The sequence below is a fragment of the Copadichromis virginalis genome, linkage group LG22 (assembly GCF_057382275.1).
Source record: "Copadichromis virginalis isolate Kocher_CV1m ecotype Utaka linkage group LG22, C_Virginalis_male_GT1.1, whole genome shotgun sequence".
Lineage (NCBI taxonomy): Eukaryota > Metazoa > Chordata > Actinopteri > Cichliformes > Cichlidae > Copadichromis > Copadichromis virginalis.
The window spans coordinates 26,233,891-26,294,838 of NC_140638.1; the positions used below are offsets into that span (position 1 = coordinate 26,233,891).

At 42.1% G+C, this 60,948-nt stretch overlaps 1 protein-coding gene, 3 long non-coding RNA genes and 3 other non-coding genes across 7 annotated transcripts; 2 read left to right on the plus strand and 5 right to left on the minus strand.

Annotated features, from left to right (window-relative positions):
* The first annotated feature begins 13,781 nt into the window (after positions 1-13,781).
* On the plus strand, positions 13,782-15,123 carry LOC146683511 (uncharacterized). Its single transcript, XR_014917658.1, has 3 exons — positions 13,782-13,927; positions 14,184-14,245; positions 14,458-15,123. It is a non-coding gene; the product is annotated as an uncharacterized LOC146683511 (long non-coding RNA).
* Positions 15,124-21,352: 6,229 nt separating this feature from the next.
* Positions 21,353-21,424, minus strand: trnah-gug (transfer RNA histidin (anticodon GUG)). The gene has a single exon. It is a non-coding gene; the product is annotated as a tRNA-His (tRNA).
* Positions 21,425-33,215: 11,791 nt separating this feature from the next.
* On the minus strand, positions 33,216-34,447 carry LOC146683513 (uncharacterized). The gene is made up of 2 exons (XR_014917717.1): positions 34,139-34,447; positions 33,216-33,614 (listed from the first exon to the last, which is right to left on the minus strand). It is a non-coding gene; the product is annotated as an uncharacterized LOC146683513 (long non-coding RNA).
* A 989-nt stretch (positions 34,448-35,436) lies between these two features.
* On the minus strand, positions 35,437-35,508 carry trnah-gug (transfer RNA histidin (anticodon GUG)). Its single transcript has one exon. It is a non-coding gene; the product is annotated as a tRNA-His (tRNA).
* A 406-nt stretch (positions 35,509-35,914) lies between these two features.
* trnah-gug (transfer RNA histidin (anticodon GUG)) lies at positions 35,915-35,986 on the plus strand. The gene has a single exon. It is a non-coding gene; the product is annotated as a tRNA-His (tRNA).
* Positions 35,987-40,778: 4,792 nt separating this feature from the next.
* Positions 40,779-45,064, minus strand: LOC146683516 (ubiquitin carboxyl-terminal hydrolase 37-like; the record flags this gene model as incomplete). The annotated part of the gene is made up of 11 exons (XM_085445556.1): positions 45,029-45,064; positions 43,412-43,467; positions 43,111-43,167; positions 42,879-43,010; positions 42,664-42,787; positions 42,427-42,578; positions 42,222-42,321; positions 42,005-42,081; positions 41,719-41,827; positions 41,051-41,108; positions 40,779-40,882 (listed from the first exon to the last, which is right to left on the minus strand). Coding segments are annotated over exons 1-11 (1,005 nt in total), but the record flags the coding sequence as incomplete, so codon positions are not given.
* Positions 45,065-45,605: 541 nt separating this feature from the next.
* Positions 45,606-59,672, minus strand: LOC146683517 (uncharacterized). Its single transcript, XR_014917713.1, has 5 exons — positions 59,409-59,672; positions 58,777-58,926; positions 46,744-46,812; positions 46,472-46,644; positions 45,606-46,377 (listed from the first exon to the last, which is right to left on the minus strand). It is a non-coding gene; the product is annotated as an uncharacterized LOC146683517 (long non-coding RNA).
* Positions 59,673-60,948: the final 1,276 nt, after the last annotated feature.

Genomic DNA, 60,948 nt, shown 5'->3' on the forward strand with positions numbered 1-60,948 from the left:
TTTTAATCAGAGACTCTGTTAGTGTATCTTGGCATGATTCACAGGACAAAGTAATGATTCTTTATCTTATTCTAGGACTTGGTGCAGCCCCTCAGTTCATACTCTGTCTAAATAACAAGTTTTAGCTCTGCCTCTTCAATCTAATCCAGTTATAAACCACATTTAAAAACTATAAAGTTCGCAAAAGTGCTGTACATAAATATAGGGAGGTCACACAATGAGAATATAATAAAAATACAAAATGTAAAAAAGTTGACACACCTACATAACAAACACCAACACATGACTGTAAATACAAGCAGAAACAATCAAATTAAGTATTCATCTTTCACACTGTGCTAAAAGAGTAAAACTAGAGACAATTTTTTTTCCTGGTTGGTGAGCTTCAGATAGCCAGCAGAGGGGCAGCCAATTGGTGCTAAAACCAATTATGGAGACGACGTTGACCATAAAAGGAAATCTGTTACACATTGATTTCAGTGTGCAATTAAAGTAGAAAAGTGTTTGGATCAAATCTATTACTTATTGATTTCTTTATCTTATTTGAAACTGTGCTTAATCAGCGGTGGAAAGTAACAAAGTACAAATAGTTTTCTTGCTGTACTTGACTAAAATTCTTTCAGGTGTCTGTAATTTACTTGAGTATTATTTTTTCTGATAACTTTTTACCTTTTCTCTCTTCAGTTTAACACAAATATTTTAACTTTCTGCTTCTGACATTTTCTAAACAGGCTTTTATTTACTGTGTCAGGAGTAGTGTCGTGGATGAGAGAAGGAGGACCCAAACACTGGACTCACAGGCAGGTAGGTGAAGGTGGATGTTTATTGCCGATGGAGTGAACAAACAGTACAGAGGTAGGAAATGGCTGGCTGGCTGACTGACTGACTGAACGAACGAACGAACGACTGACCGGTTGACGAACTGAACATACAGACGACATTAACATCAATGACACGACAGTGAACGAGTAGAAACAGAGGGCTTAAATACACAGACTGATGAGGATGATAATGAGAGACCGGTGAGTACACAGCTGAACATAATCTGGCTAATGACACAAGACGAGCAACAAAGGAAAAGCAGGAAGTGAGCACATGGAAGTGGCAAAATAAACTGAACATGAACAAAACCGAAAACACTGGATCACCGACCCAGGAACCCTGACAGTACCCCCCCCCTCCCCCCTCCACAGGCTGGCACCCGACGGCTAAAAGAGAAAAAAAAACAACCCCAGAACAAAGTGGACTTGAACGGCCTCTAACAGCATTCAAGGTTCAAAAGAGGATAAAAGGGAATAACACTGGAAAATAATTTTAAAGTTACTATGAGCTCAAGAAATCACAGCAAGCACACAAGCTGTTTATTGTGAACTGTGTCTGTGAAGTTAGGATTTTTTTAATATTGTGAAACATCATCATAATAATGGATTGCATTTATATAGCGCTTTTCAAGACCCTCAAAGCGCTTTACAGTTCCACTATTCATTCACTCTCACATTCACACACTGGTGGAGGTAAGCTACAGTTGTAGCCACAGCTTTCAAACTTTTTGATTAAACTGTATTCTGCACACCTGGTAGCCACCTGGAAGCCACCTAAAGCTGGATTGTTAGACCATGTGGCACTAACAAGAATAAAGTACAGAGCCATGAAAGAGGCAGAAATGTTGTTACTGCACGGCGTCAACGCGTTAGCGTCGTCCAGTCCCGAGCCTTATCTCCTACAGTCTTAGAAACACAAAACTCAGCTTGTTATTTGGTGGTTTTGAAACTAAACTTAAACAGTCCTTTTTAGCTGGTACTGAAACTCAGCTCTCACAAAAAGAAATGGCAGTATGGTGTACATTTTAGGACATCCGTCAGGTCTCAGACAAAAAGCTGTCAAGTGTCAGGTCTCAGACAAAAACTCGTCAGGTGTCAGGTCTGAGGTGTCAGGTCTCAGATGTCAGGGCCTCAATTGTCAGGACTCAGGTCTCAGGTGTCAGAACACAAGCTATCAGACAGAGAGAAGCCTCCTTCAGGTGGCGCTGTTGTCAGGTCCCAGCCAATGACTGTAACAAACATGGACGACGTGACAGCGTCAGTAGTTCATACGATGCTGTTTTATGTTCAAGGGGTCTCCTTTCTCATACGTTTGATTCTAATTACATTACATAATGCTGTGAAATTGGGGTGTGATGTAATTGTAACAGCTTTGACTGGAAGCTGCAGTCACGCACAAACTTACGTATCTCTGTTCGGGAATGGGAGATAGAGCGGGGGTGCAGACAGGAGCTCCAGCGTTTACGTTACAAAACCATGACGACTGTTTTAATCTGACAGCCTGAGGTGTTCTTCAGTATACTGGACTACCCGACAGAAGGACCCGGCACCCCGCTGCACTTTTTCGGTAAGTTAAACGTGTTTGTAAGCTTATCCGTAACCACCGTTCTTAGCTAGGTCCTGAGACCTAGCTATAGTGATGTTCGATTCGTGAACGAATCATTCAATACTCGATAATTACTTTACTGACTCGTGAATCATGATTCACAAGCGCAACTGACTCAATGACTCATCTCTGTTGCTGTTAGCAAACTAATTCCATTAGTAGAAATATATCTAGCTTATAATTAAAATTGTGGGGAGAAAAAACAACAGCCAGTTTCTTAACAAAAACATCTCTGCTCTGAACTGGAAGAAAAAACCCTGAGTAGAAGCTCACATCAAGACAATAGCTCCTCTGTTCACAGTAGCATCTCTCAGCAAACATGCTAACAGCACATTTGAGTTACCCCTCCCTTGCTGTGCTGAATCGTAGCATAAGCGAATCACTCAGGACTCACTCACCCCCTCCCTCCTGGCTCACAGCTCAAACGAGTTGAACGAATCACTGACTCACTCACCCCCTCCCTTCCTGTGCTGAATCGTAGCATAGACGAATCACTCACTCACCCCTCCCTCCTGGCTTACAGATTCTTCTTCTTCTTGGTTGGCAACCAGTGTTGCCAACTTAGCGACTTTGTCGCTATATTTAGCGAGTTTTCAGAGTGAAAGCGTGTATTGCTTTTACTCTCAACAAGCAGCAGGTGCTGTAACGCAGTCAGTTCTTCTTTTACTCTTTTACTCTGTGATGGCCAAACCTGTGGCTACACTCTAAAGTCGGTAACTTTTGTATTTTCATTCTTCATTTGAACATAGTAATATATTTTAGTTGCCAATAACTTTATTGATTGGTTTGGATACATTTGTTCTATTTGTAAGCGCGCACATTTAGTTTACTTATGTATTCATACTACTTCATTTCTTTGCTTTCTGACTAACTTTTGTCTTTTTATTTCTTACCTGCCATCATCCCTGGGAGTTGCTGGACAAAAGATGGTAGCCAGGGTTTGAAACCATTAAATATGAAGGAAGATAATTGGACCACACCACCACTTCCTGCTGAAGGGGGTAATGTGTGTTTTGTTTACTTTAAAAACAAAGTATTTGTATTTAATTAAATATTTGAGTTTAGGGTTTAATGGGGTTTTTGATTTTCTTCTTTGGTGTTTAGTTTATTAATACTGCATCGTTTGTGATTTATGATTGTGTTTGTTTGTTACCCCTCATGTGTCACAATGGTCTGATCAGCCATTATATATACCCTTGTATGTCATTTCATGTTAGGTCAATTATGTATGTTTGTAGCAGTCATTTGGTTTGTTAAGTTTGCAGTCGTTGCCTGAGTTCAGTTTTGTTTCTTTGACCTCTTTTATGAGCTCAACATTTATTACTCTTGTGAATATAATTTTTGGGGGTTAAATAAATGGAAACTATATTTTTCTAATAATTCCTGGGACGACTCCTGTTTTTCAACTCGGTCCATCACATACTCTTATGCTGTTTTGTGGATCACAAGGTTTAAAACTACTTATAAACACACACACACAAAGTAACTCCACCAGAGTGCCTATTTCGGGTCACTTTTGCCGGTCCAAGCCCAGGTAAAGGAGCAGGGTTGGAATTGTGACATTAAAAAAAAACAATAATTGCTAAAAGAAATTTAATTTGTAGTTCTAAATAAACTCTAAATGCATTTAGGACATTTTTTACTCACTTTATGTCTCTTCCACGATGTTATTTCTCTCTCCAACAACATAGGTTACAATTAGATTAGCATGACCAATTATGCAAATTAGGCGATGACGTCATTTAGCAACTTCTAGCGACTTTTAGGACAACCAATAGCGATTTTCCTTACTGAGGAGTTGGCAACACTGTTGGCAACCAATGTTAAGGCGCATTACCGCCCCCTGGCTCACAGCTCAGTGCACATTTAGATGAGAAAATATATATTTGACACATTTAAGGAAAATATTAATAAAATAAAATAAAAAATAAATAAATGTTCCCTTTAGAATTTTTTTTGCTCTATAAAATAGTTGTTTTCTTTTACAATCATTCATCTTAGCAGTAGGATTTACATTAAAAGAGAAACAAACAAGTTTGAGTGAAAATATACATTTTTGCACTCTCTGGTTAACTGACTCAGTGACTCAAATGACTCAAGAAACCTGATTCACTTTGGTGAGTGACTCATTAAAACTCGATTCAGTAAAAAGAATCGAATTTACCATCACTACCTAGCTAAGATGAGCACTCTGCTGTCAGGGAAACTTGTTTTGTAAAGTCCGTTTAGCTCTTTTAGACTCAGGGGGTGAACAGAATTTGATTGACAGCGGTCTGGTACGTCTTCTCGGTATTAAAATGCGACTTCTAGAGGTCCCTGTTTCGGTTTTTGCCCTCAATGGTCAGGCTTTGCCCTCAGTCACCCATGAAACGGAACCTGTCTCATCAATTCTCTCGGGCAATCATAGCAAATTTCTCAGTTTTTTTGTTTTCGCGTCCCCTGATTCCCCTGTAGTCTTGGGCTATCCTTGGTTCGAGCGCCACAATCCCCATATCAACTGGGCCACCCGTCGTATAGAGAGTTGGAGTAGCCACTGTTTGTCACACTGTCTGCGGTCTGCTTTACCTCCCTCTGCGGCCGGTGCTCCCGAATCGACACAAAAAGATTTGGACCTGTCGTCTGTGCTGGAGGTCTATCATGATCTGAGGTCAGTTTTCAAACGTCGCGCTCTGTCTCTGCCTCCCCACCGGCCATATGACTGTTCTATTGAATTGTTGCCTGGAGCTTTGCTGCCTACTAATCGGCTGTACAACCTCTTCAGGCCGGAGAGGGCTGCCATGGAAGCCTATATTACGGAGTCTCTGGAGGCAGGCTTGATTCGGCCGTTCTCTTCACCCGTGGCTGCAGGGTTCTTTTTTGTAGGGAAAAAGGATGGATCTCTCAGACCTTATGTTGACTATTGTGGACTTATTTCCATCACTGTGAGGAATAAATATCCCCTTCCACTGCTTTCTTCCACCTTTGTTCCGTTACAGGAAGCGGTTGTCTTCACTAATTTGGACCTACGTAATGCGTATCACTTGGTATGCATACGTCAGTGGGATGAGTGGAAGACGTTCAACACTCCGCTGGGACATTATGAGTATATGGTAATGCCATTTGGACTGACTCTGATCAATGATGTGTTGCGGGACTTTTTGAACCATTTTGTCTTTGTCTATCTGGATGACATTCTCATTTTTTCCCGATCACTGGATGACCACGTACAGCAGGTGCGCTGTGTATTACAGTGGCTTCTGGAAAATAAACTGTTAGTGAAAGCTGAGAAATGTGTCTTCAAATGCGGGGTCAGTGTCCTTTTTGGGTTACGTACTGGAAAAGGGACAGCTCAGAGCCGACCCCTGTAAGCTTGAAGCCATTGTGAGTTGGCCGACCCCTTCCACACAATAGCAATTGCAGAGGTTTCTGGGATTCGCTAATTTTTATCGGCGGTTCATTAAGAATTTCAGTCGAGTTGTGCTTCCGCTTACTAGTTTGACATCTCCTGCTCGTGTTTTTCAGTGGACGGCGGAAGCCGAACGGGCTTTTTCACGGCTTAAGGAGCTGTTTTGCTCCGCTCCCGTCCTCGCCCACCCCGACGTGTTCAGACAGTTTGATGTTAAGGTTGATGCTTCCGATACCGGCGTAGGAGCCGTGCTGTCTCAGATTTCGCCGGACGATGGGCATCTCCACCTGGGCGCTTTTTTTTTGTTTTTTGTTTTTTTGCCTGTTCCGCTTGGATCTTTAGCCATCAGAATTGTTGTCTGAAGGCCAAGAAAGATGCCAATCGGCTTTACTTTACCAATTGGATCATCATGGCCTTGCCATATTGGTCCATTTGATTGACCTCATAATTATGTATGTCCGCGCGCATCCTGCATTGGCTGCACACTGTGCGCTTTGCCTGTCATCCCGGCATTTATCGTATGGTGTCTTTGTCGAAACGGTCCTTTTCGTGGCCTTCGTTGGAGAGGGATGCGCGCGAGTATGTTGTGGCTTGCGAAGTTTGTGCGCGTTCTAAAAGCCGTCACCAGGCGCCTTCTGGGCTTTTGCATCCCCTGCCCGTCCCCAGTCACCCGTGGTCGCACATCGCTGTGGACTTCGTCACAGGGCTGCCGCGTTCCTCTGGTCACTCGGTCGTCCTTACCATCGTGGATAGATTCTCCAAGGCTGCCCATTTTGTTCCCTTGCCTAAACTCCCTTCCGCCCTTGAGACTGCTCGCTTACTCGGTGTTCATGTTTTTCGGTTGCATGGGATTCCCCAGGACATTGTGTCTGACAGGGGACCTCAGTTTGTGTCACGTGTGTGGAAGGGGTTTTGTGCTGCCTTGGGGGTGGGGGCGAGCCTCTCCTCGGGCTATCACCCACAGTCTAATCGACAAACTTAAAGGACGAACCAACAACTGGAATCCGCGCTCCGTTGTGTGGTTTTGGCTAATCCTGCTTCCTGGAGCTCTCATCTCTCCTGGATAGAATATGCGCATAACTCTCTCACCTGTTCTGTCCCCAGTTTCTCTCCGTTTGAGGTTTGTTTGGGTTATCAGCACCCACTGTTTCCTTCTAAGGAGGCGGAGGTTGTGGTCCCAGTGGTGCAGGACCACCTGCGCCGCAGCAGGAGGATTTGGCGTCAGACCAAGGCGGTGTTGCTTTAGACTGTGACACGAGCTCACTGTACGGTGGATCGGAGGAGATCCCCTGCTCCTCTATAATCCATGGGACAGAAGGTGTGGCTGTCGTCTGCAACTGTTCCTTTGAAATGTATGTCTAGAAAGCTGGTGCCCCGTTTTCTGGGTCCTTTCACTATTCAATGCTTCATTAATCCTGTATGTGTCAGACTGCAACTGCCCGCTTCCATGAGGATTCATCCTACTTTCCATGTTTCCCAGCTCAAACCTGTTTCTCGCAGCCCGTTGTGCCCCCCGTCCGATCCCCCCCCCCTCCCCCGCCCGCCGGAGTAGTGGATGGCATTTCTATCTATTCAGTCCGGCAGCTACTGGACATGCACCGCTGGGGCCAGGGCTTTCAGTTTTTGGTGGACTGGGAGGGGTACGGGCCTGAGGATCAGTACTAGATTCCGAGTTCGTTTATTGAGGACCCTGATCTCATTGCTGACTTTTACAAGAGACATCCTGGTAAGCCCTTCCGGGGGCCGCCCGTTGAGGGGGGGGGGGACTATTAGGAGTTGGTAGGGTTTCTCTGGTGTGGTGTCATGGGTTTGCTTCCTTTTTCAGCACAGGTAGGTGGGACGGTGTCTCACAGGATGCTGTCACACCGGTGGTACATCAGACGTCATTTGATGGAGCGTTATTTAGGAGCAGCGCGACAGACATCTGGTGTCGGAGTATTGTTGCCTCCCTGAGTGGTAACGTGTTTGTTAATCTCTGCGGTGTGCACTACAGCCAACCCATGTTTTGGATTTTGTCTGCTTACCTGTTGTCCTGTATCCTTAGCCGGATCCATCACCCGCTTGCCTGTCAGCTGCTGGTAAAGCCGTATTTCCGGGATCACTTCAAACATCAATCGCATCTTTACCTTCGCATCCTGGAGATTCTCGCCCAAACCTGTACTGCCAGTGTGAGAAGTGAGCTCTCCAACTCTCCCCATGTTTATTGCCGCTTTTTACTGATTGTTTGGTATCTCCAAACCGTCCAAAGACATGCAGCTTGTGGGGATAGGTTAATTGGACAATCCAAATTGCCACTAGGTGTGAATGTGCGAGTGAATGTGAGTGTGAATGGTTGTCTGTCCCTATGTGTTAGCCCTGCGACAGACTGGCGACCTGTCCAGGGTGTACCCCGCCTTTCGCCCTATGACAGCTGGGATAGGCTCCAGCGCCCCCCGCGACCCTGAAAAGGATAAGCGGAAGCGAATGGATGGATGGATGGATGTTTGGTATCTTCCCCTAAAATTTCGTTTTCCTTTTTCTCGTAGATCAACCCTGTGTGTGCCGATTATACCTTTCCCTCCGAGTGCGTGTCAGCCCCCTTTCCTGGTTTCCCTCCGTTTATTTATCACTGTACATAATCTCCCACCCTGTGTAAATAATCCAGACACTGTAAATAAAGAGCACTTTCTGCATTCCCTGCGTTTGTTCTGCCATAGAGTCCATTCGTTCAGCCTAACAGACAAGCCCTGGGAATCTTTAAGAGAGAATGTGCAACTAACTTTCTTATGTATGTCTAATTGTGTGAAGTTGACACATGGCAAGGGCCATGTGGCAAACGAGGATTTTCTGGGGAGGCTTAAATTACAGGTGGAAAAAGGTAAAGTGATGGAAGAAGAAAATGAGATGCAGATGCAGACTGAGGCTATGAGAGAGGCGACAAGAGGATCAGTGAGGGGTGGAGACCACCTCCAGCTGACGACCCGCAGAGAGCTGTACCACTGGGCTTCCTAGAGAGCATCAACAGGAGATGGTGGACAACAGAATGGTTATCTGAAGGATAAGGGGAGCATGCCAAGCTCCAACCGAAAGCACAGAGGAAGTTCAGGGATGGCATCATGATTCTGTAAACAACACAGAAAACAGATGCTATGGCGGTGACAGGAACTGACTGACGGCAATTTCTCAAAGATTATCACCTAATGTTTTTTCGCTGTGCCATACAGAGGTTGACACTCTACAGAGGGTCTTCCTTTGTGTCATTGTTGTTGTCATTTGCATTATGAACACTTCTACAAGACTGCTGCTGAAATTTTGAGCCATGGACGTGGTCATGACTCAACAGGAGGGAGCAGCATAACAGCAGTAAAACAACTGGATCCAATTTCCTTTTAAAAATAACATTGCTGAAAGATCAACATGGATTCACCAGAGTCACTGCAAGAAGATCACGCACCTTGACGCTGAGCCCGAGTCCAACTACAAAGGGGGAAGAAAGCCTCTAGGACCTTCCATCTCAAACCCGGTGAAGAAACCAATGACTCCCTTACCTTTAGTCAGCAACAAGGATGACAGCGTGGCTGAAAGTATTCCTGTTCGTGACGACAGCTGAAGCACTATGGGACCGAGGAAGCCACACTCAATAACCTCATGGCTATTCTACGAACTTTTGGTGGCAGATGATGAACACCACGGCGCACCTTAACAACAAGATGGACTGCTACGTATGTGCCCACATGCCACTATCCACTCACAGCTCTGGATTATGGCCGTATAACATTCTTGCTAACCGCATCCCAAGGTGGGGTGTGTAAGCTAATTGGTGAGACATGTTGCACATTCATTCCAGACGAATACTCCACTGGCAGCGACATCTATGAGGACCTACAGAACTTAACCGTGCTGCAAAGGCATGTGGCAGACCACACACCATGAGCCTCAACACAGGATTGGCTCGCATGGCTGACTTCTCGACCTTGGTAGCACATGCTACTGTAGATTGTGACCCCAGTATTTGTTGTTTTAGTTCTTATGTTTATTGCTGTGACCTGTATTCTCCCCTGCATAAAAAGCATGATACAAAGGATGGTGACTAATACCTTTATTTACTACACATTTGCCCAGGAGGACCCAAAGAAGGACATGGAAGATTGCATTTAAATGAAGTAAGCATTGAAAATGCACCTGAAAGTGATGCTGTACTGATATTTGAAAACACAAGCTTTTAAAATGTAAAACAGGAGGGAATAATGTTAGCAACCTACAACACATACATTAAACCTATTTAAAAAGCTACACATTGCCATTTAAAAAGCTAGAATGCTTTTGTTTGCTCCCGAACCCAACAACAAGATCATGTTGATCCAACACATCTCTTCCTTAGGCTGACTGAACTGTGGGAGCACACTGCCTCCGATCCAGAGCTACAGAAACTGAGCACTGTCACAATGAAGGCCTGGCCTTGCAGACAAACTCAGCTGCTCACAGAAATTCGTGAATACTACCCATATCAAATAAACTCCCCCTTGAAGATGACATTGTCAAGAAAGGCCTGAAGACAGTGATCCCAAAGTCTTTACAAAAGGATTAAATCACTGTCCTCCACAGAGGGCACCCAGACACAGAAGCTACTAAACGCAGGGCCCATGCTATCATGTTTTGGCCCACAATAACTGAAGATATAGGGCAAGAAACAATTGCGTGTCCGGTGTGCAACAGTACCAGGCCACATAAACAAAAAGAGCCACTCAAGCTCACACACTAGGTTCTCCAGCTGAAAGGCTCATGTCAAGGCAAACATGCACTATCATGCAACATCTGCTGGTTCCCAGGCCCAAAAGCAACACAGCTGTTAAGACAAGCCTAGTTCATAAGCGCCATGCACAAAAGAAATGCTATGACAACTCCAGCACACCACTCCGTCCCCTCGTGCTAAGTGAGGTTGTGAGGATGCAAACGCATCATGGACATGACTCCTTAGGGACTAATAAGAAATCCAGATCATACATTGTCCAGTCAGGAGGCGGAGAGTATAGGCGGAACCGCAGGCATGTCCTCCCAGTCCCTGAAGCACCACCACAACACAGAGATTCCCACGATGACTCTACCGTGGTCCAACCATCAACCGCCTGTTCCCCAGAGCACAAAGAAAACGAAATCCATGGAAACTACATGTAACGTGATGTTGACAAGGTCAAATGTTAAATGTTTACTATATTCTTACCAATGACAGTTCCAGGTTTGAAGTGAATGGTTAATGTCCAGGCTATAATGTTGTGGATTAGAATCTGTTGTTTATACAGTCTTAACCTAAAGAAAGGGGACATAGAACATCTGACTGGTATTGTTTAATAATGGGGGTTGAATAGGGTCCCGAAAAGCGCTATATAAATGCAATCCATTATTATTATTATTATTACCTGTTCAGAATAGTGCACTGCGCATGCATGCAGTAAGAAGACGCTGGAGTCAAGCTGCTTGCATGTAATGCCTGCTCAGTTACCCATTAAACAAAGCTTGCAAGGAATCACAAATCCAGCGTCTTTACTAAACATCAAACATTGTCCTTTGAGATTTTAACATAAGACTGAGGATGATATAAGACTAAAGATTTAAACAGTTTTAGATCCATTACACTCACTGAGCACTCTACAGCCTGGTAACACATAAACTTTAAATAAAAACTAGTGTAATTTGTTCTTTTCATGTAATAACATCGTTCACATTATGATCAACAGCTAGATTCACAGTTAAGTAAACCTAATGAGGGAGACCATCAGGACCAAGCTGGGTTTCCTGGGTCCAGAGGTTTGGAGAAACTTCCTCCCTTTCTTTTATCACAGCTGTCCTGTGCCAGATGTTCTGTTGACCCACTGAGAGAGGCATAATTTCAGAAACATCAGAAAGACTAAAGCTCATTGCATAGATCAATGATCTTCACCATTGATCTCTACAGCTCCCTCAGAGGGAAATCTTCAGAGCTTCACTGTTGGCTCGCTCCAGAAAATGGATAAACCAAGTTTCATGAACAAGCGTGATGGACACCTTTGCTTTGTGTAATGTTAGAAGTACTCAGATAATCTTCAGAGGCTCTGGACTTTTACATAAAAATATTATATTCAGTCCTGTAGAAAGTTATATATTTAAATATACATTATCCTGTCTGGTTACTCTGGAGCTGTACTTTTTCAGTTTTATGTCAGTAAAGAAGTTCAATCCGTACTTCAACTTTTACTGAAGCTTTATTTTAACACAAGTATCTGTACTTCTACTGAAGTAAATATTGCCTGTAAATTTGCCACCTGTGGTATTAATCTGAATAATACACTTCTGATTTAAGTCAAAATCAGAGCTGACTTTGGTTGCAGCTGATTAGCTCAGTGTCAGGGTTACTGGTTTTCTTCCCAGCTTGCATTTGTCCTACCTGCAGAGGGGGAGTTCCAGGACTGAAGTTAGGTAAATGGCTGTTAGCTCTCTGCAGAGAGATGCAGACCAGCAGCAGAAACACAGAGAATTCACTAAGCTTCATCTACAATTTCATCAGGTGATTAATAAATCTTGACAACCCACAAATGCCTTGTCTTCTTCTGTGAAAACAAAAGACTGAAGCAGACAATAACTGAAGAGAGATTCAGTAATCCTCTTAGCCTGCTTTAAGAGTCACATGACTAGAGGATGACATCACACTGACGCGCCAATCACTGATGGACATTTCACTGTTACTGCATCACAGTCACTGATGGACCTCTGACCCCCTTATTAATCAGTTGCCTACAGAACATCTGTTTAAATAAAGCTTTATTTTAGAAAGAGGCTTTATATGAGGCTCCTTTTTTCCAAGAAAGATGTACAGGTCTTTTTCTACACAGAACCATACACCTGTGTGTACCTAGGTGTATGTTTTCTTTCTTATTGGTGTTTATCTTTATTTGCTCTTTGCTTCACTGCATAATGAAAAGCAGTTTAATTAACTGCATTTTCATTACTTGCTGCAGCCCACTTCTGTTGCTGAAAAAAAGTGTGTAAACTTATTTTAAACTAAAACATTTTTAGTCTTACTTAGACCTTTTCAAGAATCCAGGGTTGTAGTTTTTGTGTTGAGCAGGAGTTCCTATCGGCTGTAACAGTGAACTCGTTGTATCAGCCCCTGAAGGAGTTTCAAATTATCTGACATAATAGATTTGGCCCACTGCTGTCTCAGGGAGTGAATGGTGAATGGTCACTGAAGGCAGCAGTGACTCTGCACACTTAGATCTATTTTGGACTCGGACCACTCCTACCGTCTGCTATGAAATTTATCTCAATGACTGGACTTCACTTCAGTTCTGCTCTTAAACCAAGAATGTTACAGGACTCAGAGCAGCTTTGAAGTTAATCTCCAAGAATGAAGGGACTAACTGTCCCACAAACTCAGAATACACCTAACATTTAGAAATTTCATGTACCATAATAATAATGTTGCAGTGTTCACACCTATTTACACACAAGGCAAAGTGTCATCAAGTATTTAAAACTATGATTTATTGGTGACACAGAGCAGACTGATCAGCTGAACACATACAGTCTTACAGATTTACACTGAATTATGTATTACATAGTATCAGTCAGAATGTTTTTATCATTGCACTCTGGCTTGTTCACTAATATATTTCTTATCAGGTTTATTGATTCCTCCTTAACTAAAACTTACTCTCTGCAGTAGGGGGTGGGGTCTTAAATAACTTTCAGCATTAGAGACAGGGGCAATTTTAGCCCATTTTTAGGGGTGCTTAAGCACCCCCAAAAGGAATCAAAGCACCCCCAAAGATTTCTTACTTTTTTTGACAATATTTGCTCTTTGTGTGACACATTACTAAAAATATAAAAAGCATACAGTACTGTACTTGTTTGAGACGTAACATTTTAACAACAAAAGTATAGATAACCCCCCCCCCTCCCAAAATGGTTTGTTCCAGCTCTCCCCTACTCTGGCTCTAGCGCCGTTGCTGCCAGAGATGGTGGCTGAGACGCAGCGGAGTGGAGGTTTAAGTGCCTGGCTTAAAACAGGACATATTAGCTGCATTTAACCTTCAGTTACTCTTTATATAGTTAGGTAGGAGTCAGACCATGTTTCTTTTTAGCTGAAAAGCATTACACCAGGTAACCTGCAGTGTTGAAAACGTGTTTTCCGACAATGTTAGCTACCCTACAATCCGTCCTGCTCTGTAGTAAAATCAGCGACATTTGACCGTCCTGTTGCTCCCATTGAAATGTATACAGCCTATTTAAAATCTAAAACTTAAAATTGTCCGCAGCCTACTTTTGGTTACCACTGTCCTGTTTGAAATGGATACTAACTAGCTAACTGACTGAATGCCCATTAACCTTATAAACTCCTGGTGTGTGGTGTGTACAGAGAGACAGCCAGGTTCATAATGGATATAAGGAAGTTTTTCCAAAAAAAGGAGCCACATTCAGGTAAAAGTGTAAAATCAAATGATCCGTCATTCAAGAATAATGTTGGATCAGTGTTTCAATGTTTATATCTTTAGATGTTCATGTGGTTATTTGCCTTTTTGTTGAAAGTAGACTGAGAGAAGACTTTTTGTTAGTGATCTTATTAGAATTTTTTTCATATTAATGTAATTTTTCATCTAATTGAATACAATCTATTTGTGTATGATTGTCAGTCCAAAGAGGGAGAGAGGAAAGAGGGAACATGAGGAGAAAGTACAAGGTCAGGAAGAACCAGGTAAGAAAACAGACAGGGAACAGTGACAGGCACAACAGAAACTGTTAAACTGACAAAGAGAAAAAACCTGATTTTACTCACACAATCTGGAAGTTGTGTCCTCCCTATATTAAAGCTGCTATACAGAATCTGCAAAACAAACTGGGTTGAAACATTTTTGACCCTCTTTAACAACATTCCAACATAACATTATCATTGATTGGGGAGATTAAAATTAATGATATATTTTTATGTGGTTCAGCCACAACTCTACTAAAACCTCAGCCGCAGTACATACATTACATTTGCACTCTATCAGAAAGTGCCAAACAGCCCTGGTGGAGTGAGGAGCTTTAAAGAGAAGCAGATGCTCTGTTTATATTCTACAAATGTTTTAAGCTTGTTTCAAAGATTCTGTACAGCAGCTTTAAATGTTTTCCAAAAGCACACATACACTTAACTTATCAGTGTTTCTCAAACATTTTACAGTGTGTACCACCTGAGAAAAATGTCAAGCTCTCCTAAGTACCGCTATGAAAGCATGAAAGTCATAAATCTTACAACACAAAATTAGTATTATTAAATTAGTTTCTGCAATAAAGATTTTTTTCATACATTGTATACATTCTACCACAGGCAACGTTGCCTCCATTTTTATAGTTTTTATTAATATTTTGTAATAATTTATTTGTAATAATTTATTCTGTTTTGGGAGTGTTTTTATGTATTTGTATTATATTATACTCACACATTAAAAGTGAATATCTGTCCAAAAAATGCACTCAGTTTACTTTTTACTCACAATGAGCATCATTCATTATTCTCCCCCAGTAATTAAGGTTAGGATATGTATTTTTTTCTATCCCAATCCATTCTTCTTTTGCAGCATTTAAATAACCCTTATCAGATTTGATGGTTTTGTTACAGACTTTTCAAAAAAGTGTTTTGCTTTTCTTTCACAAATGTGGGGATTAAATTGTGTTAAAATGTACAAAACAGTGATGTCATGTTTTGTGATGAGGACCCAGGGACAGAGAGACTTGATGAATTTAAGAATCTTATGATTTAATAAAGAAATTTGCAGACTTGCACAGAGATGGTAAAATTATGATGACTGATAACGGAGACGAAGATAACAGACGATGAGGACAGGGAGGAACAGGGGTTTAAGTGCACCAAGGAGACAGTCAGAGAGAACTCGGGACAATATTTAAGGATGCAGGGACTGACAGAGACAGGTTTATCTTGCCTGGCTGGGCAGCTCTCTGGGTGCTCAGCACCCCCAAAGTTCTGATCCTAGAACCGCCCCTGATTAGAGATGAAAAAAAAAAAAAAAAAACACGACAAGAAACCCATTAATTGATCCATTAATTACTTGCACATGGTGTTACTATTGTGCTCTGGATCTTCTGGCTTCACAGAGTAACATGAGAAGAAAAGCAGTTCTCACACTCTGAAGGCCAATTCCATCTTCTCCATCACTTCCTCTTTAAAGCTACTCTACCCACCAAGCACCATCCACCATCAAATCAGGAGACTGGTGATTATTATATGAGGTAGTGAAAGTTTGTTTAATTAATGTTGAGGCTACAGATGAATCTTTTCTATTCTGTGTGGATTCGCATGTTAACCCTCAGGTCAGACTTAGAGCTGAATGTTTTTCCACATTCTGAGCAGCCAAAGGATTTCTACCATGTGTGAATCCTCAGGAGTTGTTTCAAATTTCCAAAGAGGCCAAATGTCTTGCCACACAGGGCAACTGAGTGGTTTCTCTCCTGTGTAGCTTTTTTTGTAGTGATGGGTCGGTCGCAAACGAAATGGCTCTTAGAGCTGACTCTTTGAAGTGAACGATGCAAGCCGTGGGGTTTTTTTTTCTTTCTCTTACCCTCTCTCTCACTTTTTTTCGCTTCACGCTGCACGTCACTCTTGTGTTTCTGCTGAGCAGAGACGGGAGGGGCGCAAACATAGCTGGACTGGCCATCGGGCATACCGGGCATTTGCCCGGTGGGCCGATGGTAATTTTTCGTTTTAAATGGGCCGATGTTTTGTTGTTGTTGTCTTTTTTTTCCGTAACCGTGTAAACAGTGAAAGGTGGCGGATTGGACAGATGCTGGCAAACGTGTAAAAATAACTCAATTGTTTGGTAGTGGCTATGGTGGAGCTTTCACAGATTCAGTAAAATTAGGCCAGCAGGTGGATGGGGGAAAGGGGAGGCGGAGGAGGAGGAGGAGAGACCCAAGGCGGCCGCCGGTCTGACTGTCAGGTGAAATGATCTTCAGGTAAGAAGTTATGACCTGCAGTCTATCTGGGTCAGATATAAACCAAGTTTAGGTGGAGTTTATTTTCGTTGTGCTAACTTTTTACAGTCAGTTACAATAACTCGTACTGCGTACTAGCTAGCATGATGGAGTTTCGATACAGTTGGGCGGGTGCTATGATGTTACTGGTGAACTTTATTTTATTCATAAGGTTAGTTAGTCGAGTTGCCTATACCTCTGGTATTCAGAGTTAATATTACGTGTTTTGTATTGAGCTGAAAATAAACGCGATTTGTTCTGTACTTCAGCTACAATAAAAAAAAAGACAAAAAGCTGGATTTATTCTGTCTTTATGCTGTCAGCTGCCTCTTCTCTCATTCTCCCCCCTCCCTCTCCTGCTGCTACTTCAATCATGAAACTGATCAATGATCAGCGTTTCTGCCGCAAGTCCCGTCTCTCTTGCTTGTTTATCTCCCGCTTTGTGCCAGAAAGAGGAAACTAGCGGAGGTCGCGTTAAACAGCAGAAGCACCTTTAAACTGACAGCTGGTAACTGTGCAATGGCGGGTCTAGCAAAGTTTTGCCAGGGGGGCCAGGTAGGGCATTAACAGGGAGAGGGGGGCACAAAGAAATACTTTTCTTTCTTATTCTCATTTAAAATTTCAAGCTTTTAACAAATAATTATCCGAATCTTACAACCAAAGTTTTCATCTGATGTCAAATTTATAGAAATTCATTATTGTACATAGTAAGTTTTTTTCAGGGTCCCAACATAATTACTTCAGAAGAAAGTACTGTACATGATGCCAGTATTTTCCCACATTTTCTAGATACTGTACTAGTACTTTGTGTAAAATGCCATCAAAAAGTCAGTTAAGTTTTATTCTTTCTCACGTGTCTTTCTGTCTCCATTCACTTTTTAAAGGTTGCCATGTTAGAAAAAATATTTTGCCCTGCCATGCTGTTTATTGATATGGTAAATAAATAGTTTATGAAAATATCACTAAATCTGTCAATTATTATTTTTAATATTCAGTAATGGTCATGTCTTACATCTAGTCTTTTCTGTCTTAATGTCAGGTTTCCACCATATGTTGTAGATAGTTCAGGAAGTTAACTCAACCAAGCAGTCTTTGGGTTTCGGCTAAGTACTGTTTAGAATACCAGAATGGGGAGGATGGTGTAGGTTTAAGTTTATTAGATTGATACATATGTACCAACAAGACAGTGTACATCACTGTCACAACAACGTTTGTTTTCATTCAAAGGCTTTATGGTTTTTCCTGTAATACCTGGTGGGCTGGTCTCTAGTCAAAATGCCCGGGCTGATTTTTTGTCCCAGTCCAGCCCTGCGCTTAGGCACCGTGTTTCCTGCCAGGTAAGCGACGCTCAGCAACGTGGTGACGTCATTCGGGGCGACTGGAATCGATAAGGGAATCGTTTGCAAAAATGGCAAACAATTCCAAGGAATTGAAACAGTGGGAACCGGTTCTCAACAGGAACCGGGTTTCGATACCCATCCCTATTAGTGACCAGTGTTGGTCAAGTTACTTGAAAAAAGTAATCAGTAATTAATTACTGATTACTTCCCCCAAAAAGTAATCCCGTTACTTTACTGATTACTTATTTTCAAAAGTAATTAATTACTTAGTTACTTAGTTACTTTTTAAAAACACGATTTACAACCTGAAGAGGTGATAAAGTGATAGATCTTTCAGCCCAATTCTACTTTTTCTACATAATCCATCATACAAAATGTAATCAAATGGAAAAGTTCCTTTTTAAAACTTGTTTTATTAGTTTTAATCTTTTAACTTTATGCATCGAGCAAAAAATGTAATTATATGCAACATTCTCTGACTGGAAGAAATTTGTTTAATATTTAAACCTATTTTCTGCACATTCCAGCACATAAAATAAATAAATAAATAAATATATATATATATATATATATATATATATATATATATATATATATATATATATATTTATATATATTTGTGTTTACACTCACTCTTTGAGATGCAAGTAAAGCACAGCAGAAAATAAATAACATCAAAGACTCAGCGGTCCTGTTGCTCTATTTTCACCTGTAAAGCAGAAGTAGGGCAGGTGGAGGTTTACCCTGGTGCAGGTGTGCCGCAGCGGTCAGTGGAAGAATCCGCGAGTTTCTCTGTGAGTTTCCCATTACGTGGTAGCGCACTCAGTGCTTGCTTGGAAGTTTAGGAGTTTTTTCGCTGTAAAAAGAAGTTTTCTTCCCACGCACGATGGACACTAATGTTTTTGTCACTTTTTATGGAATCAAACTCAAAGTAAGGTCAGTACTTCCACGCTTTAAACGCTGCACGCTCACATTCTCTCCCGCACTCGATATATTATCCATTGTTGATCTGCACACAGCTGTTGTCACAAACGTCGCACTTGCTTACGTCACTGTCATGAGACATTCTCGCAAAAAATCACGGTTTTAGTAACGCAGCGTTCCTACGGGAAAGTAACGGTAATCTAATTACCGTTTTTGCAATAGTAATCCCTTACTTTACTCGTTACCTGAAAAAAGTAATCGGATTACAGAAACTGAGAAAACCACTGATAAAGGTATCAGTTTAAAAGGTATACATTGCCCCGTCCTTCAGTTATCGCATAAGAACATTTTCAGAAAACTTGACCTCTGACTTTTACCTTGAGGTTGAGAAAAATCATAATTACTTCTTTCTTGAGTTATCACATTCACAAGATTTACAGAAACCTAAAAAGTGCTTCAGTAAATATATTGTTATTGTGCAGGAGCATCACAAGCATTTAAGTTTTTGAGAAAAACATGTCAAATTGTGAATGTGAGTATGAGCACACAGAAAGGAGATGATAGTGGACATGAACAAGAAGAAGAGGCCTCGCCAGCTGCTGTTTATCCAGGAGAATGAAGTGGAGAGGGTGAGCAGCTTTTGGCACCTCAGCTTTCACATCAGTGAGGACCTCACTTGGACACTGAACACCACACAGCTGGTCAAGAAGGCTCAGCAGCGGCTGTATTTCCTGAGGAGGCTGAGGAAATTTGGTATGTTGGCCAAGATCCTCAGCAGCTTCTACAGCTGCACTGTGGAGAGCACATTGACCAGCCGCATCACTGCATGGTATGGCAGAACTACTGCTATGGATCGCAAACGCCTGCAGAGAGTGATAACAACTGCGGAGAAGATCATCAGGACTCTGCTGCCCTCTCTGCAGAGCATCTACCATCGCAGAGTCCAGAGGAGACCTGCCTCCACCCACAAAGACCCCACACACCCTCAACACGAACTGTTCACACTTCTGCCCTCGAGACGAAGGTTTAGAAGTGTGAAATCCAGAATGTCCCGACTCAACAACTCCTTCAGCCCCACTGCTATCAGACTCCTGAACAGCTGACGTAACTCAACTGCAATTTGCACAACAGGGGACGTTGCACACTAAGTTCATTTTGCACATTAAGCTCCTTTGTACATCCATCTACATTGACATCTGCATACCTCACTTGTCTACACTTATTTTTGTACTTGTGTTTTTATCTTTCGTTATTTTTATCCTTATTTTTATTTTTATTTATCTTCATATTTTTTCTTATTTTTATACTTATTTTTATCTTGTTCCTTTAACCCTTACCCTAACTTGGCATTTGCGTATGGACAGGAAAGGAAGAATTTCATTGCACAGAGAAATGCTATTTCTTCTGTATACATGACAATAAACACTCTGAATCTTGAATCTTTGAACAACTCGCTCGAGGAAATGACACACAGTCAGGATTTCTTTGATTCTTTATTTAACGTGAAACATTGCCAGCTTGGGGAAAAAACACAGGGTGATCCTGAGATTTAAGGAACAAACAGCAGCTTCAGATAAGACTTTCTGGTAGCTGAGATCAGCACCGTGTTAAGGACAAACACTTTGACCAGACTTTTGTGCGTGTACATTTTTATCCACAAAGTTCTTAAAAGGGTGCAAAACCCATCAGAGTATGGATGACATGTAACAGTAAAAGACACTGAATTTTAGGTTAGATTTAAGATTTCCAACAAAGACATAACACAGCCACAAAAATAAAAGGGTTAAAGTATTTAACAAAAAAATCGAAATGATCTTTAAAAACAGCTGTTTGTATCAAGTTATGTCACATTTTCTCAAATAAAATTAACATAATAAAGTAAAATAGACATTAATTCAAATAAAAAATTAAGTATAAAATATAAGAAAATGTTTGGTTTGTAGTGCCACCTTTTGTGTAGGAACACATAAGTAAAAATGTCATTGATCCAGCGTTGATGAGTCATATCAAGAAGTCAAAGCCTTTATGCCTTAGACTTTATGGACGCAGCTTTTTGTCGTTAATTTCTGAACTCTTGTGCTGCTTTTCCCTAACTCAGTAAGCCGTTGTAGAAATGACAAAATAAAGTAAATAGTGCACAGCGTGCGGTTGCTTTTTGTTACCCACTGATCACCGGTTACAAGTTGACTTCTTAAATTAATCTGTTTTTATTATTATATCAAACGTCATGTATCTGTTTTTGTCTCATCTCTCGTGCAAATTTCAGACAGGTGCTTTAAAAGCTTCACCTCAATGCCGTGACCCGGATTCGAACCGGGGTTGCTGCGGCCACAACGCAGAGTACTAACCACTATACGATCACGGCTGGTCAGCTGCAGACTGAAAGTCCATGTAGTCAGTCACCTCCAATCCACAGGAGTCCATTTTAAACCCACTAAGCAGGACTGTACGTTTTAAGTTTGACACTTTTAGGTCGTATCAACATTAGAACTACAAACATTTCGTGCTTTTCACTGCCAGTTACAGTCTGGATCTTGCTTTTTTTTTCTTATTTCACCGTAAAAACTGGAATCTGCGTGTAACAGCTGACCTGCACGATGTGCAGAAGAGCACCAAAATGTATTTACGGTCAGACCACGCGAGGTCCCTGTGTTAATGCAGATACTGTTACTGTGCCACGTGCGTAAATGTGCGCACCGTAGACACAGAGTTTGAGATCGATATGAAGGAAAAAACACAATAAAGATTGCAGATGATCATTTTCTGACCAGCCGTGATCGTATAGTGGTTAGTACTCTGCGTTGTGGCCGCAGCAACCCCGGTTCGAATCTGGGTCACGGCAGAGTGGATATGATTTCATTTTGGGGAGCTTCACACTTTAAGTGGTGACTAGTTGTTTGTGTGCGTTTCCATTTTTTGTCTTTTGTTCTCTTCTCACTCTACGTCCTGAGTACTGAGTCAGGATGTAGAGTGAGCACTCAGTACAGGTGTTTTGAGGCAACGAGTTTCCAAACATTTTTTAAGTTCTGGGAACTGATTAGACAAACCGTGGGTAACACAGGAAGTCAAAGCTGTCCTCAATATGAAGAAGAAGGCTTTCAGGAGCAAGTGAAGGAGGAGATGAAAGCAGCACAGCGGGAGGTGAAACGCTGCCTGAGGGAAGCAAAGGACACCTACAGGAGGAAGGTGGAGCAGAAGTTGGAGAGGAACAATATGAGGGAGGTCTGGAATGGTGTGAAAACCATCACAGGCCACAACACCAAGAAAAGCACAGTGGGGGGGACTGTGGAGAAGGCAAACGAACTCAACAACTTCTTCAACAGGTTTGACCAGCCCACAACCCCCCCACCCTCACCCTCACCTTTACTACAGAGTCCTCTCCCCACTCTCCTACCTCCCTCGCTTCCCCCCCTTCCTGACACCATGACACCCCCCTCCTCCAATCCCTCTCTCAGCAGCAAGACATCTCCCCCCCTCCCCTCCTCCCAAACATCTCCCAGTGTCACAGTGGATCAGGTCAGGAGACAACTGAGGAAGCTTCGCCCCAGGAAGGCAGCAGGCCCAGACAAGGTGTGTCCTAGGATGCTAAAGGCGTGTGCTGCTGAACTTGGGGAGCCTCTACAACGAGTCTTCAATCTCAGTCTGCGACTGGGGAGAGTGCCCGCCCTATGGAAGACATCCTGCATCGTCCCGGTCCCCAAAAGGAACCGGCCCAATGAGCTGAATGACTTCTGACCGGTGGCACTGACATCACATCTTATGAAGACTCTAGAGCGGCTCTTCCTCAACCTCCTCCGACCACAGGTGCAACATGCCCAGGACCCACTACAGTTTGCATACAAGGCGGGTGTCGGAGTGGAGGATGCCATCCTGTACCTCCTACACAGAGCCCACTCACACCTGGATGGGGGAAAAGGCACGGTCAGGATCCTGTTTCTTGACTTTTCCAGTGCCTTTAATACCATCCGGCCCTGTATGCTTCAGGAAAAACTGAACAGGATGGAGGTGGACCCCTGCCTGGTGGCTTGGATATCCGACTACCCAGTGTTGGGGAGTAACGGAATACATGTACCGCCGTTACGTATTTAAAATACAAAATATGAGTAACTGTATTCCGTTACAGTTACCGTTTAAAAGGGTGGTATTCAGAATACAGTTACTTTGTTGAAATAAATGGATTACACTGCGGTACTTTCCTGTTTCATTTTGTCGCGGGTCAGGACTGTTTGGGTTTTGTTTGACAGCTACGTTCTGTTGTTCCAGGCGGCAGCGTTACGGTTGCCATGGTTACAGGGCGACGCTCTCTCTCTCTCTGCGACTGTGTGTTTCCTGGGTGAGAGAGCGCCTTTTCGTTGTTGTGCTAAGCTAACAGGCAGAATGCTACAAGCATAGCTCTAAAGAATGTAGCATCATGGGCAGTGTAGTCCGTGTTGCAGGGAGAATGGACTGCCATACACATTATGGGTCTGTGAGCGCGAGGAGGGAGAAAAAAGGATAATGGAAAGGTACGAGTTGTCATCGAGGAAAAACGGGAGCTGGAAGCATGTAAATATAATAATAACCACTGCAGCCAAGAAGAGTGCCTGACGAGCCCAGTTGTAAGTAAGCTATTAAGACTCGACTGTACACCGTGTTCGTGTTTTCCTCCGAAAACAATAAGTTCCGTTGGAGCAGTCTTTCAACGCCTCTCTCTGTCTCTCGCAAGAAAAGTTGACCCACACAACAAAGTAAAGCTATTTTTCGGCTACGAGCCGACAGGGACCCCGCCGTATTAGTCAGAGGTCCCTTTACTACAGTTCGGAGTCGCGGACCTTCAGTAATAGTAATAAATCACACAGCAATAGTACATTCACGTTGTTGTAAAAAGCATGATAATATATTAAGTAATCCAAAGTATTCAGAATACGTTACTGTCATTGAGTAACGTAACGGAATACGTTACAGAATACATTTTGGGGCATGTATTCTGTATTCTGTAATGGAATACATTTTAAAAGTAACCTTCCCAACACTGCGACTACCTCACCGACAGACCACAGTACGTCAGGCTGAAGGACATCACGTCTGACACTGTGGTCAGCAGCACAGGAGCACCACAGGGAACTGTGCTGTCCCCTCTTCTCTTCACCCTGTACACCTCTGACTTCTGCTACAACTCTGAATTATGCCACATTCAGAAGTTTGCAGATGACACGGCCATCATGGGGTGTATCTGGGATGATCAGGAAGAGGAGTACAGAAGTCTGGTGAGGAACTTTGTCGCATGGAGTCACACAAACCACCTGCAACTCAACACCTCAAAGACTAAGGAACTGGTTGTGGACTTCGGGAGGTCCAGAGAAGGTCCACTGCCGGTTCAGATAGAGGGGGTGGAGGTGGAGGTGGTCAACAAGTACAAGTACCTCGGGCTGTGGGTGGACAATAAACTGGACTGGTCATGCAACACAGAGCACCTGTATAAAAAAGCCCAAAGCCGACTGTACTTCCTCAGGAGGCTGAGGTCTTTTAACATCTGCAGGAAGCTCCTGAGGATGTTTTACCAGTCGGTGGTTGCTGGAGTACTTTTCTATGCTGTGGTGTGCTGGGGGAGCAGCACAGCAAAGAAGGACTCATGCAGGCTGGAGAAACTGATCAGGAAGGCTGGCTCTATGGTCGGCATGAAGCTGGACACTCTGGTGACAGTGGCAGAGAAAAGGACATTAAAGAAACTGCTGGGCATCCTCTGCACACGGCCATTAACAACCAGAAGAGTCTGTTCAGTGACAGGTTGCTTCTCCCCAAGACAAGAACTAACAGACTTAAAAACTCCTTTGTCCCACACGCCATCAGACTGTTTAACTCCTCTCTGGAGGGGAGAGGGAGGGGAAACAGGAGGACAAAGGAGGGGGGAACAACTAAGCTGTAGTGCCTCTTCACCTCACTGTGCAATACTTTTGTAAATAGTCAACAGTGCAATAGACTCAATACTTGAAATGTGCAATTCACTTGTATTTTTATTTTTATTCCTATTTATTCTATTTACCCCCTTTGTATATTTTATTTATATTTGTCTCTGTATTATATATGTGTGTGTGTGTGTATATATATATATATATATAACAATTCTGTAACTGTAACTTCGGTCGTTGCTGTGCTTTTTTTGGAAGTCGAATTTCCCAGAGGAACCCACCTGAGGGATTAATAAAGTTCTATCTTATCTTATCTTATCTTATTTTATGCCTTTACCGCCCTCTTGTGGCAAGATGTGATCATGTGTTTCCTTTGCTGAATTATTTGTCACTTAATGCCTTTAGGCTGCACCGATTGACTGATTGTCCACCTGCTCCAACTCCTTATGAAACACGTGTGTGTAACACCTGCTTAGTATAGTAGGGTTAAACTTATAGACTAGATTCGAGAGGAGTAAAATAAATTTGAGAGAATTGAGTGTTGAACAGCCGGCAGATTTATTACAATGTTACAGTGGTGCAATAATCCAATGTAAACAGCATAGAAAATTAACAGAAGATCAACAGAGAAGAGCGCTCTTTTGAAAATAACAACAAAATAAAATAAAATAAGTAGTCTCTTTAGACCTGACTCCTGATGAGCAGGATATTGGGAGTTCAATAGTTTCCCAGAGAAACAATCCGTATGAAGTAAGCAGTTTTTGCTCTTGCTTATCTGAAATCCTGCGATTCGAAGTAATTCAGACTGTAGCTCTACTCCTGCATCCAGAACAGCTGGCCACACTGCTTTTGGATTCGCCAAGAGTTTTCACAGGGTCTGGCTCGCCATCCATATCCAGAACCACTTCAGATCCAGGATCACAAAAACCCAGTCTGCACATACAGTACAGAGCAATAAACAAAATAGTTCTTAACAGTTTTTCTAAATAAAATGAGATCTCATAAAGTTTTCAAAATCAAGTACACTGTCGTTTTAACATTGTTCTGTCTCTATGAATTCCATTTGTATTGCTTTACAGCATTACAATCAATTGTATTTAAATACCCCTTTTTAAGGCATATGTAATCACATCATGAAATGTTTGTAACGTAACTAGTTTTAAATAACTTATTTACATGTATTAACCTATAACTGAAATGACAAAGTGCAGAAAAGGCACTGGACAACATTTATGGCTAAAAGAAAAGTGCATCCTGCATTAGTTTTGCACATTTGTGAAGATGCCCAATCAAATAGACAATAAAATAAAATACGACATTCCATTTCACACACGATTCAAGTACTCCGACTGGTTTTAGCTTTTTTTAGACAATACGGAATTCGCACTGTTGCAGTGTTTACCACATGTAAAATTAGCATAAGTTTTCCTGCTAACTTATCATCTCTAGTAACTCACCGGAATTCCCAAGAAACAAATACACGCTCTGCCTGGTTTTGGTCGAGAGTAAAACACATAAAGGCCTCTGAAAAGTACATAACTTTAAGTTAGAGACTGTTGAAAATACTTTATAACACTTATTTTATACCAAAAGACTCACTGTGTAGCTTGTTATTTGCTCTCGGTGTCTTGCTCCGTTTTGCCTAGCTTAATGCAGCAACGTGCTTTTGTTGCATTCACTGAACTACGGAAAATCAAAGTGTGTTCAAGGGGTGTCGGAAATAATATTACCAGGTAAAAACAAGAAAATACTAGTAACCATGTCTATAGGGGTTACACCCTCCCCCTTTGAATAAACATGAGTCCCTTCATGTACTTAAAATGTATCTAAACATCATAGATTTGAGTGTTTTCATAGCTACTAAACGACTCAAGAGCTTGGTTAAAGTTATCCAGAAATCGTTGTGCAAAGGATATAAGGGGTTGACCCAACTGGGCGTAATGAAACCGTCCTGGGGGTCGCTTTAATCTCTCAGATTTTCTCACTTGAGGTGTTTCAGGAGTTATTTCAGGTGTTTGTTCAGCATGTTGGTCAGTGATATTTTCACTATGCTCTGTGTTTTCTATCTCAACATCTGGTTCTCCTGGAACTTGGACATTATGATTCTCTCCCATGATGTTAGAGTGAGATTCCTCATTCAGCAGTTCAGGTTCAGTTTGATTTCCCTGTCCATGGTCATTCTTGTCAGAGATTGTCTCTATTGGTTGAAGCAAAGAGTTGTCACTTTCGAGCGTACATGGATCATTTTGAATTTCGGAGCTTGTTGTCTCATTTTGCACATCGGAATGGTTTTGAGTTTGGTCACAAATTCTGATAAACGTCTTGGTTTGGATTGAGGGATGACTTGAAATGCATTCATACTCCTCCTCAGACTCTGACATTTCTGTATCTTTAGGTTCAGAAGGGCTCTTCCGAGTCTTAGGTCGACGTGGAGGTTTGGGCTTTGTCTCAACCTCATCCTCAATGTCTGAGAGATCACCACATGCAAGTAAAAGGTCTCGATGAAGAGTCCTGCTCGGACCACTACCCTTCTCCGGTTGGACCACATACACAGGAACATTTTCCAGTTTCTTAACAACACGGTACACCATGTGTTCCCATTTATCGCCAAGTTTGTGTTTACTGCGCAAGCGAACGTTCTTGACTAAGACTCTGTCCCCAGCTTGAAGTGTGGACTCTCTGACTTTTTTATCAAACCTGTTCTTGTTTCGCTCAGCAACTCTCTTGGAGTTTTCGAGTGCAATCTGGTAACTTTCCTCAAGCCTAGCTTTCAGATTGCGCACATACTGGGAATGGGATGTTGGTGAGTCCCCTGTAACTGGCAACCCAAAGGCAAGGTCGACTGGTAGCTTGGGTTTTCGACCAAACATTAGCTCGTAAGGGCTAAACCCGGTAACCTCACTCTTTGAACAGTTGTAGGCGTGGGTAAGAGGCTTGACAAAATCACGCCAATGAATCTTTTGCTCATCCTTCAGAGTGCCCAGCATACCAAGCAGGGTGCGATTGAATCGCTCAACGGGGTTACCTCTCGGGTGATAAGGACTGGTCCTTACTTTTTTAATGCCTGTGGTTGAGCACAATTCCCTAATAACATGTGACTCAAAATCCCTCCCCTGGTCACTATGGAGGCGTTCGGGGAACCCATAGTGAACTAAAAAGTTTTCCCAAAGATTTTTGGCCACAGTGGTTGCCTTTTGGTCTCGGGTGGGCAAGGCCACTGCATATTTCGTGAAATGATCTGTGATGACCAACACGTCTTTGGTACTCTTACTGTCGGGTTCAATAGAAAGAAAGTCCATACACACCAATTCCATTGGGCGTGTGGTTTTGATGTTAACCAGTGGTGCTGCTTTTTCAGGCAAGGACTTCCTTCTAACACAACGACCACAGTTCTTTATTTTAGTCTCAATATCAGCACCCATCTTAGGCCAATAAAATCTTGCCCTCACTAGATCATGAGTCCTCTCCCACCCCATATGACCCATATCATCATGGAGCAGCTTGAGAACAGTAGACCTAAGAGAGACAGGGAGTAAAAGCTGGTAAGTTGTAACTGAGTCACACTGTCGTTTCCTATACAGAAGGCCATTTCTCATTTCAAAACGTTTCCATTCTCTGAGCATCAGTTTTATGTCAAATGTTTCAGACCTGTTTTCGCATGGAACATCAGCACCAGATTCTAGTAACTGAATGACGTGGTTTATGCTTGGGTCAGATCTTTGGTGTTCTTTAAGCTCATGCTCAGAAAACAAGGGAGCAGCTACTTGACCAGATGTTTCAGCATCACTGTATGCATCAGGAATGGCATCAGCACTCATAGCCAAGGACTCAACCAGAATGACACAAGGTGAGTTCTCACTGTTCTCATTGAGAAGATGCTTATTACATATAGCTGCTACAGTGTCAGGGCATACACTGTTAGAGCTTGGAAGGGATCCGAGAAGGCGTGAGGTGAGTTGTTGAATCCTGTTTTCCTCTTCCAATGTCACACTATCTGCAGCCAGAGTTTGATGAGGCCTCCGTGATAGGCCGTCGGCATCCTGGTTAGCCTTCCCAGCTCTGTATTTGATTTGGAAGTTGAAGGTAGACAACGCTGCTAACCAGCGATAACTCGCTGCGTCAAGTTTTGCCGTGGTCAGAATATATGTAAGCGGGTTGTTATCCGTTACAACGATGAACTCGTTACCGTAAAGGTAATCATGGAATTTTTCGACAATGGACCATTTCAGAGCTAGAAATTCTAGCTTATGAGCTGGATATCTGGTCTCGCTTGGTGTCAATCCCCTACTAGCATAGGCAATGACGCGCATTTTACCATCCTGCTCCTGATAAAGAGCGGCACCCAGGCCCGTGATACTAGCGTCAGTGTGCAGAGCATATTGGAGCTTTGGATCTGCAAACCCCAATACAGGGGATGATGTTAACTTCTCCTTAATGCATTCAAAGGCTGACTGACAAACAGGTGTCCATCTGTCTGCAAAGGGTTCTCGAGGATTGAGATATTTAGAAGTGCCTGTTTGTTTCTGGCCTTTTCTGAGAGGTGGATAGCCACATGTGAGATCGTTTAAGGGCCGGACTATCTTTGAATAGTCCTTAACAAATCGACGATAATAGCCTGTGAACCCTAAAAATGACTTCAGCTGTTTCAAGTTTTGTGGCACTGGCCAGGTCTTGATAGCAGCAACCTTTTCAGGATCAGTCTGCACACCATTTTTGGAGACAATATGGCCCAAATATTTAACTGATGTCTGGAAAAAGCGACATTTTTTCGGGGACAACTTTAAGCCATATTCACGAAGACGGTCCAAAACATGCTTTAGCCTCTGTTCATGTTGCTCGAGGGAGTCTGAGAAAACAATCAAATCGTCTAGGAAGACGAGTACCTCCTTGAGATTAATGTCTCCCATACACCTCTCCATTAACCTCTGAAAGGTGCTGGGAGCATTTGTGATGCCTTGGGGCATTCGATTGAACTCATAAAACCCCAGTGGGCATACGAAGGCTGTTTTGGCTTTATCCTCCTCCTCCATCTCTATCTGGTAATAGCCTGACTTCAAGTCCATGACAGAAAACCAGTTTGAACCAGATAGGGCGGAGAAGGTCTCTTCGAGGTTTGGCAACGCGTAAGCATCTTTTACCGTTTGCACATTAAGCTTGCGGTAATCCACACAGAGGCGTACCTCACCATTCTTTTTCTTGACTACAACGATGGGGAATGAGAAGGGAGATTCTGACTGTCTTATTACCCCAGCATCAAGAAGCATTTTAAGGTGTTTCCTGACTGCTTCGTAGTCATTTGGATGAATGGGCCGCGATCTCTGTTTTATAGGCGTTTCGTCTTTAAGCTTGATCTTATGCTTAACTTTAGTGGCATGGCCAAAGTCGAGGTCGTGGCATGCAAAAACGTCACGGTAGGCACTAAGACTCTGCGTGACCCGACTTTTCCATTCCTCGGGCAGAGGTGAATCGCCAAAATCAAAGGTCAACTGGTCACTGGGTGATGAACATGAGTCTGCAGACAGGCTGCAACAGCCTGCAGAGTTTGCACTCGACGTGGTTTGAGTTTCAAGGACTTGGTCTGCAATGTGTAGTTCAGCAAGAACGCAGTTGCCAGGAAGGATGATGTCATGATCGGTTTCGTTTCTGATCCAAATAGGATGCTTGTAAGGACTTTGACGTGGCACTGTGATAAGGCAGCAATCGACAAAGATTCCTCCCGGAAGGGCTGAGGAAGTTGGATGCTCTACAACTGCCCATCTGTCAGTGGGTGGTGAATTTAGGTGGGCGTAACTCTCTAGGCAAACCCTTTCATGAGCTGGTATTACGTAAGGTGTGTTGCCCCTCAGTGTCATTAGTCCAAGCTTTCCTGTGCTTTTTGTTTCATGTCTATGTTCGAGGATTTTTAAAATCTGACTATAGCCATAGACAGCTGATGAAATGGGAGTATCCCTACAGTGTTCCTCATATAAAACATCAAGGGCATTTGTACCAATTAAAACTGGTAAGTCTGTGCTGGAACGTAAATCAGGGACAATGAGAGCTAATGTAGAAATTTGGGGCTCAGACTCAACAAACTCTTTTGGAAAGCCAATTGGAACTTCTACATACCCTAGATAAGGTACAACTTGTCCATTTGCACCCTCAACATCTAAGTCACTGATTGGCTGGATGGGAAGATCAGACAAATGTCTCTGGTAAAATGAGTGTGAAATAGTCGTTACTTGCGACCCAGAGTCTAACAAAGAATTGCAACTCACTCCAGCTATGTTGACATTAGCTGTGCACTTCTTGCCAATTAAGCCCTTTGGAAAGCTGGAATGACGCATACTTGTTTGTGCACAACACTTTTTTGTTGGGCGGTTTTGAGTGGGACTTTTGTCGCTTCTAGTTCCAGTTTGTCCCTCAACTGAAACAGGAACTAGTTTAAATCAGAGTCACATTGGTCTTCCCAAGCTTTTTGTTTTACCCTTAGCTCTTTCCGCTTGGCTTCAACAGTACTGGGATTCGGCTCATTGTCACAAGAGGGAGCTATATGGCCATCCTCGCCACAGTTAAAGCAGAACCATGGGCGAGGCTTTTTGTTTTTGCCAAAGCCTTCATTTTTCAACGGAGAGTTCGGTGTTTGTGCCTCCTTTAGCTGCTGTTTCTTTACAGCTTTTGGGAACTTTGCCTGAGGTTTCTTTGCAACCATGGTTTCCATTGAAGCTTTTAAGGAACTTAACTGTTCTTGCAGTTGAGCAATTTGTTTTTGCAGTTTCTTGGCAGATGCTTGAGCGGAGCTGCCAGTAGCAGCAGCAGCTTGAAACTCAGTGGTTGGGTAAACATTTAAAGGATTGGACTGCACCTTTACTTTTGAAATTCCCAAGTGCTGCTTCATGCGAGTTGACTTGGCTGCCTGCTTATCTTCCTCTGTTCGCAAGAGTAAAAGCAGCTCAGAAAAGGAGGGTGGACTGGATTTCTTTTGCTCTAGATGGAGGCTAGCGATTAGGTTATCATCCCAGCATCCCCTACAGAACTGCTTCAAAAGCTGCTGATCGAAATCACTAACTGGGACTCCTCCCCCTTTTACAACTTTGTCAAGGGTAGTCTGCAGCCTGTGCACATAGGCTGAAGGTTTTTCGCCAGCATTTTGGTTTGTACTCAAGAATTTTGCGAACAGCTCATCAACGTCATCTACAGTTCCATATGCAGAATCAAGCAAGCTCAAAAAGTCTTTGAGGCTGGACAAGGGACCCAATTGTTTAACAATGTTTGCAGCTGGCGGTAAGAGGCTGTCAATGATCTTCCGTACTACTTGTCTTTCAGGAACAGAAGAATCTGCAAGATAAAACTCAACATGACTTCGCCAAGTGTCATAGTCAACCTCCGTATTAGGGCATGGAGTTTTTCCAGAAAAGGACCTGAATTTTACAGAGCTTGGATAGGATTGGGACATATCAGTACTTTTGACAATGTGCTCCACAATGACCCTCTGGACTTCAGGTGTGGTCAAGTGTTCAGGGTTCAAAATAGGAGCTGGTCTGTCAGTAAGGGAAGGATTGATGGTGTCAGTGGTCAGAGTGGGTGGGATAGTTTCACTGCTTGGTCGTCTCAAAACAGAACCAGGTATTAAAGGGACTGGGTCATCTACTGAAATGACCTTAGAGGGGGCTGTACCCTCCCTTTCCCCAGCAGAGGCCTGAAGTTTGTTAAGTTCACTAAGTAGCATTTTCTCATAATCTACCCCACTCACCTTAGCAATACCCTTTAAATTAGAAAGGTAAGACTCTGTAGTACTAGTCGTTAGCTTAGCACTGTAAATTGGGGATAAGAGTTGGATGCTGTGAACTACATTTGGGTCAGATGTTGTTCTGTGACAGGGTAGTTCACCCTGAATCGACTCAATGGCTGTGCCATACTCAAACTCAACTATAACTGTATCTTTAAAGTCAGGGTCAGAACTAGCAATTTTCACTGTTCGTGCAATAGAACCATAGTGTTGCAAAAACTTAACAACTTCTTCATCAGTCTCTGTACCAGAAAACCCACTGATTAGTACAGCATTTGGTACCTTGATACGTTCACGTTCAATGACATCCATGTTACTTCAGTGGAAAAATGTGCAAAAATTGTCATAAAACTGCCAACTGTGTGCCAATGATTGGATTAAAGGCATTAAATAGCCAAACTCCTCCTGGCTGGCTCGCCACTTTTATGTAACACCTGCTTAGTATAGTAGGGTTAAACTTATAGACTAGATTCGAGAGGAGTAAAATAAATTTGAGAGAATTGAGTGTTGAACAGCCGGCAGATTTATTACAATGTTACAGTGGTGCAATAATCCAATGTAAACAGCATAGAAAATTAACAGAAGATCAACAGAGAAGAGCACTCTTTTGAAAATAACAACAAAATAAAATAAAATAAGTAGTCTCTTTAGACCTGACTCCTGATGAGCAGGATATTGGGAGTTCAATAGTTTCCCAGAGAAACAATCCGTATGAAGTAAGCAGTTTTTGCTCTTGCTTATCTGAAATCCTGCGATTCGAAGTAATTCAGACTGTAGCTCTACTCCTGCATCCAGAACAGCTGGCCACACTGCTTTTGGATTCGCCAAGAGTTTTCACAGGGTCTGGCTCGCCATCCATATCCAGAACCACTTCAGATCCAGGATCACAAAAAACCAGTCTGCACATACAGTACAGAGCAATAAACAAAATAGTTCTTAACAGTTTTTCTAAATAAAATGAGATCTCATAAAGTTTTCAAAATCAAGTACACTGTCGTTTTAACATTGTTCTGTCTCTATGAATTCCATTTGTATTGCTTTACAGCATTACAATCAATTGTATTTAAATACCCCTTTTTAAGGCATATGTAATCACATCATGAAATGTTTGTAACGTAACTAGTTTTAAATAACTTATTTACATGTATTAACCTATAACTGAAATGACAAAGTGCAGAAAAGGCACTGGACAACATTTATGGCTAAAAGAAAAGTGCATCCTGCATTAGTTTTGCACATTTGTGAAGATGCCCAATCAAATAGACAATAAAATAAAATACGACATTCCATTTCACACACGATTCAAGTACTCCGACTGGTTTTAGCTTTTTTTAGACAATACGGAATTCGCACTGTTGCAGTGTTTACCACATGTAAAATTAGCATAAGTTTTCCTGCTAACTTATCATCTCTAGTAACTCACCGGAATTCCCAAGAAACAAATACACGCTCTGCCTGGTTTTGGTCGAGAGTAAAACACATAAAGGCCTCTGAAAAGTACATAACTTTAAGTTAGAGACTGTTGAAAATACTTTATAACACTTATTTTATACCAAAAGACTCACTGTGTAGCTTGTTATTTGCTCTCGGTGTCTTGCTCCGTTTTGCCTAGCTTAATGCAGCAACGTGCTTTTGTTGCATTCACTGAACTACGGAAAATCAAAGTGTGTTCAAGGGGTGTCGGAAATAATATTACCAGGTAAAAACAAGAAAATACTAGTAACCATGTCTATAGGGGTTACATGTGTAATTGAATAATGATTGAAACTCTAATCATGATTCTGATGACAGTACAAAACTTGACTTTTACCTCGAGGTTGAGGAAAATTCTAGTTGTTTCTTTCTTGCGTTGTCACATTTACAAGAATTACAGAAATCTAAAAAGTGTTCCAGTAAATATGTTGTTATACTGCAAGAGCATCACAAGCATTCAACATGAAACCTTCCCAGCTTGGGGAAAAAACACAGGTGATCCTGAGATTTAATGAAGAAACAGCAGCTTCTGACTTTCTGGTAGCTGAGATCAGCACCGTGTTAAGCACGAACACTTTGACCAGACTTTGTGCGTGTACATTTTTATCCACAAAGTTGTTGAAAGGATGCAAAACCCATCAGAGTATGGATGACATGTAACAGTAAAAGACACTGAATTAAAACAAATGTGATTGAACAGAAGATTTCCAACAAAGACATAACACAGCCACAAAAATAAAAGGGTTAAAGTATTTTTAAAAATTCAAAATTAAGATAAAAACAACTATTTGTATCAAGTTATGTCACATTTTCTCAAAAACAATAAAAGTAATAAAGTAAAATAGTTATTCAAATAAAAAAATTAAGTATAAAATATAAGAAAATGTTTGGTTTGTAGTGCCACCTTTTGTGTAGGAACACATGACTAAAAATGTCATTGATCCAGCGTTGATGAGTCATATCAAGAAGTCAAAGCCTTTATGCCTTAGACTTTATGGACGCAGCTTTTTGTCGTTAATTTCTGAACTCTTGTGCTGCTTTTCCCTAACTCAGTAAGCCGTTGTAGAAATGACAAAATAAAGTAAATAGTGCACAGCGTGCGGTTGCTTTTTGTTACCCACTGATCACCGGTTACAAGTTGACTTCTTAAATTAATCTGTTTTTATTATTATATCAAACGTCATGTATCTGTTTTTGTCTCATCTCTCGTGCAAATTTCAGACAGGTGCTTTAAAAGCTTCACCTCAATGCCGTGACCCGGATTCGAACCAGGGTTGCTGCGGCCACAACGCAGAGTACTAACCACTATACGATCACGGCTGGTCAGAAAATGATCATCTGCAATCTTTATTGTGTTTATTCCTTCATATCGATCTCAAACTCTGTGTCTACGGTGCGCACATTTACGCACGTGGCACAGTAACAGTATCTGCATTAACACAGGGACCTCGCGTGGTCTGACTGTAAATACATTTTGGTGCTCTTCTGCACATCGTGCAGGTCAGATGTAACATGCAGATTCCAGTTTTTATGGTGAAGTAAGAAAAAAAGAAGCAAGATCCAGACTGTAACTGGCAGTGAAAAGCACGAAATGTTTGTAGTTCTAATGTTGATACGACCTAAAAGTGTCAAACTTAAAATGTACAGTCCTGCTTAGTGGCTTTAAAATGGACTCCTGTGGATTGGAGGTGACTGACTACATGGACTTTCAGTCTGCAGCTGACCAGCCGTGATCGTATAGTGGTTAGTACTCTGCGTTGTGGCCGCAGCAACCCCGGTTCGAATCCGGGTCACGGCATTGAGGTGAAGCTTTTAAAGCACCTGTCTGAAATTTGCACGAGAGATGAGACAAAAACAGATACATGACGTTTGATATAATAATAAAAACAGATTAATTTAAGAAGTCAACTTGTAACCGGTGATCAGTGGGTAACAAAAAGCAACCGCACGCTGTGCACTATTTACTTTATTTTGTCATTTCTACAACGGCTTACTGAGTCACAGTTTCCTTCCACATATAGCTTTGCAAAAACTGCATAAAAAGCACTTGCAGCAACAAAAACATAATATTCCAGAAACACGCTTTGCCGATCCGATCAGCTGTTTGTAACACTTCCTACGTCCATCAGCGTGAACTGTCGCATGTCCGCCATGACCTGCCCGAAACCGGAAGAGACGTCATTTTGCGGAAATGTAGTTTTTTACGATCGGGGCCTTATGAGCCTATATTTGTGTTTTTAAAAGTTATGTTTGAGTTTATGACTTTCTGTGTCGTTTCTGGGATGCTTAGGACTCATATTGCACTGCTGGAAATAGTTTATTTTGATGCACATGCTGTTATTTTGCAAATTTGCATTATAATATTTATTTTCGTTTTTCCTGCAGTGTATAAAAATTGGTGTATTTCAAAAATAAAACTATGAAGACACTTAAAATAAATTTCCTGTGGTGGGAAACTAGTTTGTGCAACTTTTTTGTATTTACAGTTTTGAGGGATAAGCCTCTTAAATTTCTCTGACTAGAAATATATGTTAAAAAAACAAAAACAATTTTCAATTTTTTTGTAGTTTATTGCACTTTTTTGCAATTTGTGTAATTACTGTGCACCTAATGCAGACATATTATTAAAGCTTGGGCTATAATGGTTGTATTGATGTATAGCAACTTGAAATGCTCCCAAAAATGGCACTACAGCATGAAAAAATATAATATAAGCTCTGGCGGACTTGGTTCTATGGTAGGTCTTAAAGGGTTAATTAAGGACACATTTAAATGCCATCTGCGGCTTTGAGGAATCTGTAAAATATTTCCAAGACATAGAAAAATTGGCACATGGTCCGAGAATACTATATTACCAATACTTGAATCTATAGAGTTATTCACTAAGGCTTCAGAAATAAGAAAGTAGTCGATTCTAGTATAAACATTATGAGGCGGAGAGTAAAAGGAATATTCCCTGCCTTCTGGATGCATTGTCCGCCAAACATCATTCAGACCTAAATCTGAGGTCATCTGCCTTATGGCAACTACAGATTTACTCTCTGTGCCTCTCCTAGGAAGTGATCTATCTAGGTCTTGATCCAGTATATGATTAAAATCTCCTCCTACCACTATTTGTGCACCTTCTAATTCCAAAAGATACTGTGACAGGTTGTGAAAAAAGGTGAGTATGTCCACATTAGGTGCATAGATATTACATAAAATTATTGGTGTGTCCAGTAGTTGTCCATAAACCAATATAAATCTACCTTCCTTATCTGTTATTACTTTTGTTTCAGTAAAGCTAACTGCTTTATGAATCAGAACCGACACTCCCCTACTTTTACCAGTTCCAGGACTGGAAAAGACTTTACCTACCCAGGAACATTTAAGTTTTAAGGCTTCTGACTTACACGTGTGCATTTCTTGAATAAAGGCTATATCAACTCTTGATAACTTTAGATATGTTAATATTTTCTTCCTCTTAATCCCGTTATTCAACCCCTTAACATTCCAGCTGGCTATTTTGAAATCTGTGTCTATCCATCTTATATGTTGTCTCCTTGACCTGGAGACAACATATAAGATGACACCGCCATGGACCTCAACCTGCAGGCTTTGTGTTACCCGTCTCTTTATACAGGAGCATGTAGGGGTGGACTGCCTTTTTATTTGATTACCCTTTTCTCATGTTTTTCTTAGTTAGGGAGATAAGACATTGTCATTTGGTTTTATTCTTTTCATAAATAAGTTTTGTACATCCTTTAGATACGGTCCCTTTTGTTTGTTGTTTTGGGGTCCACCCCGAAGCTATAGTTCGCTCCTTTCCTTTGTTAGAATTCAATCACTGTGAAAAAAAATCACCATCAAAATTGTACTGGTTGTGTGATGTGCTGCTTGGGGTCAGACAGGGGTGGATCACCCTCATATTATGGTCTGGCCACCCTTAGAAAGGCCATAACACTAAAATGAAAATTAAAACTAGACTTATAACTGGCTGGTGTCCTTACCAGTGACCTTGGGTCTGAACTGTGGGCTCCTCTTTCCAGGTGTTCGTACTGCCTGAGTGGGACCAAGATGTGCTGTCTTGCCTCTTTTGGGTTTTCTGCATGTTTCTGGCTCAACATGCAAGTATCCACTTCTTGACGTTCGCTGTTGGTTGCAGCCACTTGAGGTTTTTGGGCTCATTTGGGTTCTCAACACTGGGTGACTTTGATGGGAGTGAAAGCATCCTCACAACATAAATCACCACACTACCTGCTTTTGTTTCAGATTTTTTCTTTATCCTTGTTAACATGTTTGGGTACTGGGTTTACCTGTAATGCATTTTGTGCTCCAAAAGCTGTTATTTTGTGCAGCTGTGCTCCAAAAGCTGTTAGCATGACCTTTTTTATCATTAGATTGTGCCACACCAGCATCTGAGAGAAAAGCTTTGAGTTTGATTTTGTGTTTGTGTTTTGCAGGCACTCAGGAGAATAAGTCATGATGTTTCTTGTGTTTGTCATGTTAGTATCTCAGTGCTTGTCAATCACCAGTCAACAGTGTCACCACTGTGAACAACATCCTTCGACTGTTCGAGCCAAAACCTTGGAGAAGTCCCTGCAGCCGCTTCAAAACTCATCACTGAGCTCGATCTCTCTTTTAACACGCTGGAGACAACAATGAAAGATGACTTTCTTTCAGATGCTGCTTTGACGGCTTTGTTCGTGAATAACAACAGAATCAAAACCATCCATGAAGAGACATTTCACCCGCTGATTAATTTGGAGAAACTGGACTTCCACAAACCAGTTGGAGACTTTGTCTTCTGGATGGTTTCAGAACCTGATTTCTCTCCACTATTTCGATCTTTTGGGAAACAAATATACAACACTGGGTCCGGGAAACCTTTTCCTGCCACTGAGGAGCTTGAAGACCCTCCATTTTTGAGGAGCTTTCCTTCAGTCTGTCAGTGAAAGGGATTTTGTTGAACCTTGAAACTGCCGTGACCCTGTCCAAAGACCAGCTGGCCACCTGGCCGGGTCAGTCATGGATATTCACAAATACCCCATAGTACTGGTGAAAAAGAAATATTGAGGGAAAATCCATGTTCAGACCATGTTCAGTGTGTCGTGACACTTGCACGATGGAAGAACACACCCACTTGTTGGTGCCAGAAGAGCCACTGAGAAATTATTGTCTTAGCTGGCTCATTACAAGTCGATGGCTGCTCACCTGGAGTAGGATAAAACTCTGGAGCGAATAATTGCCCGATTTTACTGGACAGGAAACTGTTTTAGACTTAGAGCTTTTTATTGTCATTGTGCAGTTTCTTGCACAGTGAAATTGGGTAAGTGGAGAGCATAGAGCCGCTGTATCTGTGCGCACCACCATCTTGCATTTTTTGCATGTTTGGCTGGTGTCACTTTTGGACTTTGCTACCTGTAGCTAAACATTTGCAGCTAAATCATTTATTTAAAAGCAGAAGCTGCAACTGATCGAGGGAATATTTGTCTGAAAACTTAAACTGAACTCCAAGGGTACCATTGCTCCAGCTCACCATCTTTACCTGAGTGAATCAGTTTGTTGAACAATCTAAATGATTCAGAAACTTCTGTGACATCAACTTAACTAAGGCTCATTACAAGATTCACAAAACACTGCTGAATACTTTTAATATTTTTTTATTAGTTATTTTTGTTTTTGTTGTTATTTTGATTTTAATAAAACAAAATAAAATAAAGAATTAAATCATTTCTTTGGTTTTTTTTAATTTAATTTATTTTACAAATAAATTAATAATAATATTAATAATAATAACAACAAATTAGTGCTGTCAGTGTTAACGTCATTTTACCTAATGACGTTAACGCTGACAGCACTAATTTGTTGTTCCCAGAGAGCAAGCCAAACACTGGTCCAGAAAAGGACGATCTCTAGTAGATTTTGTTTTAACCTCCTAGGACCTGGTGTCCACATATGTAGACATAACATTTTGGGTTGTCTAGACCAAAATACAAAATTTTGCTCTTCAAAAACCTGATATCCACTTATGAGGGAGGACATGACACTGCCACTGTTCAATCGAAATTTAAAATGAATGTCCTCATATGTGGATCTCATTCTTTTGAGAAACAAAAAAAAGATAGTCTGAATCTGATGTCTTGGTTTTTACCTTCATCGGGTCCCAATCAACCTAAATGGCACAGAGGAATTAAAAATGCATGCCATGAAAGTTCAGGTCTTAGGAGGTTAAAAATGTCCCTGCTGATGAGACCAGTGAATGTGGGGCGACGGTGGCAAGAAAAAACTCCCTCCTGGAGGAAGAAATCTTGGGAGGACCAGGCTCTCTAGCAGGACCCTCCCTCCTGAGGGCAATACTTACCTATACTTGTCCTCCAGTGTGCGATGGTGGGCTGGGACGACTGCTTTTCCTTCTCAGCATGATGATGACCTTAACTTCCTTCCTTCCTTCCATTTCCTGTTTCAGAACTGAGAATGAAGACAAAACTGGTTAACAAGGTAACAGGACATTTAAAAATTCTCTCACTTCAGGATGAGATGCTGTGTCTTCTTACGTTTCTCTTGTAAAACAGGATGTAGGCCGACTGCTGCTGTTCCTGACAAACTGCAGATCCAGTTGTGTGGAGCACCTGTGCGTCATTATAGGTGAGCCAGCGATCTGATGTAGAGTGCTGACTCTCCTCAGGATGGACAGAACTACAGATGTAGTGTCCTGAAATCACATTAAGACAAATGAATCCAACTTCTGGAAGTCAACTGATTCAAGCAAACAGTGATTTTGACTTAGTGCTTCTTAGAACATCAAAAGCTTTTGTGTGTGAGTCCTTCACTGAAAAGTAGCAAGTTTCATTTTCTGTTTGTCACAAGTCTGTTGTTTTACCTGACTCTGTGCCTCCATAATGACTGATGATGCTGCAAAGACTATAACAGCCACCACCCTGAGAAGGAACAAATCCAAAGAGTGTTAGTTTCATAAAGTCTCACATCAGTGCCATAATTAAGCTGATTTGCTGAGGCTACGTCCACACTAATGCGTTTTCGTTTGAAAACGCATCGTTTTCTCTCCGCTTTGACCTCCCGTCCACACCGAGACGGCGTTTTCCTCAAGGAAAAACACAGCATCTTGAAAACGCTCTCGAAAACGCATACATTTCAAAACGGAGTTGTCCCATCGCAGTGTGGGCACTCGAAAACGCAGACTTTCTAAAACGATGACGCATTTTGGTCATGTGATGCAGTCATGTGAGCAATTAAACAAAGATAAGCCGAGTGCATTAGACAGCAGTTGTTTTGATTGCTCTCAACTTTGACAGCCCTAAAAAAGATTAATATCAGTTTGTACATGCTCCGGATAGCTTTTCTTCAAATTCTGTAATTCTCACTCACTTTTTCGCATGCGCAGGACTGGAACGTAAGCGTTTTCGGCCGTTTCAATGCAGACGCACAACTATTTGAAAATGACTGAAAACGCCAGTGTGGACACGGAGTTTTCAAATCTATCCGGGCTAGTGTGGACGTAGCCTGAGACGTTCTGCAGTCTGTTTTTACCTGATTGGATGGCACCACCAAGTCCCTCTGCAGCCTGACGGGGTCATCCACCTTCTTAATCTTGTAGGTTTGTGTAAAGCCAAACCTCTTCAGATGCAAGATCAGAACTCTGGCAGAAAAGAAAAAAAACACAAACAAGGTAGAAAATAAGAAGAATGAGTGTCAAACACAAACAGAAGATGGGAGAAAACGACTGCTCAAGTATTGTCTCGAAGAACTCTGATATTTGATGCGCCACAGTTTGGAAACCTGGTCAGTCGATCAATTCTGATGTGACCTTACAAACCTTGGCAGTGTATCAAAAGACGACTTCAGTTCTGAGGCCGTCCCTCCACAATCACAGCGAAATTCTATTTCTTGTTCCTGAACAACAGCACAGAGAAGACAGGCTTTATGGTAGAAAGAAATCTCAACATATGCACACACACATGCACACAAACACTAACAAAAAAGGTGTGTTAAGATCGCTGATACGACAACTCTATTGGAATTTGTGATCTTACCTTCAAGTATGTCTCTAACATGTTTATAATAGACCCCTCTGGAACAAGGTCTAGAGACAAGCTGGTGAATTCCTCTTGCTGTGATGATTGGTGACCGCAGCTACACATTTCAGGAGTAACGTAGTTAAAGTAAAGATCAGGTACGTGGAAAAGAGGTATATGAAAATATTGCAACCAGCTCTGCGTTTCTGAAAGACAGGCTTACCTCTTGCATGTCCTCATGTTTTCCATTTTAAAAATGTGATGGTCTTCTACTGGGCAGCTATAACTTTGGCCCAGGAGAGCTGCGTTCCTCTCCAGGTGAGGTGTGAGCCTTTTGACCTCATCGAGGAATAATGTTAGGAATTCATGAGCGTCCTGAAAGAAAAGCAGAGAGATTTAAAACAGTACATCAAAATCAGAAGGTAAAGCAAAAAACGAAATGTCCAAATAGCTGACGCACTTTCTGTGCACTGCCGGTGTATTCAGGAGCTTGACTGCTGAATGCCTTCTTAAAAGCTCTTAGGTGGTGATCTTTAAGGCCATAATCTGTTGACTCGTGACAGTCCCTGACATCAATAAGCCTTCTGTAGAAAGGAAGGGTAAACAGACATTTCTGCTGTTAGATCTCTTTGTTCTTCAGGTTTTTGAAGAAAGTAGAAGGTTGACGTAGCGCACCTTAAGAGCTCAGCTTCTGGATCTGTGCTCCACAAAACCCCCTGACGCCTGATGTCTCTTATGAACTCCTCAATGTTGAGGAGGCTCTGCAGGCAGGAGTTCATGTAGCAGGTGTTTCCGATGTTTGGAAACCTGACACACACGCGCAACGTTTACAGTATCAGTGTAAAATAATTCATTTTCTCCACTTTGACAAAGTGACCTTTGATCTTTGTGCACCACGTGTACTCACCCGAAGCAGTCTATAGTCCCAGTTTGACTTTCTATTTTTTTCCCACCGCATGCTACACTGCTCCAAAAAGGTAAAAACACAAACACAAAATTAGGAAAGATGTCAAGATTCTGAGCAGTGTATGCGCATGTATGCATGAGCTTTGAAGTTGAAACATTTTGGAGGACGTCCAAAAGTAGTAAAAAAGATGTAAATACACAAGGTGGAAGAAAAATGCCAATAAAAGGGAAATAAAACAGCTCCAACTAAACCACTGCTATAAATATCTCCAGCAGCATTAAAGAGCGGCGCATTTCTTTACCTCTGATGAGACGTAGAAGGAATTTCCTTCTCTGCCACGTTTTGTTTGTGTAATTTCTGTTTAGAAACAAGAAAACCAACATCAGTAATGGCATAAAACAAACATACCAAGGGAGTCTCTCCATGAAAAGTGTCCAGTTAGAAAATTTGGTATTATTTCATATTATTTATCACTTTAGTGAGCTGTCAGCTCATGAAGCAGATATATAGGAATATCTTTAAATAAATTAAAAACAATTTATTCATGCTTTAAATTGAGTTTTAAAGTTTGTCCTATGAAATACAAAATCCTTCATTTGGTTCTGATCAAAATTCAGTTTTTACAGAAATCATCCATCAAGCTTCATTAAAAGATTCAAAAATGCTTATTTACCATAAAAAATATTTAGAGAAACATCCTGCAAGTCTCTTCAAACTTACCTTTCTGTGAAAAAAAAAACCTTTAAACATCTTTGAACTTAATTTGAGGACATGGATGTGCTAAATTGCTCTTAATTCTTCGCATTTAACTGTGGTGAGTAAATGCTTGATGACAGTGACTCTTTCCATAAAACATACCTTCCAGAATTTAAAAAGAAACCAGCGACACTTTTTTTGTGTCTTCACAGTGTTGCTCTCTGCCTCTGCATCGCTGTCAGTTTGCTGCAGAGGACGAACAAACATAAGTTTATTAAAAAAGTAAAGTCACTTTAAATTAACAAGTGCAATTTAAAGAGAATGTGCATTTCATATGTTTCGTGTAAAAGCAAACCGAGGAACAGCAGAGGTGTCTCCATTTTCTCTTCTTCTTTTGACCATTTTCAGCAACACAAGCATCCGGGATGCTGATGAGGACAAAAGTGTAAATGTTATTTTTCAAAGTGGAAATTTTTAACAAGGAGTACATGCTGGAGATTGCAGATAAAAATTAATAACTGTAATGGAACAAAATCATGTATTTTGTACATTTACACTCCAACTAACATTTACACTCCAACAAGAGCTCCAACTAAACCACTGCTATAAATATCTCCAGCAGCATTAAAGAGCGGCGCATTTCTTTACCTCTGATGAGACGTAGAAGGAATTTCCTTCTCTGCCACGTTTTGTTTGTGTGATTTCTGTTTAGAAACAAGAAAAGCAACATCAGTAATGGCATAAAACAAAGTATATGGTAAGAAAATACAATATCCTTCATTTGGATTCAAAATTCAGTTTTTACAGAAATCATCCAAGAAGCTTCCTTAAAAGTTTCAAAAATGCTTATTTACCATAAGAAAACATTCAGAGAAATGTGCTGCGAGTCTCTTCAAACTTACCTTTCTGTGAAAAAGAAGTTTAAACATCTTTGGACTTGATGTGATCGCAGCCAAAATCTCCTCAGCTTTGCAAAAGTTCAACTGAAAACAAGCAGTCAAAGGTTGTATATTTATAAACTTTCAGCATAGAACGTTCATACCCTGAACAGCAAACATCAGCATTATGATGTATGGGGCTCATTTGCATATTTTGGAATGTATGCTCATTTGAACTGTATGGTGCTCGTCTCCAAGCAACTGCTACAAAAACAGGTCAAGTCAAGTGGCTTTTATTGTCATTTTAACCACGTGCAGAGGTACTGTACAGAGTGAAATGAGACCGCGTTCCTCCGAGACCCTGGTGCTATATATGACATATACGGACAAACCCAGGACTACATAAAGTGCAGTGTGCATAAATTGCAAAAATAAACAAGACAAAACAGTGCAAAACTAGACAGAACAGGACGATACAGACACAAGACAATGGAAATGTGCAAAATGCTGAGTATTGTGCAAAAGTAACTTGGTGTCTGTATGTATGTGTATGAGTGTGAGATACTGCAGATAAGTGCTTGGTAGTGACATGTGTGAAGGTGTGCGTGTGCCAGTGCAGTCACTGAGTGTTCAGGGGTCTGACGGCTTGTGGGAAGAAACTTTTCCGTAGTTTGGTAGCGAGGGCCCGGATGTTCTGGGACCTCTTTCCAGAAGGCAGCAGGGTGAAGAGTGTGTTTGAAGGCTGTGTGGGGTCCTCCAGCAAGCGGGTGTTATAAGGAGGGGAGAGGGACTCCAATGATCTTCTCAGCTGCTCTCACAATCCGTTGTAGGGTACTGCGATCTAATACGCTGCAGTTACCATACCAGACAGTGATGCAGCTACTTAGGATGCTCTTGTTAGTCCCACTGTAAAAGGTGGTGAGAATGGATGGTGGGAGATGGGCTTTCCTCAGCTTCTGCTTGAAGTAGAGACGCTGCTGGGCCTTCTTGGTTATGGAGCTGGTGTTGAGGGAGCAGGAGAGGTTCTCCGCCAGGTGGACACCAAGAAATCTGGTGCTCTTGACGACCTCCACAGAGGATCCATTCATGTTAAGTGGGCAGTGATCCCACTGTGCTCTCCTGAAGTCAACAATCTCTTTTGTTTTGTCCACGTTCACAGACAGGTTGTTGACTCTACACCTCTACAGATGGCCCGCAGTGCAACCCTTCAGCTTCCTACTAGATTCACCTATATACAAATTTAAAGACCTAGGAGACTTACTTCTCGTCACAGAGTTGTAGCATTCACAAGATTTTCAGAAAACTTGAACTCAAGGTCAAGGTCACTGATATTCAAACTGACCCCAGAACTTTAGTAGATGCACCAATGGTATCAATTCAAAATCCTACGCTTCTCGTTCCATTTTTATTTCACTATCTGTAACTAAGACAAATAAACAGTATTTGGGACACAAGTCACTATTAAAGTGGTTAGTGAGACTCCACATCTGATAACAGTATAACACACTGCTTATTTATGTAAAATTGTCATCAATAAATGTGTTCAAAACAGAAGCTACACTGGCTTTAAAAGTTTTTGTTAACTCTGACTACCTGTCTGCTCTTACCTGTTTCTTTTGCTCTCTGCTGTCTTCATCCTCCATCCAACTCTACATTGTATTGTTAGGGATGACATGATGAAACTGAAGGGTGTCTGGGCACCGAAAAAAGAAAAGAAGAGAGATTGGATTAGGCTGCAGCTGGCGTGCCATTCTCTCACTTCAGGATGAGATGCTGTGTCTTCTTACGTTAATCTTGTAAAACAGGATGTAGGCTGAGTGCTGCTGTTCCTCACAAGCTGCAGATCCAGTTGTGTGCAGCACCTGTGCGTCATTATAGGTGAGCCAAGGATGTAGAGTGTGGACTCTCCTCGGGACGGACAGAATTACAGATGCAGCAGCTGTTTCCGATGTATGGAAACCTGACACACAAACAAAAGTTTACAGTATCAGTGTAAAATAATTCATTTTGTCCAGGTTGAGAAGGTGAGCTTTGGTCCTTGTGCACCACGTGTACTCACCTGAAGCCGTCTGTAGTCTGAATTTTATTTTCCATTATTTATCCACCGCCCAAATGTTTCACTGCGCTACTGCAAAAAGGTAAAAACACAAACACACAATTAGACACTGAGCACTGGATGTGCATGCATGCATGAGCTTTGAAGTTTAAACTTTTTTTTATCATCAACAATTTTTATTTATTTCATTTTAAACTTCAATAACAGAGCTTAAGGATAACTACATAAATAAATAGTTTAAAAAACAAACAAACAAAAACAAAACAACAACAAAACAAAACAAAACAAAGGGAAGTTATCCTATTCTTTCTTCACACACCAATTCCCACACCACCACTCTGTCATTACTCCTCTGTTCTTCAAGTTACAGAAAGCCAGCTTGTAAAGGGGGACCAAATACAATCTTATTGATGCAATTTGTCTAATAAACCATAAGTCACTTTTTCGTAAGACGCCAACTTAGCCATTGTCTTTAGCCACTCTTCATAGGGAGGGGGGAGGGGGGGTTCTTTTTCCGCCAATGTCTTAGCAGGACCCGTTTGGCCGTAGTAAGAGCCAAAATAATCCATCTTTTTGTATAACTGGAAAAATCTACAGGGAGTGCAGAATTATTAGGCAAGTTGTATTTCTGAGGAATAATTTTATTATTGAACAACAACCATGTTCTCAATGAACTCAAAAAACTCATTAATATCAAAGCTGAATGTTTTTGGAAGTAGTTTTTGTTTTTAGTTTGAGCTATTTTAGGGGGATATCTGTGTGTGCAGGTGACTATTACTGTGCATAATTATTAGGCAACTTAACAAAAAACAAATATATACCCATTTCAATTATTTATTTTTACCAGTGAAACCAATATAACATCTCCACATTCACAAATATACATTTCTGACATTCAAAAACAAAACAACAACAAATCAGTGACCAATATAGCCACCTTTCTTTGCAAGGACACTCAAAAGCCTGCCATCCATGGATTCTGTCAGTGTTTTGATCTGTTCACCATCAACATTGCGTGCAGCAGCAACCACAGCCTCCCAGACACTGTTCAGAGAGGTGTACTGTTTTCCCTCCTTGTAAATGGCTGTAGCTCAGGTGGCAGAGCAGGTCAGCCACTAATCAGAAGGTCGGTGGTTCGATCCCAGGCTGCATCCTGGCTGCATGCCAAATATCCTTGGCAAGATACTAACCCCATGTTTGCCTACTGGTGGTGGTCAGAGGGCCCGGTGGCGCCAGTGTCCGGCAGCCTCGCCTCTGTCAGTGTGCCCCAGGGCAGCTGTGGCTACAATGTAGCTTGCCATCGCCAGTGTGTGAATGTGTGTGTGAATGGGTGAATGACTGAATGTAGTGTGAAGCGCTTTGGGGTCCTTAGGGACTAGAAAAGCGCTATACAAATGCAGGCCATTTACCATAAATCTCACATTTGATGATGGACCACAGGTTCTCAATGGGGTTCAGATCAGGTGAACAAGGTGGCCATGTCATTAGTTTTTCTTCTTTTATACCCTTTCTTGCCAGCCACGCTGTGGAGTACTTGGACGCGTGTGATGGAGCATTGTCCTGCATGGAAATCATGTTTTTCTTGAAGGATGCAGACTTCTTCCTGTACCACTGCTTGAAGAAGGTGTCTTCCAGAAACTGGCAGTAGGACTGGGAGTTGAGCTTGACTCCATCCTCAACCCGAAAAGGCCCCACAAGCTCATCTTTGATGATACCAGCCCAAACCAGTACTCCACCTCCACCTTGCTGGCATCTGAGTCGGACTGGAGCTCTCTGCCCTTTACCAATCCAGCCACGGGCCCATCCATCTGGCCCATGTTAAGGTTCAAATATTGAGGAAGGAGAGTAAACACAACCATGGTCCAGAAGAGCTTGGTCAGACAATTGATTTTAATGAATACACGCGTGGGAAGACCAGTTCCGTTCGCAGACAGGGCTGATCTCCGACTTAATCAAAGCATAAACAGATTTTTTATACCATCAGGGCTTGAACTTACTGACGCCCCCCTCATCAAGACTCACTCTCATTTCATCAGTCCATAAAACCTTAGAAAAATCAGTCTTGAGATATTTCTTGGCCCAGTCTTGACGTTTCAGCTTGTGTGTCTTGTTCAGTGGTGGTCGTCTTTCAGCCTTTCTTACCTTGGCCATGTCTCTGAGTATTGCACACCTTGTGCTTTTGGGCACTCCAGTGATGTTGCAGCTCTGAAATATGGCCAAACTGGTGGCAAGTGGCATCTTGGCAGCTGCACGCTTGACTTTTCTCAGTTCATGGGCAGTTATTTTGCGCCTTGGTTTTTCCACACGCTTCTTGCGACCCTGTTGACTATTTTGAATGAAACGCTTGATTGTTCGATGATCACACTTCAGAAGCTTTGAAATTTTGAGACTGCTGCATCCCTCTGCAAGATATCTCACTATTTTTGACTTTTCTGAGCCTGTCAAGTTCTTCTTTTGACCCATTTTGCCAAAGGAAAGGACGTTGCCTAATAATTATGCACACCTGATATAGGGTGTTGATGTCATTAGACCACACCCCTTCTCATTACAGAGATGCACATCACCTAATATGCTTAATTGGTAGCAGGCTTTCGAGCCTATACAGCTTGGAGTAAGACAACATGCATGAAGAGGATGATGTGGACAAAATACTCATTTGCCTAATAATTCTGCACTCCCTGTACATCAGAAATTTCTGTGGTTATACCAAGTATGGACTGTTTTGGTGAGATAACAAATCTCCTTTTTAAAACACTGAAAATTACCTCCATTATATTTTCCCACCAATCCCGAAGTGCCGAACAGCTCCATAAGATATGTAAAATCAAAGCATTTTGACCATCACATCTCCAACATTCGTCCGTAGAGGCCAGGTTCCATTTATACAATTGTTGCGGTGTTCGATGCCACCTATGGATTATCTTAAATTGAATCAATCTACTGCCTGTTTCTTTATACATAGTATTAATATTTTGAAAACATGAATCCCATTCAACTGAAGATATGTCCAATGCCATGCCCTGGGCCCAGTAGCCCTTAACTTTAAGGAGAGGGTCAGCTGACCGTTCTTGCAATAAGTGATAAATCTTAGAGGTAATGCCTTTACCCAAGGATGATCTTGAGAGCAGGACTTCCACAGGGCTGCCCACAGGACAACTCAAAGGGGTTCCCAGCCACTTCGATAATGAACTATGTATTTGGACATATCTCCAGAATTGATTACGCTGCAACTTATATAACTCCACAATTTTATCAAAGCTTAAAAAACATTTAGTCCCACAGTCAAATAAATCTGATACATTAAGGATGCCTGCTTTACGGCACTGTAACCAGTCAACCGATGTCCCTCCAATTAAAATTATTTTATTACTCCATAAGGTTGCCGAAGGTGATTTAATAAAGTCCCAGCGACCTGCCCTATGTCATTTAAACCACAATATCTTTGCAATTATAGGATGGGTAGTTTTATGACTGGTATCAAACAGCTCCCTCCAAGGAGAAATACCGCCATTAACTTCCATCTCTATATGGGACCAGATGGGTTTAACTGGTGCAGTAGGTAACCAAGCTCTAAGTTGTTTCACGTTCATCACCCAATAATACCATTGGAAATTAGGCAATGAAAACCCTCCTTGTTTTGCACTCGCTTGAAGTTTCTTAATACTTAAACGATGTGGTGAGCTATCCCAAAGAAACTGCCGCATTAAAAAGTCTAGATCTTTGAAATACTTATCTGGAATGTGTAATGGAATATTAGATAAAATATAAAAGATCATGGGTGCAGTCATCATCTTAATACAACTAATTTTACCCCATATTGTGAGACACACTCTGGACCATCTACCAAATTCCATTTTTATCCTTTCAAACATTGGCTCCATATTTGCTCGAACCATCTTAGTGTAATCCGAGGTAATTTGTATCCCCAAATACCTCAAACCATTCACGGACCACAGAAACTCCCTGTCACGGCGAGTGAGATAAGCCGTATAAAAATAATAAATGAGGATCCAATCGCAGGCAGTAGTGGAGGAGTGAAGGTGGTTTATTGGACACGAAATAAATATAGACAAACAGCAAATGGAGCACAAACTAAACTAGACTGGAGACAACTAAACTACTGAATACGAACCGGAACTCAAACATGAAGCAAGGTGGACGACGGTACAAGATGGTGACGGCAGGGAACACACGGATGAAACATGGTGGAAAACACAGACAGACCAGCAACTACAATGACAGAGGACACGACTTAAATACACACAGAGAAACACAGGGGAATTACACACAGGTGGTGGACACAGCTGGGAATAATCAACAAGACGAGACAGAGGTAAAACTGAACACACTCACATGGGACGCAGACCTTCACAATAAAACAGGAAACGAGAACACTACACCAAGACGCAGACCTGACACAGAGACAGACAGAATGACACATGGAACAAGGGCTGAACGATTATGGAAAATAATCTAATTGCGATTTTTTGCCCCAATATTGCGATTGCGATGCGATATGCGATTATTTTTTAAGGTCTTTGTCTTCTGTATTATTAAACAAAGACAAGCAATACATCATATAGTATGGCCAATACTATATTACATTAATTTTAAACTGTTCTTTCCTGGAAGACAGACCTCTGTTATGATGACATGAGGTGATGCATGAATTGATGACTGACATTTTTATTTAACTTCTTCAATCACAACAGTATATTTGAACATACACAATAGTTTATTTTTAGCTTACAAACATCTGAGCATAAAGTGCTGACAAGGAACCCTGGTGTAAACATTAAAATGAAAGTCAGTACAATGTGCAGATTGCAGAAATATACATAAAAAAAATCAGTGGCTTTACCACACTCAGTTTTTCGACAAACTACTAGACAGTCATTCAATTAAAAAATAATATTAAATAAATAAAACTAATAAATAAAAAATACACACATCTTACTGATCTCTGCAGTCAGTAACATTACACATAAAGTGCAAACATAATAGCAATTGTATAAACACACACACAAACACGCCTTTAAAATTTAAAGGCGTGAAATTGGACGGTCTAGTTCTGATTAGCGTCACCGCTGTCTCGGTGGAGTTTAATAAACTCGGCCGTCTGCTTCTTGCTATCTAAAATATAACCAGACACTGGTGTAAATTCTCGACTGTCTCATACTTCTGTTTAATAAGTTTTCTGTTTGACGTTTAGTCAGCTGTGTGAAAACCAAGGAGGAACCCACCCGGGGGATTAATAAAGTTTTATTTTATCTAATCTAATAACTTTAATCTCAGCCAAACCGATTTACTCACGAACAAACAAAACACTGAAAAAAGCCCAACAATAACATTTTTAGGTTGTCTAAGTGACTTATATATTACGTTTAACCCGAGCAGCGAAACTCCGCGGTGATCTGAAAATGATGTGCCGGGAGTTGTGCCGTTCTCGGCCGCATCAGTAACCCTCGAGCTCCCGGCTAGCTGTCGAGCTGGTGGGTAGCAGACGCCTCTGAAAACGTCGAAGCACTTTTGCAAATATGGGATATCTTGATAAACCGAGCAGATATTTGATGTTTACACAACTACTTTCTCGCCTGAAAATATGTTAAAAGTTTATTTTGTGACCCTGAAAGATTAGTATGAGTAATTTTAAAACTTAGTAGCGGCCGCCATTGCTGGAAACTGGAGTTTGGCTGGGCCGCGCTATGAATTCTGGGATATGGTAGTAATTTGGACAGCCTTCGGCGCGTCGCTGTGACGTAATCGGTCTACAAATGCGGCCTCAGGAGGATGCAGCCCATGAATTTGGACATGTCCAGAGTATAATCGCAGCCTTTGCGGTTAGAAAATTGCACTTGATCATGTCGCGATATTATCGCAAATGCGATATATCGTTCAGCCCTACATGGAACCTGAACTAAACTAAACGTGAGATACAACCGAGAACAAATCCTTAAACATGAATAAACAGAAACATAGAATTCTAATAATAATAATAATAATAATAATAGGGCAGCACGGTGGCACGGTGGTTAGCACTGTTGCCGCACAGCAAGAAGGTCCTGAGTTCAATTCCAACATCAGGCCGGGGTCTTTCTGTGTGGAGTTTGCATGTTCTCCCCGCGTTTGCGTGGGTTCTCTCCGGGTACTCCGGCTTCCTCCCACCGTCCAAAGACATGCAGCTTGTGGGGATAGGTTAATTGAATAATCCAAATTGTCACTAGGTGTGAATGTGCGAATGAATGTGAGTGCGAATGGTTGTCTGTCCCTGTGTGTTGGCCCTGCGACAGACTGGCGACCTGTCCAGGGTGTACCCCGCCTCTCGCCCTATGACAGCTGGGATAGGCTCCAGCGCCCCCCGCGACCCTGAAAAGGACAAGCGGAAGCGAATGGATGGATGGAATAATAATAATAATAATAATAATAATACTCATAACGCCCAAAACCACAACAAACATTCAAAAATAAACTAATCAATCAAAACTCAAAATACTGGGTCGAAACTGACCCAGAACCATGACAGTAACCCCCCCCCCCCCCCACCTCCAAGGGCTGGCCCCCGACAGCCCCAAACAAAAAGACCGCAACAAAACAGAGCACCAGACCAGGGTGGGTGGAGGGGGTCAAGGAAGGAGGGTACGAAACCAAAAACAAGGGGCTGAAGCCCAACCAGATGAAGGCGGAGCTGAAGCCGGACCAAACGAAGACGAGGCAGGGCCAGACGAAGGCGGAGCCGGACCAGATGAAGGCCAAAACCAGTCCAAAAACACAAGAAAACAGTCCACGAACACAGGAAAACAGATCAAAAACAAAACCAAACTAGAGCTCAACAAGAGTCTAAGAAAAGTTCAGGGGGTCGACAACACAAGGACCAAGACAGTTCTGGAGGCCGGCCGTGCACACGGCAACGGCGGCGACGGGCAAACAGTTCTGGAGGCCGACCGTGCACACGGCAACGGCGGTGATGGGCAAACAGTTCTGGAGGCCGACCACTTGGAAGGCAGTGGCGGCCACTGAGCAGGTCCGGAGGTCGGCCGCGATGCCAGCGGCGGCGACGAACTCTTTCCGGAGGCCGTCCCCGAAGGCCATGATGCCAACTTAGAGGCCCGGAAAACGGCCGGCAGAGGCGAGGCAGAACGGGTCGAGCTGGCTCTGATGGCGGTGTGGCAACCGCAGGACCAGACGAGGCAGGACCAGACGAAGACGAGGCAGGACCAGACGAAGGCGGAGCTGAAGCCGAACCAGATGAAGGCGGAGCTGAAGCCGGACCAAACGAAGACGAGGCAGGGCCAGACGAAGGCGGAGCCGGACCAGATGAAGGCACGGAGGCTGGACCAGGCGTGGATGAAGGCACGGCTGCGGGACGGCTGCGGAACCAGACAGTGGTGATGCTGCAGGCAGTGATGCTGCAGGAGGTGATGTGGATGCAGGCAACGGTGTAGAAGCCACAGGGGATGATTCAGCAGGTGGTGGCTAAACAAACTTCCCCGGACCGTCAGCAGACGTGAGGATGTGCTTGCTGGGTCCTCCAGGACCCCCAGCAGACGAGGCATGGTGCTGGGTGGGCTCCTCAGACCCACCATCTGACTTGGCTTGAGGCTGGACGGGCAACTCGGGCCCCCCAGCTGACGACAGTTGAGGCTGGCTGGGTTCTCCCGAACCCCCAGCTGACGACACTTGAGGCTGGCTGGGCTCCTCAGGCCCTCCAGCCGACGAGGCAGGATGCTGGCTGGGTTCACCTGAACCCCCAGCTAACATGGCTTGAGACTGGACGGGCCCCTCTGGCCCTCCAGTGGAAACAGACACTGAAGCAGCAGGCACGGAGACCTCTGCCAGTGTGGACACTGGCTGGGACTGAGCAGCACAGTGGCTAGACTCAGGCAGCAACAGTGGGATGCAGTCCTCAGAGGGCTGAAAGTGTTCCCCAATACACTCAGCAGAGGACGGAGGCGGACGGGTGAACTCACTTGAACTCTCAGGGGGTGCTGAGAGCTGAGACTGTTCTGGTGAGTTCTCCGGTGAGGCTGCTGGCGCTGGCGTCTTGACCTCTAGGGGTCCAGAGTTGGCTGGTGACTGACACCCAGCCTCTGGGGAGGCCCTAGAGGGAGCAACTGTCTCTGACATGGCCAGCTTAAGAGAACCAGCAGATATTGTGGTGAAGTGTGTTCCCTGCTTTGAATGAGATAGTGAGGATGGTGGCTGAGTAAACGAGCGGACAGACAGCTGAACTGGTGGCGACAGAGCAATAGGCAGCGAAGCGGCTACAGAGTGACCTACAGGTAGCGGAGACGACTGTAGTGGAGTTGTAATAAGTGGTGGAGTGGGTGACTGAACTGAGGGCAGCGCGGCTGCTGACTGAACTGAGGGCAGCGCGGCTGCTGACTGAACTGAGGGCAGCGCGGCTGCTGACTGAACTGAGGGCAGCATTACAGGCCTGGCATTTGACTGGGATGGAAGTGAGGATGGGACAATGGAGCGGACACGGTCATAAACATGGAACGAGGGTTCAGAACAGGCAGTCTTAGAAGCTATGGCCATGGCTGAGAAATCATTGTTATCCTCAGTAGAAACACAAAAAATTGCGGTAGCGGCGGGGGGGTGTAGGTGAAGCTCGTGGAGAACGAAACTCTGCACAAGCGGATGCAGAGAGTCCAATAGCCAGGGATAACCGGAAATAAGGTGTTGTAGGTTGGCTTCCACAGTGTAAAGAGAGGCGTCTCCCTCATGCTCTAACCACTGGTTAATTAATCTAGAAGCAGAGTCAATAACGGCCTCCCGAAGCTCCCTGGGTGGACTGAATGCCGCTGGATCCATAGCTGGCTGGTCCGTACTGTCACGGCGAGTGAGATAAGCCGTATAAAAATAATAAATGAGGATCCAATCGCAGGCAGTAGTGGAGGAGTGAAGGTGGTTTATTGGACACGAAATAAATATAGACAAACAGCAAATGGAGCACAAACTAAACTAGACTGGAGACAACTAAACTACTGAATACGAACCGGAACTCAAACATGAAGCAAGGTGGACGACGGTACAAGATGGTGACGGCAGGGAACACACGGATGAAACATGGTGGAAAACACAGACAGACCAGCAACTACAATGACAGAGGACACGACTTAAATATACACAGAGAAACACAGGGGAATTACACACAGGTGGTGGACACAGCTGGGAATAATCAACAAGACGAAACAGAGGTAAAACTGAACACACTCACATGGGACGCAGACCTTCACAATAAAACAGGAAACGAGAACACTACACCAAGACGCAGACCTGACACAGAGACAGACAGAATGACACATGGAACCTGAACTAAACTAAACGTGAGATACAACCGAGAACAAATCCTTAAACATGAATAAACAGAAACATAGAATTCTAATAATAATAATAATAATAATACTCATAGCGCCCAAAACCACAACAAACATTCAAAAATAAACTAATCAATCAAAACTCAAAATACTGGGTCGAAACTGACCCAGAACCATGACACTCCCAACTGTTTAAATAAAGTATGGGGGCAGTGTCCTGACATAGGCATTGCCTCTGATTTATCCCAGTTGACGCGATACCCTGAAAGCAGCGTAAAGCTTTCTATACATTCTAATAGGGCTGGAATTGACTTCCCAGGCTGGGTCATAAGTAACAACACATCATCTGTATATAATAGAAGCTTATGTTGACTATTACCCATCGAAATTTCAAATATATTTACATTATTTCTCAGTTTTTGTGCCAAAGGCTCTATAGCAATTACAAAAAGACCGGGGCTAAGGGGACAACCCATTTTTGTGGATCTCAGTAAAAGGAATAGGTCTGATATGAGCCCATTCGTCAATACTCGCGCTGAAGGCGAATCATATAATATCTTTATCCACCTAATAAAATTGTCACCAAAACCAAACTTTTCTAATGTCTTAAACAGATAATCCCACTCAACACAATCAAAAGCTTGTGCAGCATCCAGCGATAGGGCCACTGTTGGATATACTGAATCATATACATAATTTTGCAAATTAACCAACCGCCTAATATTATCTGAACCATAGTAGTCAGTATAATCTTTTAGTGATATAAGTTTGCATATGGTAGAATACTGCTTGTAGTTATTTGTATTAGGAAATATTTAACCATGTATGCTTAGAGGCATATAATTAATTGTGTAGTGACAGGATGTGTGATCTCTAACAGGCTGCAGGCTTGGTGTGCACCCCAGGAATGCACCCCCACGTCCTGGGAGCATGAGAGGTTGCACCTTGTTTTATTGTTTTAACATAGCTATGTCTGTTTTAGTCTAAGTGCCTTTTGTTTAGATGAACTGCTGGACTTCCCCACCGTGTTATCTAGGGTGAACCATCTAGGGTGGGGGAGACTACCCTCTTTGTGACCAAGGATGTACCTTTTGTGCTTTTATGTATATGACCCTTTGACAAGCAGTAACACACACACACACACACTGAAGTATAAAATAAAGACAAGGGCAAAGCTCAGCGCGAGTCTCAGTCTGGAGGCTGCCCTTGCTAGCAAGAAGTTCTGTGTGTTTCTCTTCTCTGAGTCTTTACTGAAGAAGTGTTTTAGAATATTTTCCCTAACAGCATCCCACCAAGTAGCCAATGTAGTGTCCTCTCGATTATTTGTCTGTTTGTAAAATTGTATTTCATCGCTTATCAATTTAATAAACCCAGAGTCTTTAATTAAGGACACATTTAAATGCTATCTGCGGCTTTGAGGAATCTGTAAAATATTTCCAAGACATAGAAAAATTGGCACATGGTCCGAGAATACTATATTAGATTAGATTAGATTAGATTAGATAGAACTTTATTAATCCCTCGGGTGGGTTCCTCTGGGAAATTCGATTTCCAAAAAAGCACAGCACCGACAGAAGTTACAGAGTTACAGAATATTATATATATATATATAATACACACACACACACACACACACACACACATATATATATAAATACAGAGACAATATAAATAAAATATACGAAGGGGATAAATAGAATAAATAGGAATAAAAATAAAAATACAAGTGAATTGCACATTTCAAGAATTGCACATTTCAAGTATTGAGTCTATTGCACCGTTGACTATTTACAAAAGTATTGCACAAAAGGTATTGCACAGTGAGGTGAAGAGGCACTACAGCTTAGTTACCAATACTTGAATCTATAGAGTTATTCACTAAGGCTTCAGAAATAAGAAAGTAGTCGATTCTAGTATAAACATTATGAGGCGGAGAGTAAAAGGAATATTCCCTGCCTTCTGGATGCATTGTCCGCCAAATATCATTCAGACCTAAATCTGAGGTCATCTGCCTTATGGCAACTACAGATTTACCCTCTGTGCCTCTCCTAGGAAGTGATCTATCTAGGTCTTGATCCAGTATTTGATTAAAATCTCCTCCTACCACTATTTGTGCACCTTCTAATTCCAAAAGATACTGTGACAGGTTGTGAAAAAAGGCGAGTATGTCCGCATTAGGTGCATAGATATTACATAAAATTATTGGTGTGTCCAGTAGTTGTCCATAAACCAATATAAATCTACCTTCCTTATCTGTTATTACTTTTGTTTCAGTAAAGCTAACTGCTTTATGAATCAGAACCGACACTCCCCTACTTTTACCAGTTCCAGGACTGGAAAAGACTTTACCTACCCAGGAACATTTAAGTTTTAAGGCTTCTGACTTACACGTGTGCATTTCTTGAATAAAGGCTATATCAACTCTTGATAATGTAACACACGATACTTTACCACTACTGAATGTAGAGAAAGTTAGGATCTTAGGCTTATGGTGTCTAGGAATCGACTAAGGCGCGAATGACACACAGCTCAAAGAACAGTCAACATTTATTCAAAACAAACCAAAAACAGTCATTCAACAGTTCACAACAGTTCCAATTGTCCATATTTATCAGTCTGTGTATTCAGTTTTAGAGTTCAGTGTTCAGTGTTCAGAGTTCTTTTCAGTCATTTCAGTTCAGGTGTGTGAGTATAGTGTTAATGTTAGTAGTACTACCCGGGTAGTGTATTGTTCTGAGATCTCATAAGCTTATCTGTCAAGAAGTCACGCAGTTGTCACTTTAAGTAGGCTGGAAATCTTTCCTGCATCGCAGCTGGGGATCCGGAATCCTGGCTCGCAACTTTAGACTCCAACAAAAAAACCAACCTGCACAGGGCAGTGAACATATTTTACATGAATATCATATAACAACTTAATCAACACTAGTGACCAAATGTCTCTCACTCTTTGTATATAACGACTTAATGCAATCAATAATAAAATTAATCAAAGAACCTTAAAACAATTTCCACATCATACAAATTTAACTCAAATCTCATATTTTGTGAACAGCAGTCACATCAATCCAATGAATTGAGAGAATGTACATTACTGATGCACGAGGAAAGTGCAAAACGTGGTCGCAGTACTATTTAGCCAAAGACTGCTCATATTTATCATCTCATTACAATAAATAAAACTTACCTACTAGCTTCCAAAGAAATATTTCCGATTGGTTTAAAACATTCACAAGTGAAGAAATAAAAAGATAATACAGCACTTAAAAGGAACACATGAAATTTACATTATACTAAGCTAATGATTAGCTGACGATTAGCTTGCTATGCTAGCGCAGTTAGTCAACTCACCGGAAATGAACAAAAAACACAAAAACAGAGGTACACCAGCATCAACAAGCGGAAAAGTAAAATCCAATTTGTGTCTTCACACACAACCTTTTTCTTGAACAAGGATTAAAGAAAAACTCGGTGAGTAGCTCCGACCAGCATATGTAGCCTTAGCGCTATTCTCCTTCTCTACAGTTCTCAACTCAAGTTCACAAGCACTAAACAATCTCATAGTGCCACCTACTGACATTCTTTGGGAACAGCAGTTCATTTTCATGAGGCAAATTTTAGGTGGGTTACAATAACTTTAGATTTGTTAATATTTTCTTCCTCTTAATCCCGTTATTCAACCCCTTAACATTCCAGCTGGCTATTTTGAAATCTGTCTGTCTATCCATGTTATATGTTGTCTCCTTGACCTGGAGACAACATATAAGATGACACCGCCATGGACCTCAACCTGCAGGCTTTGTGTTACCTGTTTCTTTATACAGGAGCATGTAGGGGTGGACTGCCTTTTTATTTGATTACCCTTTTCTCATGTTTTTCTTAGTTAGGGAGATAAGACATTGTCATTTGGTTTTATTCTTTTCATAAATAAGTTTTGTACATCCTTTAGATACGGTCCCTTTTGTTTGTTGTTTTGGGGTCCACCCCGAAGCTATAGTTCGCTCCTTTCCTTTGTTAGAATTCAATCACTGTGAAAAAAAATCACCATCAAAATTGTACTGGTTGTGTGATGTGCTGCTTGGGGTCAGACAGGGGTGGATCACCCTTATATTATGGTCTGGCCACCCTTAGAAAGGCCATAACACTAAAATGAAAATTAAAACTAGACTTATAACTGGCTGGTGTCCTTACCAGTGACCTTGGGTCTGAACTGTGGGCTCCTCTTTCCAGGTGTTCGTACTGCCTGAGTGGGACCAAGATGTGCTGTCTTGCCTCTTTTGGGTTTTCTGCATGTTTCTGGCTCAACATGCAAGTATCCACTTCTTGACGTTCGCTGTTGGTTGCAGCCACTTGAGGTTTTTGGGCTCATTTGGGTTCTCAACACTGGGTGACTTTGATGGGAGTGAAAGCATCCTCACAACATAAATCACCACACTACCTGCTTTTGTTTCAGAAATTTTCTTTATCCTTGTTAACATGTTTGGGTACTGGGTTTACCTGTAATGCATTTTGTGCTCCAAAAGCTGTTATTTTGTGCAGCTGTGCTCCAAAAGCTGTTAGCATGACCTTTTTTATCATTAGATTGTGCCACACCAGCATCTGAGAGAAAAGCTTTGAGTTTGATTTTGTGTTTGTGTTTTGCAGGCACTCAGGAGAATAAGTCATGATGTTTCTTGTGTTTGTCATGTTAGTATCTCAGTGCTTGTCAATCACCAGTCAACAGTGTCACCACTGTGAACAACATCCTTCGACTGTTCGAGCCAAAACCTTGGAGAAGTCCCTGCAGCCGCTTCAAAACTCATCACTGAGCTCGATCTCTCTTTTAACACGCTGGAGACAACAATGAAAGATGACTTTCTTTCAGATGCTGCTTTGACGGCTTTGTTCGTGA